Source organism: Nuphar pumila, chromosome 12, assembly GCF_984573655.1.
Source record: "Nuphar pumila chromosome 12, dmNupPumi1.hap1.1, whole genome shotgun sequence".
NCBI lineage: Eukaryota > Viridiplantae > Streptophyta > Magnoliopsida > Nymphaeales > Nymphaeaceae > Nuphar > Nuphar pumila.
In genome coordinates, this window is record NC_143260.1 from 3,367,214 (window position 1) to 3,439,302 (window position 72,089).

The window sequence follows — 72,089 nt, forward strand, 5'->3', positions numbered from 1 at the left end:
TATTTTCAATGACTCAACGGGAGCAAGATCGCTCTAATACCAATTGTTGGATGTATTAATCCACCGAAAACTAAAAGAAGATCGAATTCATGTTCTCGTTAAACCGTTGAGATAAAAAATAAAATAGAACTTAATGCGAAAGCGATACTTGAATCCATAGTGCTCTGATCGATCATTGACGAGCATGATCTTCTAGAACTGTATATCTTGTCATTTTCCTTTCTCTAAACCTAATGATAGTGGATGAATCTCTTTTTTACTTATAGGAAGTGTGAAGAGAGGGCCTTTATATAAGGTTTGGGGACCATAACCTAACGTGTTTAGGAGTCTGTTTTCAATTCAATTCATTACAGAATTATAGATAGGGCAAGTCTCTCCACGTAATATATCATACCATATGAGATACCACAGGGTCTATCATGATTGGAACACATGAACCGAGCCCAAACCTAAAACAACTTTACAATGTGTGGTTCGGTATATATAGGCCCACACGATTTTCTAAAATATTGGTGTTTGAAAGAGGCGGGTGAAGTTGATGTTGGCAGTAAATATGTAATTTTATAATGAGAAAAAATGTTTCATTACAAGACAAATGTATGCCACTTTAGCTCTTAAGTTTATACATCAGCCAATGGGATGAAGAATTCTAATGCAGCAGTTGTGTCATAAATAGTCATACTATTAATCTTCAGATTGAAACACCTCTCCCTAAATTTACACCATAGATTAGGTATAACCAGTGTCGTCAGTATCATCGTGAACCGATTTGTATCATATCGGGCCAAAATTGATTCGATATGGATCAATTTTGACCTTCACCGATTCTTAATATTTTAATAAAATTTTAAATTTGTATTGTTTTAATAATTTTTTCTTAATTTTTTAATAGTTTTTATATTAAAAAAAAGTAAGAATTACCGATTTAGCCCGATTCAGTTCATAATCCGGATGGACAGATTCTCTAAATCATATGTAAAATCAATTCAAGTCCGATACTGACAACATTTGGGTATAACCAAAATTGAAAAGCTAAGCGATGCTGAGGATATAAAATGACCCCCCCCCCCCCCCCCCCCCCCCACACCACGAGTCACATGATTATCTTTTTTTTTTTTTTGAGAAAGAGAGAGAGAGAGAGATGTCATAGGAAGGGGAAACGGGCCCTGCCCTGCGTCGCCCCCATTTGAACAAGGGATGGAGGACGAAGGTTAAAATAAAAACTGGTGCCGGGATGGACTTATGCTTTTCCCCGCAAGACAGTGGATCAAGGAGAAATGGAGCCCCGTCCCGCCTCGCTCTCTTTGGACTGGGGATGGAGGACATGAAAGAGGGATGAAGGAGAGAATAAAGGTTAAAATCAAAACCCGTGTAGGGATAGAGGGTAGGATTTTGAGAGGGGGCAGGAGTTGAGACCTTGTCCCCTGCCCCTGATGCGGTCCACTGCCATGATAGAGAGAAAAGAGTCACATGATTATCAGTAAAGAAAAAGTAGATGGCCGAGAGAACTATTTATTTAATAGCAATTCAATACTTTTCAACACTATCAATACTCAAGGTAGTACATCTAATAACGCAAAGTCCTTGCCCCCCCCAAACATGGAATTACTCTAGTAATAATAATTAAATGGAGGGTAGTTTCATCGACTTATTACCACACCTACATACTTAGGAAGACTAAACCGCGCCCCACATGCACCACTAGGGTACAGAGTCAACCATACACATGAGGGGCCAACCTCGGTGTAGCCACAGCTTTGACCGGCACGGCCTTCTGCAGCGCAATGCCGAAGGACTCGCTCATGTCGATCTTCTCTCCTCCAGGCAACTTCCAGTCGAACCCATGCACCAGAGAGCCTAAAATGTACTCAACGAGAATGATGCCCATCCGGGTTCCGGCACATATCCGTCGGCCCGCACCAAAGGGGATGAGCTCGAAGTCGTTGCCACGAGGGTCAATCTTGGCATGCTGGGGTCTCAAGAACCTGTCTGGGTTGAACTCAAGTGGGTTAGCCCATACAACTGGGTCCCTGCCAATGCCCCATATGTTGACCATGAGCCTAGTGTTCTTGGGTATGTAGTAGCCGTTGACCTCGCAGGATTGGGTGGCCACGCGAGGGAGGTTGAGTGGGGTGGAGGGGTGCTTCCGGAAGGTCTCCTTGCATATGGCTTGGAAGTAGGGAAGCTTACGTAGGTCTGGCTCGTCCAACAGCCTGTCCCTGCCAATCACACCGTCCATCTCTGCTTGAGCTCGCTTGAGGACCGTAGGATTTTGCAGCATCTCAGCCATGGCCCACTCTATTACGCTAGATGATGTGTCCGTACCAGCTGAGAATAGGTTCTGAGGAACACACCAGAAAGGAATGAGAAAATTACATAGAGCCACCAACTATCAAAATATTTACTGGAAGCCTCAACCTTGTCGTTATTATTTCATAGATTGGAGTCCATTTGCAAGACCGAATACCATAATTAGAACCCGATCGACTCGATTTGGATCTTGTCATAAGGCGTATGATGGGATCCATACTAAGTTGATCCTAGCCATCCAACCAATGGCTAATATTAGTCTACATTCTCACCCGAATATGGACTAATCCTAACTGTCCAGATCCATACTAAGTTGGATGGCTTGGAGATCCTGCCCCATCATACGTCGGAGGATAAAATCTTTTTCAATTGTTACTTGGATGGATTGGGTTAAGTTCTGATTCAATACGATAGGGACGATTTTGCCAAAAACTCAAAACTGTTAGTTATTTTTATCGGAGATATAATGGTCATTTACTGACGACTACTTAACCATGGTTAACATCTGACCATGGCTAACCTAACGCCCTCTTGATAGATGGGACTAGCTTGAACTAATTGCAGAAAAAGGTAGAAACTGATAATGTAAACATTTTTGCCAAAAACTCAAAAGCAAAAAATTGCATATAAATTTTTTTTTTCAGCGCTGTAGTAGGTTGCATATGCAATATCTATTAGGAATCTTCGATGTTAACACTACAAATCAATGTTGTTAAAATCGATTCACTCTTCAATAGCGCTTTAGTAGCCGAACCGAGTCAGGAGCTGCTCAGTTCGTTTACCAGCCAATAGCTTGCTTACCAAATGTTTGTTTGGTCATAAAAGCCAGCCAGAATTTTATCCAACGAGAGTCCACATTTGACCTGGATGTCCTAGCTGTTGAATGCATTAATTGGACGGCTGGCTATTATACTTTTATATACATTCATTGGCTTTTGTGACGGGAAGTTTGATGACTGCCCTCCCGGTAGCGACACTGACAACGATTTGAAAGAAACAAAAAAGGGAGTTTCTTTCTTTTTCTTGTTCGTACCTCCGAGAGCGACACCCACAGTCTGATCTTACTCAAAAAAAAAAGGGTGCTTCTTTCTTTTCTTCGATGATTCTCTGTCATTCATTAATGGTGATTTTCAAGATATACCTTCCATCCTGATGGATCAAGGGCAGGATGCCGAATCTCCCATCCAAGAAGTTTTGGGGATTCGGTGTCCATCTTAAAACTCTTGAAAATTACCATTAATAGCGATTTTCAAGATCACCTTATCCAGAATCTATACGTAGTGAGGATCATCGAGGAAAATGGAGCCCTGCGCCCCAATTTGGATATGAAAGACATAAAACGGAAAATGGGAAGGCGGCTACGGCGGAAGGATCGAGACCTCGTTCGGTTTGAACTTTGAACCCAGGATGGAGGACATGAATGGAAGTTAGAGGCAAAACTCGAGAATGAAGGGCAAAATTTTGAGACGGGAATGGGGGTGGAGACCTTGTGGCAGCCCGCCGATCCACTGCCATCCATAAGAAAGAGTTGTTGCAGTACTTACTAGCAGCATGGCTTTGATGTTAGTGAGGTTGAGCTTTTCGCCGGCGTCATCACCACCTTTATCATCATCACCTTTATATTGCATCACCAAGTCCAGCAGATCGGACTTCCCTTTCCTCTGCTCCCTCGACGACTCGTGCTCCTCTATCATCCTCCTGATCAGAGCATCCCACCTCTTGTGCAACCGCTTCATGCTTCCTTCTATCCCCTGAACGTCCATCCATGCGATCGACGGTATGAAGTCGCCGAGGTTGAACAGCCCAGCCGACGTCATGAGCTCCACCACCATCTCCTTAAACTCGTTCGACGACTGGCTCCCTTCCCTCTCGAACACCCTCTTGCTCAGCACCACCATCCCGATCATGTTGGCCATCCCGCACGACAGCAGCTCCGGCAGGTCCACCGGCTCGCCCCGGCGAGCGTGTCCGAGCACGGCCCGGACCATGTGGCCCATCTCTTCCCGCCGGACGCCCGCCCAGTCGTCGAGGGCCTTCCCGCCCAGCATGTGGAGGTTGCACACCTTGCGCAGCAGTTTCCACCTGGGTCCGTAGTCGGCGAAGACGAGGTCCTGGGCGTTGTAGGCCAGGTGGGTCGCTCCCGCGTTGGGCGGTCGGTTCGAGAAGCTCGTGTCGAGCGTCTTGAGGAAGGCTCGGGCCGCGGCCGGGCTCGACGCCACAACCATGCCGCTGGTGCCGAGCTTGAGATACATCACCGGGCCGTACACCTTGGCGAGGTGGAAGAGGGAGACGTGGGGCATGGTACCTAGCAATGGCAGACTGCCTATGACGGGCCATCCCTTTGGGCCGGGTGGTAACCGTCGCATGTTGCTCAAGTTTCGAGTAAGTGAGGAGATAAAGTAACGCGTTACCACAAATAGGACTATGCCTACAGTGAGGTCATGAAGTGAAAGAAGATGGTTGGAGTACTCAAGGGAAGCACCCATATCGGTTAGGAAGATCTCTAAACAGTCTCTCTCTCTCTCACTCTTTCATAGGTGTGGAAAGGTCCTGGGTTTTGAGGTATGATTTATAGATGATGGGACTCAACGTGAAGTTTCATGTTCACCCTTTACCAATATGACGAAACTAGGTCATGTTGAATATTCGATTCACAGCCCATGTTGATTCAATAGTTTAATCGGACGGGTGGGTTGAAGAATTCTAGCTGGTTGCTCCCCACGTGCCACCCTCCAGTGCTAACGCTACGCTCCACCTCATCGATCCTTCAAGAGTAAGGAGTGAGTGTGCACGGAATGCACTAAAAAAAAAAATCACACTTTTTTTGTATTAGTTTTTTTTTATTCTTACTGCACAGACGTGATCTCAGCGGTAGAATTCTCACTCAAAATTAGCTTTTGAATCATCCGATGGCTCACAAACTTTTAAATTTCCAACTTTATAAAATCATGCTTTTTAATGAAAAAAAACAAGAACCAATGGTTTGATGCCCCTATACGCTTCAAAAGGCAATCATGTGCCAACAACCCACTGTCTGATCGACTCCCCAAAGTATTTATTTATTTATTTATAAACGGCATGGACATTTATTGATGTCCCCCCTACATTCATAGATTACCCATTTAAAGAAAATGATTTTACTTCAAGAGAACTACCATGGCGGAGGTGGATCTATGTTCGGGGCTTGAACAGCCCTTTAATAGGGTGGCAATACAATTTAAGAGTGCAAATGACTTTGGGAAAAGTGATTTGATATCTTGACCGTTTATGACTGCCAATAATGACATCATCGTTACTTTTGGTGACCTCACAACTGGCAAGGATTATGAAATTGAAGCAATGGACCTAGGTGTGTCAAGGGGCCTGGTTTACCCTAACTAACCTGACCCGGACCAAACATTATAGTGTGTGTGTATGGCGACAAATAAGAAAACCCGATTAAGACATGGGTTCAGACCTGAAGGTCTGATTAATACATGAACCTGGTTATAGCTGGTGAAATTTTATACAGACCCGGGTCCGACTCCAGTTTCGATTAAGACCCACAAATTTCCAATGTAAAAATTATAAAAATATTATTTTACCAGGTATGGTCCAGGTCTGATTCATGTAGTTCTTATCGGGTTCGGGTACGGTTTCTCTTATAATAGACCCGATTAAACTTGGGTATGGATTTGATACCATACCCAAAAATCTGATCCAAGTCTAGTTTCACCTGGATCCGAAGCAAACCCAACCTGTTGACACCTCTAAATGGACACCTCAGGATGTCAGATCGATGACTTCCCTAGATTAATTTGACAAATCGTCTGATCCCCTCTCAGGGGAGGCTCCACCATTTTTTCTTACAGCAAGAAAGAAGCTTGCAATATCATGCTGATCACCCTCCATCTTAGGAACAGGGCCTGTCAGGTGTGACCCAAGACCTGATGGGGGCGATCGAATGCTTAATGCACAAATTTTTGTGCAATTATATTGCACCTGATCCCCGAAGAGTGGACATGGTGAATAAACACCAGTTACATGAGGTCAGATTGATTGAGAATGTGGTTTTTGACCCAAGCACACCTGCACCCATCACTTGTTTTGCCTATGCAAAATGTTGTCTTGCTCTTCTTTGTACGGATCTGACAAGACTGACGCGGCCAAATGTTAAGAGCTACCATCCTAATGTGTTTAACATTGTTGACTTAACATGTTAGAAGGTTTGATCACGTCTAAAACACCACGAGATTTCATAAAAAAAAAAATCATTTTTTTTTTAAGAGTAGACAGTAAAGAACCAATTAATGCTCACAATTTATAAGGGTGATTTAAAAAATGGTATAAAATATCACGTTTGACTCAACTTTAACAGTAAGTACAACATGTGAAACATGATCCAAATGTTTCTTTTAGCAAATTCAGAAGTTAAATTTTGCTTATGGAGTTCAACACCTTAAATTATGGGACAACCATCAGGGAACGTTTGGAAGCAAGAAAATTTGTCATGGGAAAAGAAAATTTTGACTAAGTTCTGATATGATAATTTTTTTAAATGAAAAAATTTATGTGTGCATGAGAAAAATAAAATGAAAAAATGTCAAAATTTTGAGTAAGGGTAGCGGGGTGGCAGTTGCAGCTGCTGGTGCTCCCACATTGCTTCCAAATCCTCCTCCTCCCAACTCTCCGAATGTATTCTCTTCTTGCGAGTGTCATTGATTCCTGATGAAGAAGAATCTTGGCGATTCGAGTCGGGATGGCCACCCACTGTTTCGATCACAAGATGAGGGTTTTGGTGATTGTTGCCTTCAGATGATCCCAGCAAATTGATATTGACGGTAGGAGTAGACTGCATCAGAAGTTCCTTTCAGTGGGATCTCAACACCTTTTGTTTACATCAGGGATGTTTGGTCACGGGGTTCTTCATGTTTCACAACCTTTCTGCGTGCCAATGTGGATCTTCGTCATCAGAGGATCAAATCCATGGTTGTTGCTTTCCTCCTCGGCCCTCAACGAACCACCACCAACATCATGATCAATGGCAGGATTGCAATACAAAATCAGAGTCCTGGTTCGCCGATCCGTCCATCAGATGCCTCTGAAATTGTGTTGTCAATGGATACTTCTTCTTCAAGACTCTTTTCCTTATCAGAAGCCTATGAAATTGTGCAATGATGGTGGCGAGTAGTGTGTGGTGAGATGGGTGATGGTGGTGGTTGTGAGATGAATGTGTTAGATGTAAGAAGAGATGATGAGTTAATTTAAAGGAGAAAGCAATTTGGAGACTACTCTTTTATGAAGTTTTTTTTGGACTTTGATGACCTAGAATAGTTTCATATTGAAGAATCTCAAAAAGGTTGTGGGGTTTATAACCAACATGGAGAGTCTATCACTTGTTCCAAAGAACAAGGAGATATGATGGCTACCACACACACATGCGCCCACCCATCGAGCCGGGCTGGGTTTAGGTTCGGGTGTCCTTGTGCCATATTTTTCAAACACTTCTTGAGCTTTCAAATTAAACATGCTTCAAGTGTAGAGATGCAACCGGTCCAGATCCAGTATGCCACTTTTATGATATTTGGTTGTTTCGACTTGACCTGAATCTGACTTTTCTATGTATTTAGCTGATCTAGATCATTTGCATCCCTAATCAACTATTCTTGTATCCGCATGTCTTTGTGAGATAGATAAAAGCACGGAGATACCATATAAGATCATGAGTTATAAAGGTTCAAGCTTGGAGAGATCACACAAGAAACACAGACTAACTAAATATATCATGACTATCCACGCAAGAGGATGGAGGCCAGTAAACAACCAAGCAGTGGAATTTGTGGCAGAGTTCGAAATTTAACTTAGGTTTGGTATAAATACACAATAAAAAGGAAAAAAATTCTCTATTCTCAACAGATGGTACACCTCAAGTCAATATGGTGACTGAGGTCATTGAGACCAGTGATGTGTATGAACCTTTATAAATACACTATTCTTGTATCCGTATGTCTTTGTGAGATAGATAAAAGCATGGAGATACCATATAAGATCATGAGTTATAAAGGTTCATGCTTGGAGGGATCACACAAGAAACACAGACTGACTAAATATATCATGACTATCCACGCAAGAGGATGGAGGCCAGTAAACAACCAAGCAGTGGAATCTATGGCAGAGTCCAAAATTTAACCTAGGTTTGGTATAAATACACAATGAAAAGGAAAAAATTTCTCCATTCCCAACAGATGGTACGCCTCAAGTCAATATGGTGACTGAGGTTGTTGGGACCAGTGCTGAGTGTGTTTCTGTTAACCCACAAATCTATCATGTTTATGCGCCAACTGAGTGGTTGGTTGACACTGAGGATAATGTGCACGTGTATGCTAATAAGTCTGCCTTTGTCTTCTACCAGACTACTGAAGGCAGATCCATAACTATGGGCAACTCCACAGCTGCAAAGGTGTTGGGGATTGGACGCGTGGACCTGAAGTTTCTTTCAGGACGAGTTCTATCTCTACACAGAGTGCGCCATGTGCCTGTAATTAGAAAGAATATTTTAAGTGGTTCATGTCTAGTTAGAGAGGGTTATGAATTTAACTTTAAATGTAATAAAGTTGTTATTTTATATTCTGGAATATTTATTGGCAAAGGATATTTGGATGATGGTTTGTTTAAAGTTCGTGTTGAACATGTTTGCAGTAATTAATTAGATAATGATATTTCTTTTGATTCATAGTCTAATGTTGCTTACAATATTGAATCATCTGACTTGTGGCATAATAGATTGGGTCATGTGAATTTCAATTCTGTAAAATGCATGATGAACTTGAAGATGATTCATGAACATTTCACAGATAAAACTAAAAAGTGTGAAATTTGTGTGCAAGCAAAACAATGTAGAAAACCATTATGTACGATTGTTAAAGATTCTGAAATATTGAATTTGGTACACAGATATATGTGAGTTTAATGGAGTGTTAACTAAAAATCATAAAAAGTACTTTATCACTTTTATAGATGATGGCACTAAATATTGTTATGTGTATCTGTTAAAATCAAAAGATGAAGCTTTTGATAAGTTTCTTAGTTTTAAGAATGCAACAGAAACATAAACTGGTAGAAAACTTAAAAGATTGAGGTCTGATAGAGAAGGAGAATATACGTCTAACAAACTTGATGAATATTATCAATCCGTTGGCATAGTTCATGAGTTTACCGCTCCATATTCTCCTCAATCTAATAGAATTGCAGAACAAAAGAATAGAACCCTAACTGATATGATAAATGCTCTACTTGGGATTTCTGAATTACCTACCTATATGTGGGGGGGGGGGGATGCTCTGAATACGGCTTGCCATATTCTGAATAGAGTTCCCAAGAAGCATAAGGATAGTAGCCGATTTGAACTCTGAAGAAATAGAAAATTTAACTTAAAATACCTCAAAGTGTGGGGGTACCTTGCAAAGGTACTTGTCCCAGAGCACACCAGAAAGAAGCTGAGTCCTAAAACTGTAGATGTTGTCTTTTGAGGTTATGTAATAACAGTTATGCCTATAAGTTCTTAGTAATTAAGTCTGAGATATCTGGCATATATGTAAACTCTATTGTTGAGCTTCGAGAAGCTATATTCTTTGAGAATGTATTTTCCATGAAAGTTGGTGTACCTCAGAATCTTTCTTCTTCAGATGTACCTTCAGCTTCTGGTTCCATTCCTGAACATGTGAAAAGGATGACAGATGTGAGGGTTGAGCCATCTTGTTCTCACTCTGAACCATATGAGTCCGAGGAAGTGGTTGAACCAAGAAGGAGCAAGAGACCACGAATTACCAAGGATTTGGGAAGTGATTATATCACTTACCTTATCAAGGATGATCATTTCACTTTCAGAGATGCAATGGCTTCACCTGAAGCAAGACGTTGGAAAGAAGTCATAAAGAGTGAAATGGACTCCATTGTCTCTAATGGCACTTGAGAACTGGTTGACCTCCCTCTTGGTAGCTCCACTATTGGGTGAAAATTGATCTTTAAGAAGTTAAAACTATATGAATTCATTGATAAATGCAAGGCAAGACTGGTTGCCAAGAGGTTTAAACAAAAATAATGAATAGATTATTGTGACACATATTCTCTGGTTACTCGGATGACCACAATTAGGGTGCTTATTGCATTGGCCTTCATCTATATTCTCTCGGTCCATCAAATGGACGTGAAGATTGCTTTTTTGCATGACGATCTTGAAGAAGAGATCTATATGAATCAACCTGAGGGTTTTGTGGCTCTTGGTAATGAAAATAAAGTTTGTAGACTTGTTAAGTCATTATATGGACTGAAACAAGCCCCTAAGCAATGACATGAGAAATTTGATAAAGTGAATTTATCATTTAGTTTTGTTGTCAATGAATCTGATAAATTTGTTTATTGCAAAGTTAAAAGTGATGCATGTGTCATTTTATTCATGTATGTAGATGATATTCTATTGTTTGGTTCCAATATGAAATTGTGAATGAGACGAAGTCGTTTCTTAGTAGTAAATTTGATATAAAGGATATGGGTGTTGCAAATGTGATCTTAGGTTAAAGTTGACTCGTTCAGCTGATAGAATAGTTATTTCTCAATCTCACTTTGTTGAGAAAGTACTTGAGAAATTTGGCTATGACAAAGGAAGATCTGTAGCAACTCCATATGACCCTTCTACTCTTCTTTATAAGAATACGACTGGTGTTCATGTGTCTCAATTAAGGTATTCTCATGTTATTAGAAGTTTGATGTATCTTGCAAATTGCACAAGACCGGATATTTCGTTCTCTATAACAAAATTAAGTATATACACAAGTTGTCCAAATCGCACTCATTGAAAGACATTGGACAGGGTACTTAGGTACCTGAAAAAAAATTATTTCCTTGAGTTTGCATTACAAGAGATTCTCTATCGTTCTTGAGGGATATAGTGATGCGAGCTGGATAGCCATGAACTCTGTGAGTTATGGCATAACAGGGTATATATTTATCGTGGGTAACAGCGCAGTCGCCTGGAGATCAGTAAAGCATACCATCTTGTCACGGTCTACTTTTGAGGTTGAGCTCTGTGCTTTAGATATCACAGGAATGAAAGCTGAATGGTTAAAGAGACTTCTTGAGGAACTTCCTTTAATGAGCAATCTAATTCCTGCAATATATGTGCATTGTAACAATATGGCTATAATTACAAAGATCAAAAGCATAAAATATAATAAAAAACAGAGAAGACACATCCAAGTTAGAATAAAATATGTAAAGGAACTGGTGTCTCAATTAGTGGTTGTTGTGAATTATGTTAGATCCAAAGAGAAAACAGTTGATCCATTAACGAAAAGACTAGATAAGTCATTAGTCTTGAAATCCAGAGAGGGGATGAGACTGAAACCCATCAGTAGTTCATCTACAGTGGCAACCCAACCTATCTGAGTAGAGATCCCACAAAGTAGGTTCAATGTGATAATAACAAGCTGTAGGGTGAACTAGATAGCACATTCTTAATGTGATACTATGTATCTGTGCCTTTTCACCTGATTACTCTGGAAATGTGTTGTAGCTGCCAGTAAAAGAAGAGTGAAAAATCTGAATGGGTTCAAAGCCTTTTAGGCAAGATGTTAGCAATGCATCTCTAGAGAAGCCCACCTATATAAGTGTGACTGTGTGGCCGCAGTTTAAGTAATAGGGTTATTCTTGAAGTCGCTCATGAAACAGGATTCGGGTGCATGGCCTTTAACTCGCCGCGCCTAAAGATTACAATCAGAACCTTTATCATGTTGTTGCTAATGGGCACTCCTACACCAAAGGTTCAAGTTCAAGACTTTAGTTGACTTCGTTCATGTGGGGGTAAATTTAGTCAACTAAGGTAGTGCTTCAGACCGGAAGATACCATTACTGAAAGCATGATATGTCTTGCTGAGATTACTCCATCTTGCATTTTTGTTTCCTCCTGTTTTCATTCTTTGAATTTGTGGGAGAATGTTGAGTGTAAGAAGAGATGATGAGTTAATTCAAAGAAGAAAGCAATTTAGGAACCACTCCGTTATGGAGTTCTTTTTGGACTTTGATGATGTGGACTAGTCTGGGTTTGAGCCTGGGTACCCGACCTGACCTTGTTTTTTTGCCAGATACCTGACCCAAGTATTGTATAGTTTTAATAAAAATAAAATTTTAAAATTATGTGGGTACGAGTTTAAAATTCTAATTTCATGACTCAGCAAAACCAAGACCTGAACTCAGTTATTAGTTATATGAGCTAAACTGAAACAACCCTGACCCGACCCATTGATAGACCTATTATGTACAAATGGTTATTTCAGGTTCCTAAATGACTTCACATTATATGCAGACCATCGCTGCATGTAGGCATGCAGGGACCTACTTGACAGCAAAACATCTTGGCATTTTTTGAAATGCGTGCTGTGTCCATCTCAAGAAATGTTGAGATGGATATCGCTACATAAAAAAATTAACCTCTTAATTAATAATGCTCAAAAAACTTTGTCCAACTTTCACATGCCACCAAACCCCGGTTATCTGCCCCTGCTATTTATTAACAAGTTTCAACTTGGCTATCCCAGGCTGTTGGGAATGGAGAAATTGTGGAGTTTTATACTGCGGATACCAAAACCTCTCAACCCGTAACAGAACATCCCAACCAAAACGATGGTTTCCCCCCATTATCCACCCCAGGAAAAAAAAGAACAATTTGCTGGTAGAACAATGCCTAGTTTCTTTTCAAAAGTAATAGGGAAACCACGTTCCAGGATCATAGACCTAGTGGCGCTGTCTGAGCTTGCAGTAATTATGATCGCTTTCTCGGTTAATGCATAGTTTAATTTTTTCTTTTTACTGCACTTAGTTTGAACCATATATACCAAATCAATTCGATAAAACATTAGAACTCAAAGAGAGAGAGAGAGATGCATCTGCCATACGTCGTCATCAACACTACCTCACAGCTTGGACTCCTCCGGAGCCCCACCATGCCATTGACCACATATATATCATACGTGTCCTAACCACACCATCACATAAATATGCATGTCCTAATGACACCAACTGTTTTTTCAATTTAGCATCCGTGTCACAAAGACACGTGGACATGGTGACATGAAGCATATATTACCTAGCTGCATTTTCTGAACCAAGTCCATTTTTTTTTTAGAACAAGTCCATTATCAGTGATATTCAGGTTTATCCGTCCAACTAGCCGTTCTGGAAGACATCCATTACCCTGTAATAAGAAATATGCAAATATGAATTGCTTGTTTCTACCTGCCAGATCCACAGATGCATATTGTTGCTATTCCTCTCTTTATATTCACTTCTCTTTCTTAGATGTAGTCACTCCAAGCATGCTTTCAAAAGGAAATGAAGATAGTTTCTGCTGCATCTATCATTTTCTTCAGACTACTTAGCTGCTAAGCTTAATCTGCCAATACTTGCACATGGAAAAAGGAACTTCAAATATGTATTCCATTGACTATCATGAGGTTTGGACTTCAAACCAATTCCCCATTTTTTTTCAGAGGAAAACCAATTTCCTATATTCAATTCACGGACAACATTATACAGCTTATCTTTTATTTCACATCAGAAACACCCTTCAGCAGTCGAAAAATATCTCTAGTTCCATAGCTTGCCTTCCCAATCCTCAGTCATGTAAAAAATATGCTGAATTAGAACTAGGCATGTACTCTGAGTAAATCCTGTAAGACATCCCAATAATCTTAACCAAGTAATTATTTTGTCATTAGGTAGCCTTCAACCATAAGGGTGGGCAAATTATCTTGATAAAAGCCAATCAAAAACATTCTTTCTATGTTTTAGCAAGAAAATAGTTGTTTATTAGGAATGACTGCAGAGGACATCAATTCTTAGGAAATACAGTACATCTCTTTTCACCAGTGACAACTCTTACCAAGACGTAAGATCACAGAAATAATAAAATGTCGTCTTCTTTTCCATTATTTTCCTTTGTTGGCGAGAGGAAATCAATTAAGAATCTGAACCAGTAGTCACACAACTGGAGCCTTTCGTTTGCGATAGACTGACTACAATGACCCTTAACAAAGGATACTATCCTTGCGAGCAAAACCAGAAATGAAGGTTGTGGCTTTTCCAGTCAAGGACTTAAAAACAAGAAAATGGATATGCATAACCTATTTCATGAAGCACAAACATAACGGGATGAATATGTCATGGAACCCAGCCAAGGAAGACCAGCTTTTCTGGAAAGGCTCTAACAATATCTCTATTATAGAAGCATGGCAGCAGTTAAGACAGAGAGGTGATAGCCTGCGATGTGTCGATTTCATTTGGTTTCCCAAGCACATACCTAGAGTTGCCTTAACCTTGCGATTTGCTATCGAAGGTAGCTTGCTCGCTCAAGACGTCTTATACACCTTGGATTTCAAAGGGCTGACAGTTATATGATCTTTGAAGATAAGGAGTTTTCTAGTCAAGAAATTATCAGATTTTGTCTTAACTCGGTAAGAGAGGTAGTTCTTTACATTGGAAGGAATTATGTGCAGCCAATTTTAATGAAGTGGTGTAATGCTGGGTGGTGAATTCCCCCAAGGGATAAATGGGTGAAGGTGAATGTGTATAGCATATTCTGGTGCCATTGGCTTATTGGATTCACCATCAGAGATAGCTTCAGAAAGTTGTTGAATGCAAGGTGGATGCAGGGAGATTCATTGATGCAAAGCAAGGAATGGTGTTGGTGGAGTGTTTTTTCTAAACCATATTGATCAAGACAATATGTGATCATTGAATCTTTCCATAGAGATGTCAGTTGGTTCAATCAACAGTTGGAAGGGCGGGATAGACTGGGCCTGGTAAGCACAGAATTGTTACAATCCCTTCACCGTTTCAAGAGGCTTCATATTGTTCAAGTGGACAAATCTTGTAATATCATAGCTAAGTCTCTTGCTAATTTAGCTATCATTAATAGTTGGTCCATTTTGAAGGATAAACCAACTGATTGGTTTGAATGTAAAATCTTTGAGTCCTCTATTAATGGACCGGTAGGGGTTGGCCTAACCCCAGCTTTATCATAAAAAAAAAAAAAAAACAGGAATTTCTTGTAATAAACGTTAGAAATTGGATGACTATATCAGATATTAGATATATAATTAGAACCTAATGGTTGCCTTTAGAGGTTTAGAGAATAACCTGGATTGTGGAAGCCTATTTGGTGACAGTGGTTCTCCACCTTGGGGATCTCACCACTTCGACAAAGCTTGACAGAGAGACTACCAAGGTAATGACCCGTAACTCCAAACAAGAAGATGAAATTTTGAGAAGAGTCATACTACCTCACAACACACTCTGTGATACCCTAATGCAGGATTTTTATTACTTCTAATGGGGCAACATCTACCCCATATAACCAACAGGAGATAAGACAATCTGAAGGCTTCATTGATCGCTGGAAATTTCTGAATGTGACACAAATAGGAAAAACCGAACCACCCCATGTGGTCAAAATCGAAATTTTATATACTTTGTGATTGAAACACATCAATTTGCTCAAGAATGAAGGCAGTACAGAACACATTTTTCCTATTTGTGTTCTGTATCCAAATGGAGCAATCTTCAGCCACATTTTACAGTATCCAAATGGAGCCATGTTCATTCATACCAGTCATGCCTCACGAGTCACAAAGGTGAAGGGCTATTACAAGCTAGTTGCGAGCTCCTGAAACCAGACAACATAAGGGGAGTGGACCTCTTTCCTCGTTCATCGCAGCAACAATAATCAAGACAGCACTAAGGATTTGGCAAGATCAAGCGGGCAATCACATGCTATCCATCAAGTATGAGGAGGATGAACCTCTAAAGATGCAAAAGGAATTATATTCTTAGATGGTAATATCAAAGAAACCAACAGAAAGGACAAATGGATGGCACTGCAAATCCATTACCTTGATAGAGGAATGGATCAAATGATGAGAGAACCATATTTTTTTTGAGACAAAACAATATTGTCTCACAAGGCTTACAAGAGATTACCTGAAGAACCATAAAGTGGACTCCTAAAGAAGGTGAAAGATCATTAACATGGAAGCGGAACAGTCTGGAGATACAAGTGCTTACTTTGTTAAAAGACTCAAACACAAATTGGAGGGTAATATTATTTGGAGAAAACCAAGTCCCTCAGAATGAAAATGCAGATCCTGCAACCTTCATTAAGTCTCCTTCATCGAGTAGAAGGTTAGTTTCTGGTCAAGCCAAGGAATGTCTCTGTTAAGCACCTTTAGATGCTTGAAAATGACATCTTCCCTCTATTCCAAGATACAAAATGCTCTTTCATTAAATAGAAATAAATAACCCCTTCTTGTAATTGATCTCCAAAGGACATCCTCATGCTTGTGAAACCTCTAATTTCAACTCATTATCCTGTCAAGGTATTATAGAAAAGATCATGGCTGATGTACTGTAAAACCCAAGAAGGTTATACCAGAGTGGTAAGGAAAGGATAACATGGAAGACCGGTCCTAAAGGTGATCATTATCATCATCATCAACAACAACAACAACATCAGAGTTCAACACTTCAAAATCAATTTCATAATCATGGCCTGAATTCATAATAATCTACACTCCATGCAACAAAAGCTAAAATTTCATATATTAGTATTAGACCTCCCACCAGATCAATCAATTTTACTACGTATAATGCCACTAAATATAACTCCTAGAATCATCAAACCACAAAAACATGAAAAACCCCAGCATGCATACAATTAACTGATCCAAATCTCAAACAAAGAAAGCACAAAGAACAGGCAAATTGCATCACCACCATCATCATAGTTCCCCAATTCGAACTTTTTTCCGAGGACATAACATTACTCACCACTACCATCAAAAACCCTAGACTCGACTTCCCCCAAAATCCACAATCAAACAAGTTATCCAGTTCCAATACAAAAACAATACCATAACCAGTCCTCAAACCCTAGGTTCCCAAATAAGAAACATCACGGTAACACATAATACATCCAAAGCAAAATCCACAAACCCAAAAACCGGGTGAGAAAAAAAATAACTTCACAAACCAAAAAATCCATTCCGACAACCATAAGAAACCAAATCACAACCAAGGATGGAAAACCCATGGATAAGCAAACGCACAATCGATTCGGTATTCCAAAGGAACACACCCAAAATTTTCACAAATTATCACCATTAAAACAACAGTAATGCAACAACAAAGAAACCCTAATTTCCTTCATTTGGTATGATCCAAATCCTACGTAACAAGGTCTCATATTAGCAAGAAAACACAGAGAAAACAGAAAAAAACCGAATTCTAGCAGACCCCAACTTGATATACAAACGTATAATTCGCCCCAACCTCATAAAAGATCAACAACCCCCACCCCACCCCACCCTCCAATTGGGTAAACCCACAAAATAAAAACATAAAAAGGAGAGCCCAAAATCAGAAAATCGATCGAGAGAGAAAAGCAAGGAGAAGAAGAGAAGAGGTAAAAAACCACCCGATTCCTCGATTGAATGGAGATCGAAAATCAGACTGGGGGGACGGGGTCGTCGTTCTACTTGTCTTTGGAGATGCCGTACTTCTCCTGGAGGCGGGCGAGGTCGTCCTCCTTCTTCTTCTGGTCGACCTTCTTGGACATCTTGGCCTGCTGGTAGTAGAGGACGATGAGGTAGCGGTTGGCGACGTTGAAGCCAGAGAGGTGGTCGACGGCCGTCTTGGCGTCGTAGATGTCCTCGTAGACGACGAAGGCCGTGCCCCTCGTCTCCTTGCTGGTGCCCACCCGTATCTGACGGATGGCCCCGTATTTGCCGAAAATGTCGTACATCTCCTCGCTCGATATGTTGAAGGGCAGGTTCCGAACGTACAGCACCCTGTTCACCTCCGGCGGCAGCCGTGTGTTCGCCTTCCTTAAGCTGATCGTAGCCATTGCTGCAGATTTGCAGTACTCTCTCTCTCTCCCCCCCCCCCCCCCCCCCCACAAATCCCTCTCCCTCTCTTTTTCTCTCTACCTAGAAAACCTCCAAACTCTCTCTCTCTCTCTCTCTCTCTCTCTATCTATCTATCTATATATATATATATATATATATCCTTCTCCCATTCTTTTCTTTTTCTCTTTATACACAAAACTTAAAACCCGTTGAACTCAAGAATGCATAACTCAATATGCAATCAATACCAGGAAGAATTATATTAATAGCTTTACAAAGCAACAAAAAAAAAAACTCATAATTAACTTTTAAAAAACGTAGTAATCAGATAAATCAAACAAACAACAAACTCCTAAACAATAAGATTTATTAACCAACTAAAAACTAATACTTTTAACATCCTCCCTTAAACTAAATGCTAGTAGCATCAGTTTACACTTGAGTCTAAACAAACCCCCAAAAGACCACGCATCTTCAAAAAAACATCAAGCTTTAAAGGTTTGGTCATAATACCTGCAACTTGATCTTGTGTATGAATATGAACCATCTTCACAACTCCTTCATTTGAAAGCTCTCAAAGAAAGTGAAAGCGGACATCTATATGCTTGTTGTGATCATGCATCACTAGATTCTTAGAGAGCTGAATTGTTGAACTGTTATCACAAAAACTTATTGTAGGATCAAGTTGAGCATGACCTAATTGCTTCAAAATCATCCTTATCCACACTGCTTGGCAAGCACATGAAGCAGCAACAACAAATTCAGCTTCGGTAGTAGATAAGATCACCACGGGTTGTTTTCTTGAAGACCATGAAACAGCTCCTGAACTCAACTTAAACACATATCCTGAAGTGCTCTTCCTGTCTTCTATATCACCAGCATACAGCTGAATTGTTGAACTATTATCACAAAAACTTATTGTAGGATCAAGTTGAGCATGACCTAATTGCTTCAAAATCATCCTTATCCACACTGCTTGGCAAGCACATGAAGCAGCAACAACAAATTCAGCTTCGGTAGTAGATAAGATCACCACGGGTTGTTTTCTTGAAGACCATGAAACAGCTCCTGAACTCAACTTAAACACATATCCTAAAGTGCTCTTCCTGTCTTCTATATCACCAGCATACAGCTCCTTATTTCCTCCCTTCCTATAGAACAATCCAAAGTTGATAGTACCCTTCAAATACCTCAGTACCCTCATTGTTGCTTTTAGATGAGATTATGTTGGATTCTCTATGTATCTGTTGATGAGACTAACCACGAAGATTATATCCGGTTGTGTAGCAGTTAAGTACATCAAGCTTCTCACCATCTGTTTATAAAGTGTGCTATCTATCTTCAAACCATTCAAATCTTTCACAAGCTTTGTACCAGGAACAATAGGGTTGTGAACTGGATTGCATTCACTCATTCTGAACCTCTCTAACACCTCATGTGCATACTTTTTTGGCCAATAAAGATTTCATCTGAACTTTGCATTACTTCAATACCAAGAAAATATATCATTTTTCTAAGATCAGTCATATCAAATTCATCCATCATAGATTGCTTAAACTTAGCAAACATATGTTCATCATTACCAGTGAAAATTAGATCATCAACATAATGACACAATCAAAATCTTACCTCCATCTTCTATCTTGATAAACAAAGTGTACTTATAAGGACATTTTTTGAACCCTTGCTTTACAAAATAAGACTCTATGCGACTGTACCAAGCTCTAGGAGCTTGCTTCAGTCCGTATAAAGCCTTCTTTAGTTTGTATACCTTATGCTCACTGTCTTTCTATTCACACCCTAGTGGCTGCTCAACATAGACCTCTTCACTTAGATATCCAAGTAAAAAGGCTGACTTTACATCTAGTTGATAGATGGTCCATTCTTTCTGTGCTGCAAGAGAAATAACCAATCTGATTGTATCAAGCCGAGCCACAGGTGCAAATACTTCAGCATAATAAACTCCATGTTGTTGTGCATATCCTTTTGCCACAAGACGAGCCTTGTACTTGTCCACCTCTCCATTCTCCTTGAGCTTTGTCTTAAAGATCCACTTAACTCCGATTGTCTTTTCTCCCGCAGGTAGTTTTGTCAACTCCCAAGTATCATTTCTTTCAATGACTTTTATTTCTGCATTCATAGCTTTCCTCCATTTAGAGCTTTTTGCAGCTTCTGTGTAATTGATAGGATCACCTCCTGCAAACAAGGCTAAATATGTTGTATCTTCTTCTTCAGAAAGACCTTCACCGCTCACATAATCATCCATCCATCCTGGTGGCCTTTTAATTCTTCTCTCGTCATCAGTAGATGAGTGTTCTAGTGACTCACATGAATCACCATTGTATACTTCATCCTCCGAGCCTTCACCTTCACTGTGAGCATCATCATCCCATTCCAGATCAACCGCAACTTCTTCTTGACGAGTCTTATTCCAATCCCAGCCACCATCTTCCTCAAACTTCACATCTCTAACGATTATCTTCTGTGAAACTGGATCATAGAGTCTATATGCCTTTGACTCCTCACTAACTCTAAGTAATACCCGGATCCATGTTGGACCGGGTCGAACCCGGTATCCGGTTTGGACCGGGTCATACCTGGATCCATGTAGGACCGGGTCATACCCGGTATCCGTTTTGGACCGGGTCATACCTGGGTCCATGTTGGACCGGGTCGAACCCGGTATTCAGTTTGAACCGGGTCGTACCCGGGTCCATGTTGGACCGGGTCGAACCCGGTATCCGGTCTGAACCGGGTTGTACCCGGGTCCATGTTGGACCGGGTTATACCCGGGTCCATGTTGGACCGGGTCGAACCCGGTATCTGTTTTGGACCGGGTCCGACCCGGGCATATTTCGGACCGGGTCTAACCCGGGTTTTGGTTCGGGTCAGGTCTGACCCGTATTAAGTATGGGTCGGGTCAGACCCGGATCCCATTTGAAACTGGGTTGGATCCATAAAAACAGGATCCAAATACTATTGAGACTGAATCGGATCAGGAACCTGATCCGACCCCTTCCGAAACCGGTTCGGAGCCATTTTTGACCGGTTCTTTTCAGTTTTTCACCGGTTCCGGGATGCTGAGACCCTGTTTTCATAAATATAAAGAAATACAGGGATTTTGGCATACGGTTATAGGATTTTATGAACTTTTGTTCATATTATGTATCGGTTTATAAGATTCAGAACCGGTTCGGACCCTTAGATGACCGGTTTGGGGCGGTTTCAGACCGGTTCAGAGTTTTTTAAGACCGGTTCCTACATGAGAATTCTGAGTTTTACCCATATGAGCATGATTTTGTTATTTTTCATGCTTTATAAAGTATTTATTTTGAATAATGCATGACTTATGCATGTTAATTCATGTTTTTAGCGTTGGTTAAGTTATGCATATTGATTTTAAGCATGAATTATAACTAAATTTATGACAATTAGTTTATGCATTTGTGTTGTAGTATGAACTGATATTATGTCATGAATATACATGCATTAAAATGTGTGCATAGGTGTGCTCCATAATACGAATAGGATTTTCGGTAAAAGATTTTGATTAACCGATTCATGAATCACCAAAGTGATCTGATTTGTGTTAATTGAGGATTCTTTGGACCGTATTAAGATTCGTAATTATGATTGTGTGTGAATTTATGAAACATCGATTTTACCCAAAGGTAGGTCGTTGTGTTACAAATTTACACAGGGTATAATAGTAGATGTGTATTCCAGCCCATGAAGCATGTTCGTACCCAAATGTACAGTGCTGAATTGTCTCTGGATTCATAATCTACTAGTTTCACCAACTGAAGTCAATTCCTTGAGAATTGAAGAGACAGAGCAAATATGAGTATTATCGTTTTCACCAAAGTGAAACGATAATGGCTCAACTATGCTTGTCTCAGAAAATGTGAAAATAAAGGGTCTCACTTTTACCTTTTCAACACGAGTCTCGTTTGAGCAATAATAGTAACATCTTTCCGTTTTTCGTTCCTTTGATTTATCAGGTTCTTTCCATATCGACGGTTCTAGTAGTATCCCTATCTTAGACGGATCGAATTTTTTTGATTGGAAAGAAATTGTGTTATTCACTTTGGGCTATATGGATTTAGATCTGGCCCTTAGAATTGACGAACCTCCCACTCTTACAGAGCAGAGTACAGCCGATCAGAAGGCTGCCTCTGAGAAGTGGGAGCGCTCGAACAGACTTAGCCTGTTGCTTTTGCAATCTCGGGTGGCTAAGAACATTCAAGGCGCAATTCCTCACTGTAGGACTGTGAAGGAATTTCTGGGAGCCATTGAGGCTCAATTCGTCACTTCTAATAAAGCAAGGGCCAGTACCCTCATGTCCAAATTAGTCTCTATGAAATATGCTGGTGACAGTCACATCCGACAGCACATTTTGGAAATGAGGAATATTGTGACTCAACTGAATGACATGAAGTTCGCCATCTCTGACTCGTTTTTAGTCCATCTGATCTTAACCTCGTTACCTACTGAGTATGGACCCTTTAAAATCTCCTACAACACACATAATGATGAGTGGTCTTTTAATGACCTCTTTAGTAAGTGTGTTGAGGAAGAGGATAGATTGAAGGGTGAGAGGGTGCCAAGTGCACATATGGCCTCTCATAAGGATAAACAGAGGTCGAGGCCAAAGAAAAGCTCCTTCAAAAAGAAGAATCAGAAGAGAGCCACTGAGGAGAGCTCAAACTCTCAGGCGAAAGCCAAATCCCAATTTGGTGGCCCTTCTATAAAGTGTTTCTTCTGCAAAAAGAAAGGGCATAAGAAGGTGGACTGTTTGAAGTTCAAGAAGTGGCTCGAAAATAAAGGTAATAAGTCATTCGTTTCTCATGAGTGCAATCTAATTCATGTTCCATTGCATAGTTGGTGGATTGATTCTGGTGCCACGGTGCACATTGCCAACTCTTTGCAGGCATTTCTGAACAAAAGGGAACCAACGGAGCATGAAAGAAGCATCTTCTCAGGAAATAAGATGCGTTCACATGTCAAGAGCGTTGGGACCTACAGAATTGTGTTGGAGTCGGGATTCATGTTGGATTTGGTCGATATATTTTATGTTCCATCTTATAGTCGGAGCCTAATTTCAATTTCAAAACTTGATAAGTTTGATTTTGTGTTTAAATTTGAAAAATCTGAACTTATTATTATAAAAAATTCAATGAATATAGGTTCTGGATATATGTGTGATGGTTTGTATCGATTAAGAACCAAACTCCAAATTCAGGAATCTCACTCCATTGAGAACACAATGATTGGCAATAAACGTGGTCTAAAGGATGATCAATCCTATTTGCTTTGGCACCGGAGGTTAGGACATATCTTGAAAGAGAGAGTCCAAAGACTCGTGAAAGAGAGAATCCTTGGATTCCTTGATTTTACGAATATAGAGCCATGTGTTGACTGCATAAAGGCTAAGCAGTCTAACACATACAAGAAAGATGCCAAACGCAGCAATGGAAAGTTAGAAATAATGCATACGGATGTATGCGGCCCTTTTTCACCGTGCTATACGGGTGAAAAGTATTTTGTCACCTTTATAGACGATTACTCACGGTATATGTATCTCTACTTATTATCTGAAAAATCAGAAGTCTTTCAGGTTTTTAAGGACTTCAAGAAAGAAGTAGAGAAACAAACCAGTGAAGTTATTAAGGTTGTCAGGTCAGATAGAGGTGGCGAATATTATGGTCGTTTCACTGAGATGGGACAAAAGGAAGGTCCATTAGCGCGGTTTCTAAAAGAGGAAGACATTGTACCTCAGTATACCATGCCTGGTAGTGCTTACCAGAATGGTGTAGCTGAAAGGAGAAACCGTACGCTTAAAGAAATGGTTCGAGCGATGTTGAATCACTCAAACCTTCCTTTAACCTTGTGGGGTGAAGCTCTTAGGACTGCAGTGCATATTTTGAATAAGGTTCCTACGAAGGCTGTTCAAAAGACTCCTTACGAGTTATGGATAGGTAGAAAACCTTCTTTGTCATATATGCACATATGGGGATGTCCAGCAGAAGCTAAATTGTATAACCCACATATAAAAGCTTTTGATCCTAGGACAACTAGTGGTTTTTTCATTGGTTATCCAGAAAGATCGAAAGGCTTTAGGTTTTATTGTTCATCTCATACACCACAGATAGTGGAAACAGATAAAGCAAGATTTCTTGAAAATGGTTCTGTTGAGGTAAATGCATCTCAAAATATTAATTTTGAGGAAATGCAGGATTCAGGTTTCTCACCTGCTAAGGATAATGACCCGACTTTCTCTATCATTGTTCCTTCGAGTAATGTAAGAGAAAGTTCAGTCAATGAACATCAATCCCAACTAGATCCGGTTGTTGATGAGGATATACAACAACAACAGGATACAGAGGTTCATTTTGAACCACCTGTAGCACCTGTATGGAGGTCCACCAAAATTAGGAAATCTGCTATCCATCCAGACTATGTGGTGTATTTACAAGAGTCAAATGATTTCATAGACATTGATGAAGATCCCTTCACATTTGCAGAAGCCATTGAAAGTGAAAGATCAACACATTGGATCAATGCCATGAAAGAAGAGCTTGACTCTATGGCAAAGAACCAAGTGTGGGATCTTGTACCTCGACCTGATGGAGTTAGACCTGTTGGTTGTAAATGGGTTTACAAAACCAAAACAGACTCTAAAGGTCATGTGGAGAGGTACAAGGCTAGGCTTGTTGCAAAAGGTTTCACACAGATAGAGGGCATTGATTATAATGAGACTTTTTCTCCTGTCTCAACTAAAGATTCATTAAGAATAATCATGACCCTCGTAGCTCATTTTGATTTAGAGCTGCATCAGATGGATGTGAAAACCGCCTTCCTGAATGGGGATCTGGATGAGGAGGTATACATGCAACAACCTCCTGGTTTCAGTATAGATGACTCAAATAACTTAGTTTGCAAATTGAATAAGTCAATTTATGGACTTAAACAGGCCTTCCGCCAGTGGTATAAGAAGTTCAATCAGGTAATTATGAACTTTGGATTCACTGAAAACATTGTTGATCAGTGTATTTACATTAAGTCTAGTGGGAGTAAGTTCATAATTTTGGTTTTATATGTTGACGATATTCTTCTTGCAACTGATGATTTGAGTCTTTTACATGAAACAAAAGATTTTCTTTCCTCTCATTTCGATATGAAAGACATGGGTGAGGCCACTTATGTCCTTGGAATCGAGATCTGTCATAACAGAACTAAAGGTGTCCTTGGCCTATCTCAGAAATCCTATATCCTTAAGGTTCTTAAAAGATATGGGATGGAGAATTGTTCTCCTAGTTCGGCACCTATAGTGAAAGGGGATAAATTGAGCTTGAAGGACTGTCCTCAGGATGATATTGTGAAGGCTCAAATGGATGCTGTCCCATATGCTTCAGCAGTTGGGAGTTTACAGTATGCGCAGACCTGCACTCGACCTGATATAGCATTTGCTGTGGGAATGCTTAGTAGATATCAGTCAAATCCAGGCATTGCGCACTGGAAGGCAGCGAAGAAGGTCATGCGCTATTTACAAGGAACGAAAGACTATATGTTGACCTACAGGAAAGCTGACCACCTAGAGGTCGTTGGATACTCTGATGCGGACTTAGGAGGGTGTATTGACAGTAGAAAATCCACTACTGGATACATTTTCCTTCTAGCGGGTGGTGCTGTCTCATGGAGGCGAAATTTATTGCTCTATACGAGACTTCGTCACAGGCCATTTGGATAAGGAACTTCATTATGGGTCTTGGTATAGTGGACTCTATTAAGAGACCACTAAAGATCTTTTGTTATAATGAAGCAGCCGTGTCTTTTTCAAATAACAACAAGAGCTCAACATCGTATCGACACATGGAGTTAAAATATTTTGTTGTTAAAGAAAGGACTAAGAATCATCTAGTATGTATTGATACAATTGGGACGAAGGAAATGACTGCGGATCCCCTTACTAAAGGGCTAGCACTGGGATTATATTCCCAACATGTAAAGGGGATGGGTCTTTTTGATTCCTTCTGATGTATGACAATACATTATGTAATCACATTTGTGTTTATGTTTTGATTCTCTAAAGTTTTGTGTTATTGTTGATTTTGCATAAAGAATCTCTCATATGGGTTAGAGAGAATAGCAGAATAACAATATTAAAGGACCAATAGAATAGGTGAGAGACCAACCTATTCATAAAGGTAATTTCTTTACATGCCTAAGCACTGAAGGTGAATTGTAGTGTAGTACAAGAAAATATGACATTTCATAAAGGGGTGTTCATGTCCTTGACTCATATGATTCATCCTTGTGATAAAGGGTGGCATGTGAACCCACATGAAGAATTAAATCGAGATAACGGTATACACCTCGATTTAGTACACTTTTGGTGTCAATGGATCAAGTGGGAGAATGTTGGACATTATGGGTTACGGGTACAACCCGCAGTCTGACCCGGTTTGACACCATATTAGTGGGTCACGTAAGTGACTGGATGATGGAGGTAGTGGGTGGGAGTTACGTGAATGTGGAGAGACCACATTCACGTAACTGCCCAATTCTCCATTATATAAAGTGGTTTTGGGGTTACGAAAATGATGAGATTTCGTAACAATTCCCTGCCAAATATTGTTCTGCATACACGAGCAACAGAACGGGTCCTGCTCACCGTCGACATTAGGCCTGGGCTCATTGTGGGCGTCGACCGGCTGAGGAGAACGCCGAATCACCTATACAATCAATGGCGAATCCAGGTACGCTCCCTGTCTATTTGTTTTCACAGGGTTTTCGCCCAACAGTAATGTCCTAATCCATGGCAGTTGTAGCATTCCACAGTAGATCTATCATAGCCTTGTCGACCTCTTCCTCTACCTCGTCCTCGAAAGTCGTCACGTCCTCTTTCTCTGCTGCCAAAGCTTTCATCATGCGTGACTTTCAGTGCTTGTTCTTTCTCAGAAGCATGGCCATTCATGCGTTGCTCGTGCACTAAGAGACTACTTTGTAACTCATCAATGGACAAAGAATCTAGATCATTTGACTCTTCAATCGAGCAAACTACGTAGTCGAACTTAGAAGTCATGGATCTTAGGATCTTTTCTATAATATCAATGTCTGTCATCTTCTCACCATGGATTCTCTTCTTGTTGGCTATTATGAGAGCACGAGCAAAGTAGTCAGTCACAGATTCTCCCGTCTTCATGTGAAGAACATTTCATTCCTTGCAACTGTGCATGTTTGACTCGTTCCCTGGTACTTCTGCTTCAAAGAGTCCCAAATATCCTTGGCTGAGTCTTTCTTCAGAATGGTCTCTAGAGTTGGACGATCTATGGCTTGGAAGAGATAGTTTTTTGCCTTCAAATCCTTCAGCTTAAGATCTTCAAATTTTTTCTTCTATCCTTTTGAGAGAACCACTCCTGCTGCTGCTGCAGGAATCCCTTGTTCCACCAAACTCCAATATTCTTTTGATATGGTGAAGTTTTCCATCAACATGGACCAATGATCATAATGTCCATCAAGCTTCGAAATCGATGGATGCACGAAACTGCTCTCCGTCGCCATATCTGAATAGATAAGATGACATGCTTCTACAATGAACCTTATCAATCTTACTAGAAAATACTCAGTCACTTCAAATTTCTCACTCTTTGTGTACTTCATATGATTTATTGAAACAAATTTGTTGTCTACATTTTGGTAGTGATATTTATAAATCAGCTATAGGAAAGGGATCATTCAGTGTTTAATGCGTCCAACTAGAACCCCAAACTGACCTCTGTCCAACCTGGTCTAAAATCCAACCCAATTACCCAGTCTAGATCTACGTATATAAATTCAAAACAAAAAGAAAAGGGAAAAAACAGACAAGAAAGATCTGCCCAAAGAAGTTGGACCCGGATCATGCCTGGTCGGGTCCGGATACAGTTGGAGGTCCCTAACCTCCCAAACCAGCTCTCTCTCTCTCTCTCTCTCTCAAATTGTCTAACTGAACCGCGTGGATTACTCCAAAACGTTGGGTCCTCCTCCTGCCTCCCCCCGTTGGAACTGCCCACAATTGAGAGCCACCCACCTTGTGGGGCACCCCTTGGCCCCCAATCCATCCCTTACTTTTGTTCCTATTTAAACCCCAACGCCCCCCAACTTCCACCTCCCATCCGCACCCTTTCATTCTTACGGATCCATGGATCAGAGGAACGAGGTAGTAATAAGGACCAACATCAACCCACCTCTCTCTCTCTCTCTCTCTCTCTCTCTCTCTCATACATCAAGTATGGCTAATCGTTTGGATTAATGGGTAGTCAATTTTTCCATGGTTTATTATGATAAGTTTTGCTTTTCTTTTAACCTAAATTTTGTGTGCGGTGAATCTTTTTTACTAATGAATTGTTGGTTGATGGTGCCATGTTGCATCTTCTATAATACCTTGTATAGCATTAATCACAAGGACACAATAAGCACCAAAGATTGTAACGTAATGCATGGGACATCATGGATGCGCTGATAATGAAATAACGATCAATTCATAAGATTTGGTTCAATGCTATCATTAGTAGACAAGGTGGCTGCCTCATTTTATGCCTAATTAGTCTTGTTATGTATAATTTTGCAGCAGAAGCCATGGATGTCTGTTCCACAATTCGGTGGTTGGGATCAAAAGCCAGGCAAGCCGGACTATTCGATGGTGTTCTCGCGGGCGCGGGCAAACCGCAAACAGCTCAAGGCCAACATAAACCGGCCGGTCAGCCTCGGCAATGAAGAGGAACTCAAGGCTTTCCACCATGAAGCCATTCATCATCAGACGGTAGTCATCCATATCTATTCTCTTCCTCCTTTTCAAATTGCAACTGCACTGAATTGATCGATATTTCATGGCCTCATACACACATGCTCATCCACATATATGTCCTTACATTTTATATAAGGTAACATTCGGTCATGTCGACCTGACCACCTGAATGACCTGGAAATCATCGGCGCAGGTCATATTGACCCAATCCAATTTCATATGTGTTCAGCATGGTCTAAATGCTAGGGATAGGCGCTTTATTTGCTTTTCTTTTTCTTGCAGAAAAAATGTTTTTTTTACCAAAAATTAATCCTACTACTTTTTACAAATGTAAGAGGAGCATTGGTGTGCCAAAATAATTTACTTAAAACATTTTCAAAATTACATTGAGGTTCTTTTAGGTTCAAATGTCATTTTTAATATATTTGATCATACATAATACCCCTCGTCACGCACAAAAGAGAGAATGAGAGAGATATTGAGCATTTGTATCCTGATGAGAACGTTAGAGGCAATCTATAGGGTGGTTGTATTAGAAGTTAAAAAGATCCTAACAAAGCTACCAAAATCAACTTGAGAGAGAGGGAGATAGTCCTATGGAGATATGGGGGCGTTACCAACTTGCTACAAAGAGAGTTGGGAATCCTACCAAAATTACCAAATTTATAATAAAAGTTATCTAAAGTGATGTAATAGGCAATATAGAGAGTGTGTGTGTTCTCTTTGGTAAAGTGAGAATATATTAATATTTTAAAAATAACTAAATTAGATAAAATTTTTGATATTTTTAAAAGTTGCCAAATTTCAATATTACACGAAGGTCGTCTTCATAACGAAGGACGTGGCGTTTTGCTATTCTTATATGATTTTTTAACCCAGCCATTCAAAGAGTGTGAGGACATGTGCTTATTTTAGGTAAGGGGTCTTGATATATATATATATATAGATAGATAGATAGATAGATAGATAGATAGATAGATAGATAGAGAGATAGAGAGAGAGCACTTGCTTTCTTCAATCTTGAATGAAGTTGAAGGTGGAGATATTGGTTACGATGATTGAACAAAAACTCTTGTTTTTTAAGAAAGAGCACATAATAGGTATTATTTCATTTTCTTTTTTTATAAACTATATATATATAGTCAACTTAGTTTTGGATTCTATGACCATCCTATGAATTGGGTGATGTTTTCCGTATTGCCCCGTCGACAGGCCGTTGATCTAATGGTACCATTTAAGCATAATATAACCAAACAGAAATGGGTGATGAGGAATCACCACAGAGTATATGACCCGAGAAAATACTGCACGCTGTAGGCCATCGAATTTCTAAGCCTTACAAAATCTTTTCTATGCTCGGACAATCCAAGAGCCGGTTCTCACTATGCAAATCATCCAGATCACATCTGCAAGGTTAGTTTCGTGAAAAAACAATGAAAAAATAAAAAATGTGTAAAAAATGACTCACTTAACACACGCATATATAGGAAAAGTGGTAGCTGCTTGATCCATAGGGGCTTAAACAAAAAGACGGTCGGTGCACAAAAAACACACAAAAAGCTTTAAAGCACAAAAAAATTTAGCGGCGCTTCAAAATACCGCTAAATGACTAGCGGGGATTCACTCGGTATTATGAATAATGTTTTTAGTAGCACTGTTGAGTGCTAAAAGTATTTTTTTGTGTGTTTTTGGCATTTTTTTAGTGTTGGCCGTCCATCACGTGTGTGTGATGGATGGTCAGCATGAGTGTTTTTCGTTTAAACACCTATGGATCAAGCATATCTCTCTCTCTCTCTCTCTCTATATATATATATATATATATATATATATATATATAGCTTGGAATCTCATGATATGAGTTGTTTTGTCTCAATCTAACCTTATAAATGCATTCAGCATGCTCAATTTAGTAGAAATAGGGATGGCAGTGGACCAGGGGAAGACGAAACGGATGTTGGACATGAAACAGGGGATGGAGGTGAAAATCAAAACCAGTGAGGGGATGGACTTACTCTTGCCCTCGCCCCGTCCCCGATCTCTATTAATGAAATTACTAATATACCCTTATTATATTATAAATTAATATTTAAATCATATTTATTTATTTAACCCTAAGTACTTACTTCCTAACCCTAAAAACGGGTTCCCTTTCTCTCCTCTCTCCTCTCTCCTCTCTACTCTCTCTTTCCTCTAACAGCTCTAAAGAATGACCATTTAAATCTTATATTGTGAAAAATGAGGATCCATTCGAACCCGCCCCATTTGAGGGGATAGAGGACATGAAACGGGGAATGGACCGGGGATGGAGGTGAAAATCAAAAACTGTCATGGGGATGAATGGCAAAATTTTGAGATGGGGCAAGGATGGAGAGCTTGTTTCCACACCGGCCCGGTCAACTCCCATCCCTAAGTAGGAATGGACCTTGGATCATGTTTTTATGAGTCAGAAAAAATCGATACATTCATACCCATTGATTTTTAAATCGCTAAAAACTTGTATACATGTCGGATTTAGATGATATAAAAGTCAAATCCCACAAATAAAAACATTTAGATCACATAGAGAAAAAAACCCAAAAAAATAGCAAACATTAACCTATATATATAAACACAATGAATCGCCCTTGTTTATTTCGAAAGTAGTTTAGCAAGGTAGCAATAAAAATGAACTCTAGCTAACAAGTAACAATACTCTAGCTATAGATCAGTCATAGTTGGCATATGGAAAAGAAGTATGAAATACTCTAGCCAACGATATGGCTAGAGAGAGAGAGAGACAGGATTTTTTTAAAAATTGACACCGCAATGGCCATTGAAGAATGAAATATTTTGGAAGGGATCTGGAAAAAAAATATCTTTTTGTGTGTACTGTGCAAGTTCATCAACTATAAAGATTAAGCACACAGCTGTGAATCTGTTTTGAGCAATATTGTCAGTATGTGTGTGTCCACTGCACGTCTATCAACTAAAGAGATTAAGCACACAGCTGTGAATCTGTTTTGAGCAATATTGTCAGTATCGGCCTGTATCCCGAAATTAGAGACAAATGACCTGAGTCTGCTCATTTTCAAAAACAAAATGAAAATGGTGAAAAATAGCTTTTTAATACTGTTTTAATATTTTTTTAAAATAGTATTTTAGTATTTTTTTTTACACGTATCTTTCCCTGGTTAAAAGTTGGGCAATTTAGATCGATTCACCTATCGTTTGATTCACCTGAATCATTTGGAAAACGATTCTGGGTCTGAGACGATACTGACATTGGTTTTGAGCTAAAGGTGGAGACATGGTTAACTAAATTACTGATTCGGTTGCTACTGTTCACTTGCAGAGGAAGAAGCTACTCACTTATTTATGCTGCATCAAGGCGTAAACATGTCGGATGCAGTCAGTTCAGCCAATATCCATGTCATGGGAAAGTAGTAGAGGTTCTCATGAAACACTTACACATGCAATCTCAGCATAGAGTATGGCAGCTTCCGTGGAGTTAAGGAGTGTATTGTTTTTATGAGAGAACATATACGAATAGATGATCACCATTTTTATTCATTTTTCTTTTGGATTATATTGATCTGATATACGAAACTCAGAAAGATTTGCTCCATATCCCTTATTTCTGTATATAAGCATGCTGCAACTCTAGGAAGAAAATACCACCTGCACTAATTTAAAAACTTCCGTTTCAAATTTGCGGATAATTCTATTTGAGACAGGAATCACCAAGTTTTTTAAAATATCGCGATAAAATCATGATGTTTTCAAAGGGCAATATTATAGCGAGGAAAAACAATATTTTTCAAAATGTTGCCTGTTTTGAAAATATCCTGCTTTTAACCTAATATTAACAGGACAAAAGCACCTTTTGCCTAGTTTTTTATTATTTATATATATTTATATAACCTAATATTTTGATAAACGTGATTTTTCAAAAAATCATGAGATTTTTTCATTCGCCAACATTTTCCCAAGAACGAGATTGGTGACTGCTTAAAACTGGGCCATTTCGGTTCAAGAAGACTGGTTGGTTAGTTTCCAACAAATGAAATGGGAAAGAACAAACAGCAAATGTCCTACCTGTATCCATCTTAAATAAAATCGATAATGATCTCCAGTCATGACATAATACTTAAAATAAGGCAAATATATTTTCGCATAATTTGCACTACATTTTCAGGGTTTTATTCAATCAGATCTTAGACAAGCTGTTAACAGCGACCTCAACCAAATAGCATGACAGCTTCAATGTTCCACACTTCCACTAACAGTGGGTTTCATCCATCAGTTCGATCAATGTTATTTATCAATATATCAAGAATGTGTCTTACATAGGAAATCAGGGAAACTTCAGTTTGATATACAAATGGATAAAACTATCCAGGATATCCCAAAAGTTGGGAAAACTTTCCTGGTTAGCAAGGCTCCTGAGTTGTTGTAGATAAGGGCTGAAGTTCTTTTTTCCAATTAATTTCAGGACATATCCGGTAGATTTTATGTTGGTCTTCATCAATACTAATGAAAACATAGAAGTGTAGCTTCCCAATTCCATCCTTGGATAAAGGATCAAGTGCATCACATACTTCTATGCCGCTGAACAGGAACGTGAATAGATGAAAGATATGCTAAATCTGCTTTTCTATTGCCGTCAAATAGATAGCTGAAAGGAGCCATTGGTATGTACCTCCCAGAACCAGGTTCAACCTTAAGTTCACCATTCTCCCACACAACCTTCCCTCTTGAAATCGTTACTTCTATTTTTCCCTACATTCAGAATCACAAACAACCACTTTAAGGATGATGATACACAACCAATGAAATAAATACCAATAAAAGATTAGACTATTTTTGAGTATTTGATAGCACAAGCACTGTACCTTCCCTTTCATGCCCTCATACACGTTCGTGTCTGACCTAGAGTGGTGAGTCTTTGTGGATATTTCAAAACTTGAATTTGGGTTCAGAATGATTAAATCTGCATCCCAACCAACCATGATTGCTCCCTTTCTTGGGTATATATTGAATATCTGAGCACTGAAACAGTTGTCCAGAGATGTTAGACGCACCACACTCATAGTCTCATATAAATTGAAATCATTAAACACAACGTTTCAGAAGGTTTGCACATCCCAGAAAAATGCAGAACTGAGAAACTATGCAGCCATACATAGCATGAAAGCATATTCACAAACAAAGAGATATCTTTAAACATTTTCTAATAATTAGTACAATAGAAAGAAAAAACTTCAAAAAGTAGTGACATTCTCACAACATGACACTTTCAAAATATATTAAAAAAATATTTTTCATATATTTATGTTTTGTTACCAATGGGGGCTCCGCTTGTTTGGTAGGAGCTGTTAGTGCATGTTGCCTTGTGTGTGTGTGTTTTGTTGGCAGACTTCCTCAAACTTCCCAATTTTCTATTTTTCAGACTCCAAGTGGTTTCCCCTGAAAACTGAATGTGACAAATATTTTCTTCTATGAAACTTATCACATGTTGGGCTGCCAAGAGACATCATATTCAAAAAATGAGTGTAGCTGAGATGCGTATGCTGAGATGGATGTGTGGAAATACAATAAAAGATAAGATTCGGAACGAGGAGATACGTAAGAAGGTAGGCGTTGCACCCATTGAAAATAAGATGAGAGAGAATCGTTTACGGTGGTTTGGACATATTCGACGAAGGCCTAATGATGCTCCAGTTAGAAGGATGGAGAAATGGGAAAATATATTAGTTAAAAGAGGTCGGGGTAGGCCTAGGAAGACATGGATGGAGGTGATAGGAAAGGATATGAATGCTTTGAACCTCACCGAGGACATGGCATTGGATAGAAATGAATGGAGGAGAAGGATTCATGTGGAAGACCTAGAATGATTTTCTTTGTTGGTTCATATTGCCGACCCCAATTGTTTTGGGATGAAGGCGTAGTTGTTGTTGTTGTTGTTGTTGTAAACTTATCACATGTTGAAAATTAAAAAAAAAAACTCGGATTACTCTGCATGGGAAGTTCTGATCAAAACATGAATCTTTAACTCTGAAAAAAATACTTGTGCTGTTTCATAAGGTACAACAACATGGACCACCAGATAAACATCTTTGTTGATAAAGGTGTCAATGTATACACATAGGGGTATTTTAGTCTTTTTGTATATAGGGGTATTATTGTAATTGTACACCCTTTTCCATTTTTCTTTTCTTTTCTTTTCTTTTCTTTTCTTTTATTTTATTTTACTTTTGTGATTAGTAGATTAGGGAAGGGCTTATTGGTCTTTAGACCATAGAGCCGTTGGGATCTCCCCAACGGCTACATTTCTAGCCGATAGGGAGGTCCCAACCGCTCCCTCTTATCTCCTTTGTGTATATAAAGGGGTTGAAACCCCAATCCATGTATGCTTTTTCTGAGAGCATTTTATCAATAACATTTTATATTTTTTGTGTTATATGCCCTTAAGTGGCTGATTTGTGTGACTCTTGTGTTCATGTAATTGACCCATAAGTGGTCGTTGTGATTGTTTATGTCCATAAGTGACATTTGAATATCTTTTGTATTTCATTACAAAAGGATTATGTTGTGAAATATGATATTCCTCTTTTCTTTTCTTTTCTTTTCTTTTCTTTTCTTTTAGTTGTTATAGAAAGTGGCATAATTTATCCCCTACCAAATGAAATTATTCTTTGAACGAGAAAATGTTCACTGTCAACCCTTTCCAGTAATGGCAATGCCGCTTGATTCTTCAATCACTAAATTCAACGGCATGGAGCAAGTGCAAAAAGGTCATACCAGGCAGTGCTTGTTATTCGCACATAATCAGTAGGAGATATCTGACCAGATTCCTGAATACACAGATCACAAAGTCTACATAATCCTTGCATGGCCAATGAACAGATAGAATCTCAAGATCACATGTTACTCATTCAACAGAATATGCAATAAATAAATTTAGCTTACCACCATTAAATACCAAACCAAATGCATCCTCTTCTCAATACCTGAGGTAGTAACAAGAGTTGAAAGGTTAAATTATATTAGAGTGCAAAGTAAATAACAGAATATCCAGTACACTACTGAGTTTGCTTTTGGTGAAAATATTGAATAATGAGACACCAAGTAAACCAAACAAAAATTACCATTAACACCATTTGGGATTTTACGAAAATCATCCATTCCAAGTGCTTTCTGTGTGGAGTTGAATGTACAATGGCTGTTCCCACCAGCTTAAAAAAAAATTAAAAATTAAAAAAAATTGTATGATCAGGAGATGGATATACCAATCATTACAAGAATATACCAATCAGCAGGGGAAGATATTTGCAAGATAATAAATCTTTTGAGAATTAGATTAAAGGTAGACCCTGAAACTAAAAGCTGTCAAATTTATGGAAATATGAACATGTTTAGATGCAACAATGTAAAATGGGATGACCGGAGCATGTTGATTGAAGAGATGATGTTGTTAATAAGACAATTGGAAAAAAAAAAATCATTCATGATATTGCCATGAGCAGAAAATCCATGGTCTGAAGAACCCAATTCCTAAGTTCTAGTGAATGGATTAAAGAAACTACAAAAATTAATAGATGAGCTGGGACAGAGGAAACCTGCAGAACTCCTGTTGAAAGAGCAGCTTGAAGTGATTTAGCATGTCCAGACTCCCTTATTGGAGGGCTCATAACATATCTGGAACTATTCATTATCGTTGACAAAGGAATTGTAGAAAAGAACCAAAAACAAAGGGCCTGGGAAAGATTGTAACTTCGTGTTCATATTTTGAGGCAGTAGTAAAATCAGGGTCCCAAAGTTTTGAATGATCCAGAGCAAGGCCAGAAACTACAGGCTCTCCAATTACTATCTGCCCTGCAATGTCATGCAGAAGTGAGGCACAACCCAAGTTTAAAGTTTCAAACAATTCTCTGACAGATGACATGACAAATAGGTTGCAAATAGGGATCTCAATGGATCGGATTTTATCCAATATCTGACCGAACCCAACTCCATTTAATCAGATTTGGTAAGCCAAAACGATATCCAAGTATAATCGGATGTGGATACGGTTTTGGTTTTTTGCTACTGAATCCAATGGATATCCAAATCCGATTACATGTAAAATATTGGATTTGATATGAGCTTTTAACCACCCGAATTTGAATCTGATTCCGAACCCAGTTAGCCAACATCCAATTAGTCGGATCTGGTATTGGCCACATCCAACCCGTATCCGAACAATTTACATCCTTAGTTGCAAACCCTCGAGTTACAAGCAAACGTCACATTAGAAGAAGCATGAAACATAGGAAAGCAACCAAGTCCCAAGTCTAATTGTGAAATCAAGTGTACTGGTTTCTGAAGCACATCTTAAATTATTTGTAATGTAGCCAGTGATGATGTTTCACAAAATCAAGAAGTTGAACAAATTACATAGTAAAAGTTTAAAAGCACTTAAACTTGCAAATAAATAACATACAATCATATGAGTAACAGACACTGAATATGTGAACAACTAAGGTGTATGATTATAAGAAGCAATAAACATAAAAGTATAATTTTAAAAGGTAAATAATAGTTCACCATTAATTAGGAACCAGCATGAGTTTAAATTCTTAACTAGTCAAAGAAGATGCAATAAACACGTGCACGAGACCTCATAGGGTCCCATAAACAAGAAGGATGCAAATGGAGTGAAAAAATAAAATCCAAGATCTAGTTCACCAATGCTGTTATAATATTTATTAATAGTTTAATAAAAAACTGATATAAAATGTCAATTCATCTAATGGCTCTCCTTGAATTGTGTCATGAATGTTTACTAGTTGAAGAAAGTGATAATTTCTCCTCATACCTTTTATAGCAGCATTAATACTAAAGCAAAACCAGGCATGTATAATCTTCAAGAAATACTCATGATTTTCTTTCCAATCTACCCGGTTAAAGCAATAAGATCACAGGCATTATATCATTGATCAGCCTACATTTGTATTTATGTCTTTACACATCATAAAGACCTATGCAAAAAACATTGCATATGGTCAATGACCAGTCAGAGCAATCTTGATTCTAATTAGATCTATGGATTAGTTAAACTTTTCAATTTTCCTCATTTTTCGGAAAATCATAGGGGCCCAATCTGCAGATGGTCAACTCACCAATCCATTGATTCAGATTCCTAGTTTCTTATGGACCACGTTCCTTGAGGGAAACAACCTCAGAGAAATAAATAAGACTAGATAAAATTTTCTGAGATTATAGTTTGTCATCAGATAGTTGAGTACATTTACAGTTTACTAATATGAGAAGATTCAAGCATGGTTGGTTTTACAATTAAATTGACCAAAAAAAAGAAAACTCATGACTCAAGGATCCTTAAATACCAGATTTTCGAGCTTTAGCTATCTCTTCCATTGCATCAATGCTCATCACATGAACAACATATAAGGGTGTATTTACAAAGCTTGCTAACCGAATAGCTCTAGCAGTTGCTTCTCCTTCCAGCTGCATAAGTGTGAAACAGAATGACAAATAATCAGTGAAATAATTCAATATTGAGCCAGAACAGTAGAATGGAAAATTTACATTGGGAAAATTAATATAATTGTCAGAGATATTAACCATATAGCAAAAAGGCACATCTTACTAAAGTTTCTTTAGGTAAGAAAAATCATGAAAAGTATATTTCAATCAATTTGATAGCACATTCATTGACAAAAAGTCTTTCATAGCAAAGAACACTGGAGCATAAACCAATAATGTAACTGAAAATTAATTTAACGTGTACTGCAAGAAGGCACTTGAAGGGAGCGTGCAACTTGGAACATATTGTAAGCAATGTCCAAAATCTCAAGAAAATCTTGGTGAGGGAAAATCTTACAATACATTGAAAATTTTTGGTTTGTAAATAAAGTATATGCTATAAAGAAAATATCAAAAAAATATATGGAAGTGTTTTATTCTGTTAATAACTTAATATTGTTACAAAAATGTGATATTTTTTAGGTGATGTTTTGAGAATATTGCATCTTTTTGGAACTATATTGGTTTTCGCATCAGTGAAATCATGATATTAATTTCACTGTATATATATGATACGCTAATCAAAAAACCAATCTGATTTTGCATCATTCAATTGTTTCACCAAATTAACTATAGATATCACATTTATAGGGTCCAACATATTGATAGAAAATCATTATATTTTCTATATGGTACAGTACTATCATATACATATATACATACATACGCTAATTGAAAAACCAATCTGATTTTGTATCATTCATTTTTTTAACCAAATTAACTATAAATATCACATTTATAGGGTCCAATCCATGAAGCACCAACATATTGATAGAAAATCATTATATTTTCTATATGGTACAGTACTATACACACACACACACACTTATCTTTGGTACTATCGATAGAATAACACTATCCAACAGCTCCATTAGCACATTCCATTGAATTTTTTGTGGATGTAACCATATAGGCAGGACCTCCCTTTTTTCTCTTGGGATATGGTGAACATGTATCAAATTAGGGGATTTTCATGTTCAGACAGGTCTCCAAAAGAATCAAAAAATCAATGGCTCACAATACTCCAAGCTTCCAGTCAGAAATTCATTTTTTACCATAGTTATCAGACTCTTCTTAGAACCTCAGAAGCTCACCTCAGAAACATGAAAGCACTAGCTTCTTTCATGCTTCCAAAACTTTATAAGGCACTCACCTCCAAAAATTAAAAGGCTTGCATATCTCATTATGAAAATGAACTTCCTTGATATTGTAAATGTCTCCAATCATAGTCCAAATGGTGTAATAAATGTGCCACATAGAGTTGGTAGTACTACATTATTTGGTGAAAAAACTAAAAGGTCATAGCTGTAAATGTTATCTTATAGTAGAGATGTCAATGGTTTGGATTTGGGTTGGATATTGATAGTGCAATATTATTTAGTAAAAATTAAAAGATCATAACCGCAAATATTATCTTACAGCAGGGATGTCAATGGTTTGAACTTCGGATTTGGGTTAGACATCCAACCAAATCCAAAACCATTTATTCAAATTGGGTATGGAAAATAGCATCTAATTGGTAATGGATTCAGATTCTGTATAGAATTTTACCTCCGAATCAAAACCACATATGACTACATATAAAATTTATATCCAATTAGCCACTTAAGCGAGTTGGATCCAGATTTTGTATGAGCTTTTCCCATTCGAATCTGAATCCGACTTCAAATTCAGTTATACAATACCTGGTTATGTCAGATTCTGTAATGCCTACATGTGAACTGAATCCAACAATTCATATCCCTATCTTAGGGTGTGTTTATTATCTTCATCATCATTATTGCTGTTATTATTATTATTTACTAGGAGACATACTTTGGATCAAGTTGTTTTGACATAAAAACCCAAATCTTTGTATTGTGAAATATTGGTCCATTGTGAGCAATTGGCTTTTGATTGCTATTAATTGAATACCTATCTAACTATCAAAAATAACTTTGTCTAAAACACTTTTTTCACAAAAACTATAGAAATCACATCTGCAGAGTTGGACCCATGAACCACTCAATAGATTGTTAAAAAACCAATTACTAGATAGCATGGTACTATCATTACTACTAGATAAACTTTTGCAATATATATCACAGAATTTTTTGGTCATAAAAAAGGAAGGTTTTATGGCTAATATTAAAAATCTAGTTAATATTGAACAATCCAAAAGTATAGATAATACAGAATTGTGAAACATGGGCAAAGTACCATTGACAAATCGCATAGAAAAACTGAGAAAAATGTAGTACCTGAAACACACACATATAAGCAGCAGCTTGCATCTACATCCCCAAGGTCACATGCATATTTGCATTTAAAATTATTTTTCAGTTGTAAGGATGCAATACTAAGAAACAGAATACATTGTTTCAGATACTACATCTTTCTCAGTTTTTTTATGTGATTGTTCCATGCGGCACTCTAGTCATGTTTCACTATTTTATAATTATTTATACTTTTTGGATTGTTCATAATATTAACTATATTTTCAATATCTAATATCTACACATTTACAAAACTTTGCTTTTTATTACCAAAAAATACACTGATATAGTGGCAGGATTTGCAATCAGCAACAAGAGCAGCACAACTTGAACTTGCAGTGCTTCACTGAGCAAAGACCTATCAGGGCATTAGTTTAGATGAATACCAAAGGAGGCCTTGAAAGTGCATGTCCTTCTGGACCAGTTACACCAAGATCAATCATCCTTTTCAGACCTTCCTCAACAGCATCTCCATTTTCAGCATGAACCTGAGCCAATGCGCCAAGGGCCTTACATTTTTTAAAGCTTTGCAACAAAAGCTCATCGTTGACCATAAGGGACCCCTTGTAGGCCATGAAAAATTTGAAAGAGTTGATACCTAATAGTTAAAACAGTAATGCTTAGGCTAGCACTAAAGCAAATTCATTGACAAAACAGGTCTAAAATAAAGTTACTCTGATAACCATAAAGGCTCTATTCATCAGACCGACAGTGATATTTAAGAAAGAAGAAACATGCAAACCTTTTTCCCTGACCATGATTTCCATATCTCTTGAAACATCATCATCCCATTTTGTGATAGCCATATGAAAGCCATAATCCATGCAAGCTTTCTCTGCTTTATTTGAATAGGATTCAAAGCCTGCAGTTAGACTCCCATTTACAGGTATTATAAAATCAATGTGCATTGTTGTTCCCCCAGCTAATGCAGCAGCTTGTCCACTGAAAAAGTCATCAATTGTCTCTGTACCCATGAATTCCATTTCCAAGTGTGTGTGTGGATCAATTCCTCCTATCATCAATCGAGGGCAAAAAAGGAAAAGATCGGAGATGAAAATGAAAAAAATAAGGTCAATGTTTACACAAAAAATTATTAAAAAAACTGCAAAAGGAATGGCTTTTGCTTTAGAATTCAAAGCATATAATCCTCTTTTAGCAAGCAAAAGGATGTTTCATACTCACCTGGCATAACATATTTTCCAGTGGCATCAATGACAGTGACATCTTCACCAACCTGAAATGATCATATAAAGAAGTGTCAATTGACTCAATATCCTGGGACTGCTCCATAAAAGAAATCAGGCATCATTTGATTGTTTCAGAACTGAGGTCCGTGGTGAAGGACTTAGAACCGGATATGAAACCCAGTGTTTGAAGAAAGAGAGAGAGAGAGAGAGAGAGAGAGAGAGAGAGAGAGAGAGAGACATGGATCTCTGGCCCGACTATCCCTCTTTGGGCAAGAAATTCATGAATCTGGGGTTGTTCTTTGAATCTCAGAGCCAAGTATCTGATGTCATATTTTTGCAAAAAAAAAAAACATGGATTTGGTGTGGGCCCCATAACAAATCTGATAGATCTCACGTAATCAAACTAAACAAGAATGATCACAAGATTAACAAAATAAAAGTTCAGTCATGAGGTTATAAGTTAGAAGTTCCAAAGGGGCCTGGTCATTCATTTTTAAGTGTAATATTAAATGGACAGTGAGGTGCTAAATTATCAGTTTCCCCTATGTACACTTCAATGGACAAGAAAAAATAGTGTGCTTATACATGCATAGAACAGTAAACATGTCATGCTACTAAATTTTTTAACCTGCACATGTGCCAAACATGAAAACAAGTGTGCACGGTGTGAAACATCTGGCCTTTACACTAAGTTATAAAATCATAGGCTATGTGACACAGTTGCGTCTAAAATGGCCACAACATTGACGCAGGTGTTGGTATGACTTCAGCGTGGCTGGGTGTGGTCTTAACTGCAAATCTGCTATGATGCATAGGTTACTGGAGGAAGAGAAAGAACATAGAAGGAAATATGCAGCCATAACCCCAAGTTCTTTTTTTTATCTCAAAAAAGAAAAAACGTTCTTTTTTTTATCTCCAAAAAAAAAAACAAGTTCTTTCTATATGGCATGGGGAACTTCCTATGGTTTTATTCATAATCAACCTTCAAACAAAAAAATCAAACATTTGTAATATTTTACAAGACAGAGATTAGGGACATGACACGCATTACAAAGATGCGACCTTTAATGGGTGTTATAACTTGAATGATGAAGATAACCCTGATGGGGATTTTATTTCCAGCATACTTCCTTGACACAAACATGTGCCAGATCAACCGTCGCATACCAGACTACTTTTGGGTTCAGATTTTATTCATAGACAAAATTTAATTGAGCCTAAAATCGTCTTTAGGTTCTTTTTAATTTTTTGCATCTTAACATCAGAGACACAGAAAATTATATATTTTTCCTCTCACATTGATGTGTGGATGCACAGCAGCAATGATCCCATCCTCGATGTAAACATCAGCAACTTATTGAAGGTGAGCATTAACCACAGTTCCACCTTTGATCAAGAGCTTCGTCGTAGATTTAAACTCTCCACATCCGAATGATTCTGCTTCGCAGAACTGTTGTTTGCAAGATTTCACAAAAACAAAACGTCACGAGTAATGAAAATTTAAAACAGAATGAAGAACATAAAGAATAAATATAAATAAATAGCTTGATTAATAAATAAAGATTTATGTCAATTGCTTCAAAGTTTGAAGGAAGCAAAGGGATATAAATGTGAAATAACTAAAAACTTGTCAAATTTGGGAGATTTTAAATATAGGAATCCTAAAATTGAAGTCAGAAATCGAAACTGAAGAGATTACAAGAAGTGAAGATAAAATAAAATATAAAGACTACAGTTTTTACGAGTTGGAAGATTAAAATTGAGAGGATGAGAAAAGGATAAAGAAGGATCAAAAACTGAAATCAAGAAGTTACTTATCCAATATCAGGAGATCATAACATGCTAAGAAGCGATGCGCTTACTTACGAAAGGACGGATTTTGAGGTTACGAATTAGGGTAAGAATTTCTTTCAAAAAAAATAGAATTAGGGTAAGAATGCACGAAATTCGGGAAATATCACAAACTAAGGGCACTGAAATCTAAAGAAGGACAAACAAAGAAAAATCAAAAATGCAAAATTACAGAACTTGAACAAAATCCAAACATATGAAGAGAGAAGAAGAGCTCTATCTCGGAAACGAACGCGATTTTAGGGCACGAAAACGATGAAAATCCGAAGGGAAGAAATACTTAATTCAGAATTGGGATGAGATTCCGCGATTTGGAGCAGGAAAAGAGAAAAGATAAGCAATGAAGGAATCGAGAAGGCGAACTCCATGTATCTTTGAATTCAGTGGAATCCAAAGTCCCGTCGGGACGACTTCGGCCCGTTTTGAGCAAGCGAAGATCGACGACGCCCACGACTCAGATCGATCGTTCTGAGTCATCTGACCATTCGGCAACGAGTCGGGAGAGAAGGCTCTCGGGAGTCTCGAATTGGTGTTTGGGTAAGGACCTGAGGTTTCTGGACCTGGACTTGGCTTTCCAAATCCCGGGAGTTCAAACGGGCATAAACTTCGATGAGGTGTTTGGCAAAGTTGCATTTCTTGAAAAAGGAGATGGTCTTTTGGGTGAAAAGATCAGATGCAATATGATTGTACAAATATTTGTGCACCTGATCACCCTCCATCTTGAGGACAGGCCTGTCAGGTGTCAGACCCAAAACCTGATGGAGGGTGATGGGTTGCTTAATGCACAATTTTTTGTGCAATCATATTGCACCCGATCCGGACTCGTCTTTTGGCCGGTGTTGCAACTTCTCATCCATCCAACACAACTTACCTGGCTCTTTCTAAAGTTCAAAACTTGTTCTTCTTTTTTTTTCTTTTATATTTTTCTTTTTTGATTTATTACTCGAAGAAGAAGAAGAAGAAGAAACCTAGTTGTGTTAGCTCAAGTCTTTTGACATGCAAGCACTATAGAAATGATGCTATCTGCGCATTTCTGTGGACCAAGTTCGTGTGTCAATTTAGAATCTTAGCGCTTAGACTAACGGTGCTTGTGTGAAATCCAGGAGAAGAGGTTGAAAGCAGATGCATTTATTGGGGTGCCGACTGCTTACCAAAGTACTTGATCTGCCACGCGTCGCAGGGACTCATAGGCAGCTGCCACACGTATTGGGGCAACGGCAGCCTGATCCAGTAGAGTACTTGGCCTGACGACTGGATCAGGCCCCGAAGCAGGTTGGGGAACTGAACTGGTCGAATGCTTTGTTCAACCATGTTTTTTTTTTATAACTCGAACAAACTTCTGAGGCTAGGACCCGCCCCCGGAGCCTGTGCTGGAGGTCAGCTTGTGCAGAGGGGCGGCACCCAGGAGAATCGAACTTTGATCACTTGTCTAACGGCCAAGGCCCCACTCCACTTAGCCAAACCCCCTTGGGGCTGTTCATCGCAAATATTGAATACTTTGAAAATATGATAATTTCACTTTCAGAGGTGGCCGTGGGGCCCCCACCGTTTCAGCGAGGTTCCATGTAGTATATATATATATATATATATATATATATATATATATATATATATATATATATATATATATATATATATATATATATATATGATAATTTCAAAGTATTCATAACAAATATTGGCAATGCTTTGAAATTATTACATTTTTATTTCGATGCATTAAAAATGACAATTCTCGGTCATAGTGTTCTCTCTCTCTCTCAAAGGCAAGCTGGGGTTAGGCGTACCCATATCACTTAACAAAATTATATACCCATGGATTTCAAAGTCGTGACAATCCAACACTTGGTGGTTACTGTGAGTAGACACAATGTACATGAAAAAAAAAACTTCAGAAACATACTCCTGAATTTGTAGCAGTGGATTTTTAGTAAATAGGCATGTATTGTTATGTAGAAAGGATCACCTCAATCACCTTTCGGACCAATCCCAAGAAAATGTTGGCTGTGAGCCCGGATCAGGACATAGGCCCCACAACCAACACATGGGAACACCATTGGCTGGACAGATGATCAGGTCATCGCCCCGATCACTTGATTCCGTTTTCCAAACAAGGGATAAGGGTCGTGGTTTATAAGGTTTGGGGAACAACACCTACCCTGCAACATTATTATGGTGTTGGAGAAGATAGAAATAGGCATGGCTAGTACAGTCCATACTGGATAGTTCCATTCCCACCTGAACCTGGCTGCACCAGTGCCAGAGGAATAGGCTGCATGCAGTATCTGTTATATGTTTGTGTGTGTGTGCCTAAGAACCAGCTGATGCCAAATGAAAGCAATACCATAATCACCAGTCGCACATAATTGCAACAAATATATAATGTCCAAGCATGCCGTTCACCTTCAACTGTCAAGAGAAGTCGGTTACAGGTTAGAAGCTGAAAGTCTCTAGGAAAACCAAGCCTAAGTTTAAGCAGGGGATCTGAGTGTCCCGCACAACTTAAATTATTGCACTACTGATTTCCCTTCCTTTCTAGGAATTTTTTTACAGGCAGCGGCTCACCGCTAATCATATTCAGGAAGACCACTCAAAGTATGGACAGACAGCACCCCTTGTTGCAGACCAGTTCCCGCACCCAAAGAAGAAACTTCCTTGCTTTGGGCCAGGCTTCCTTATCATGCGCTTACTGGTCTTCACACCACAGTAGCAGTACATACCCTTCTCCTTGCTGAAATCAACAGATGGATGTAGCTGGAAGATGGCAGACGGCTGTTTCATATTCTGATAGCTAGAGGGTGTCTGACATGACAGGGAATGTGCCGGTGTTTGCCACATGAGCGAGTCGGTTATCGAGAACCTTAACCCTCTCCTCATGAGATTAGCAAGCAGCCTGGCAGTGTTCCTAGCATCATCCAGGCCACAATGAGCACGGCCTTCCCAAGCTAGCCCAGCCAGCTGGACAGCCTCCTTGAGGTTGCAACGGACATCACCAAACACTTCACGGAATGGAACCCTGAGATTGATCCACCTGTTCATAAGCCCCAAACAGTTGAATTCAATGTTAGGCAAGGATTTTGGGTCACACTATCTTGACACTAAAATCATGAATCTAGCACCAAGACCTCCAAAAAATACAAATATAGCAGCTCTTTTGGAGATGCATCCAGCAGGACTGTATATTGTATTAGCCTCACATAACAGAGAATGGAAGCTTCGTCCTCAATGTGCTGTCATTTTCAGATCAATCCCCCAATATAATGCCAGCGATACAACAAAACTGAACTTCCCATAAATGCCATTAAGATTTTTGTCCCATGCATGTCCATTGGTGGCTGGATGTCAAGATACAGTCAGCAGTTGCTTTAATGACCAACAATTACGACATAAAAGTGAATTTGCTCAGATAAAAAATGAAACCCTCCCTTTAGAAAATGGCTAAAAATGTTTCAAGTCCAAAATTATATCCAACTGGGTTCCATAAAATTCCATACCAACTTTTCTGATGTGCCAAACAATCAATACAAAGCTGCTAGGAGTTTTTTTTGCCAAAATAACACTATGAAGAGTTCACAAGATTTTCTGCATTGCTGTGGAAAAACAACAGTTATTTTGTTTTCCAAGACAATCAAATGCATTGAGATAGAGCACACAGTTTCCACACGAAAAGGGAAAAGCTAATCATGAAACAAGTCAGCAAAAAAATTTGATGAATGATGCAATTCATAAATATAGCAATGTCACCTGTTAAAATAAGGTGGCTTCCTTATCCTTTTGAATCTGCATTCTGATTCTAACATAACCCGACAGTCCCAATTAGACCATGTCACAATAGCAAAATTTGTATGCTTAATTCCATTATCTTCCAGCCACTTATCATGCATAAGGAGTGCTTCACTCAAAGGAACACCTCTATCCACCTGATCACAAATTTCAGTCAAATTATAAACAACAAATCACATAGAATTGATAACACAAAGAGACAAGGTGGCTGAAATTCGATTTCAGGAAAAATACATTTGACATAAGCATTATATACAAGTAATGAGAATCCATCTTTCAAAATAGCACAAAAAATACAACATTTCTAACATGGCCATGTGCCCTGACTCCCTTGCAAAGCACCGAGAATGGACATTCTATTGCCTACTAGATTTACACTCCCAAAGGCACCAAAAAACACTCTTTACCATAAAGTCTAACATTGAAGATTATGTCAAAGATTGGAAATCCACGAACAATGGTTGTGGGCATGGTGCACCACAATCTACATCAATCCCCTCCAAGAAATGATTCCAGAGAAAAAAAGAAAAAAACACATCCACATGAGGGAAGGAATCTTACATAAGACAAAACATCATCAGAGTCTAAAGAGGCCACCAAAACCCAATCCCACATGCATCATATTCAATTTAGAGCACTCATCAGAGTCAAGTCCAACAAGGCAATCTCAAAAGGAGCCATCTTATTTTGTTCTTGAATAATCCTTGAAATATGTGAGCTTACCCTAGTTCATTTTATCTTGAGTCTTAGATTTCTCATGAAACTGCTGCCAATATGAAAGATAAAAAGCTACAAAAAACCAGCAAGGTGCACTACACAAAGCACATGTTCAGAATTAGTGCCCCTGCCATCTAAAAAGACAGCTATTAGTTGTAGGCTGCTCAAGAAGATAAAAATACAAGGGATAGCACCATTGTCAGGCAAAAAAATGAAACTTATACCAAAAGGCACAACCAGCAACTGGGTGTTGAATTTGCTAAAGACTAAAGTGTTTGTTCCAATACAAATACAAGATATAACAAGACTTGACTTGCGGATATATCCATTAGGCATTGGAACAAACATCATTTGGATAGGAGAAATGCATCCTTGAATGCAGGTTCAGAAGAAGATATGCATATGAAGTCATATAAAAAATCCTTACAAAAGGAATCGATTTTACTTCACAAACTGCTGTATTAACTCAAACAAGATTGCTGAGATCAGTTTGTCAAACTCAATTCAGCCATGAGTTGGTTTTCAACGTTCACCATGATCCATTATTGTTTAAGATATCTGATTCAAGTGTTAATATGTACTGCTACTAGTTAACTGGCTCTTTAAGTGGGTGGGTGGGTGAATCAGTACAATTCTGCCAATCATACATAAACTAGAAGACCATATAGTTAAGAGGAAATTTAAGAAGAACTAGTAAAATCTCCAGGATAGCATAAAAACAAGTTGAGGAGTGAGGAATGATCCAAGATTTTTCAAGGATCATTTTGCCCCATGAATCTTCCATAAGCACATATCCTTATAAAGAAAATGAAGCCTTCAAACAAGAACAAATTTCCACCAAGAAGCCAAATGGACAAGCACAAAGAACCACTATGGGCACACTCACAAAGGCCACTAAGGGCACACACCAAAGAAGGCTCACAAAATATAAAATTAATATTTTATTAATTCACTCAAGGTATGCAAGATGAATACCAAACAATGAGGGGGTGAGCCCTTTATATACACAAAAATGAGAGGGAAGGAGGAAGCTCACTAGCCATTAGACGAGCTCTAATGGCTAGTCAACATGATTTGACTAAAACAAACAAAAAATGATATTTACAAGAAAGAAATAAAAAATAATATATATATAATATACATATATATACATATATATACATATGTATGTATACATATACATAGACATATATAGATTAAATATTATATATGTACAAGGCATACAATTTTAACACTCTCCCTTAAACTTACAGTATAATGAATGAAAGTTTGTCAAAAAGGAAGTAAAACCTACGAGTTAAGAGAGGTTTGGTGAAGAAGTTTGTCAGGTTTGGTGAAGAAGTTTGTCAACTGATACTCTGATGTGACATAGGGCAGGTCAATGTTGCCTTAAAGATACTCCTCTCCTAAATATTGACAATCCATTTTAATATGCTTTATTTTTTCGTGAAACGTATGGTTGTTGACAATGTAGATCGCACTTTTGTTGTCCCAACACATTTTCGAAGCTCTTTTTATTTGAGTTCTCATGTCTGTCAGCAATCTTCTTAACCAGACCACCTTCATCGTAGTCATGGCCATATCCCGATATTCAGCTTCTAACGATGAAAGTAAGACCTTCTATTGCCTCTTGCACCTTCACGAGATAAGAAATTCACCTAAAAAACATAAAAAACCATGGTTGAGTAACTATTATTGGGATCACCTCTCCAATCAATATCAGTATAAGCAATTAAATCCAATATAAATGAAGACGACATAAAAATGCCTCTAGAAATAGAATTGTTAATATATCTAATGATTTGTAAGACTATTCTCATGTAAATGGATATAGGAACATATTGAACTTGAGTAGTTGTATGAACAGGGTGAGCTATGTCTAGTATAGTAATTGATAGGTAAGAGAGTGCTCCAATCAATTGTTGATAAGGCATTGGGTCTTAAAAAGGTTTTTCATCATCAATTCTCATCTTGACATTAGTAACCTTAGGAGTATCAACTTTCTTGTCATCCGTAATGTCTAACCTGAAAACAATATCAAAAGCAAATTCAGAGTGAGATAACAAATACCCTATAAGAGAATAAGCAACTTCAATTCCTAAAATGTATTTAAAAAACAAAAACAAAAGAGTCATTTCAAAATTATTTTTAAGAAGTTTTTTTATATTTTCACCTCTCTGTTTATCTCTTACAGTGATGATCATATCGACTACATATAAGAGTAGAACGACAATGCATGCATTGGACTCATTAACAAACAAAGTTATCTCAATCAAGCAAGATATAAAATCAATATCAAGCATAACCTTACTAAATTTATCACACCATGCCTTTGATGCTTGCTTCAAGCCATAAAAAGCTTTACTCAAGCGAAGAGCCTTTCCTTTAAGAATGCTCATACTCGGTGGTGGCTCCATATATACTTCAACTAATTCTCTATTAAGAAAGGTATTCTTAACATCCATTTGGTATATAGGTTAATTCCTAATGAAAGCAACTTTTGTAAGGGTCCTAACATAGGTCATTCGAGCAATAAGGGCAAAGGTTTCTTCACAATATGTTTCATATTTTTTGGAATATCCTTTGGCTACTAATCTGACTTTATATCTCTGAAGGGTCTCATCACTCTTGGTTTTTACTTTATATACCCATCTACAACATATAGGTTTTTTTTCCTATGAAAGATTTTGAAGTGTCCAAGTTTTGGTTTTCTCTAAGGCTTCTAATTCTACTCGCATAACTTTCACCCACTCAGACTATTTTTTAATTTGGGCATAGGTCGAGGGCTCTACATAGGAATGAATTAACACAATACATGTCTTGTATTTGGATGAAAAAGACTCATAAAATACAAACTTTTTTGGGAGCTTTGACACTCTAAATGATCCCCTGGATTGCAATTTACACCTCATGTTCACTTTCAATGTTTGAATATTTCTCAAGTGCACACGGAGGTTTTTTAATCCGACGTCTAGTGTACTGCAAATAGGTTTTAGCACCATGGGGTTGCTCTTCACTGATCATTTCATCCCTCAATTCATTGTCATTATCAAGACCAAACTCACAATCACAATTATCAATATCATGTTTTGAAATAAAATCAAATAAAAAATAATACTCAATTACTTCCTTAGATTTTTCACAATCAAAGAAATTTTCATTTTTTTAAAAATACACATTTCTTGAAACATATAATTTTTTATTTTTAGAATCAAAACACCTACAACCTTTTTTATTATCCACATATCCAAAAAAGGCACAAGGAATAGCCCAGAGAAATAGCTTGTCATTTTTGTTGGTTAAGATAAAACACTTGCATCCAAAGACTCTAAATTTGGAATAATCAGTAGTTTGAAAAGTTTTTCAACAGAGGATATTTTTTGTAGTGATGACAATGGGATTTTGTTTATAAGATACACAACGGTTAAAGCGGTTTTAGCCGAAAAAACTTTAGGTACATGACTTGCAATAAGTAAAGTTCTTGTGGTTTCCACAATATGTCTATATTTTCTTTAAGCCAAACCATTTTGTTGTACTTTGTATGGCTAAGATCTTTGATGTGTGATGCCATGCAAATTAAGATAATCTTTAAATTCTTTTGAAAAAAAAACACCCCTTAATCACGGCAAAAGATAGAAATGTCATTTTTAAATATATTTTTGACCAAGTTATAAAAAAATTGGAAATACAAAAAGACTTTGAACTTATGTCTAAGAAAGTAAATCCAAGAATAACTAGAAAAATTATCCACAAATATCACATAATATGCATATCCACCTTTTGATATGATTGGTATTGGACCCTAAACATCCAAATGGACTAACTCAGGTGGTCTAGTAGAAACATAAGTCCTATCATGAAATGGTAATTTCTTCATTTTACCAAGAATACAATCATTATAACAAAAATTGTCAATGTTACAAAGAAATTTCAAATTTGAAAAATATGAAAATTTGGATACATTTGGATGTCTTATTCTTTTGCGCCACAAACCCAAATCTAATTTTTGAGCATTACAACAAAATATATTCTTGGGTAGTTTCAAAAAGTTCATGTAGTAGAAGTCTCCTTTCTCTATGGCCTTCCCCAATCTTTCACTGTCAATCCTGCACCGAACAACCATTTGATGAGGAGACATTACATCCATAGTTTGATATTTGAGAAACCAACAAAAGATTTAAATTCAGTTTGAAAAGATATCTAATTTTTTTAATTGAACACATTTTGGAGTTTTGAAAAATTCTTTCAAAATTTCTTATTCCCTTGATTTCAAGAGAAGTACCATCGATAATGAAGACAATAGACATGCTGGAATTAGTATGACATTTGGATAAAATATCAAGGTTGGAAGTCATGAAATTCTGCACCGAAATCAATAAACCAAGGAGACTTATCAGGATCAAGATAGGATAAGACCGTGACTCTTGTTGAGGAAGATGATCCTTTAAAAAGAGGTTGAAGTGCTCACACCAATTGAGATAGAGACATGCTTCCAACGGATATGTCTTGGGGATTGCTCATGTCCTTAGTTTCTTGAGGAGGACCAACCGAAGTCACATTTCTTTTCTTCATTTTTCAACTTAGGACCTAAGGGTTTGATATGGCCTGGTTCATGGCAATAGTGACAAATGATTTTTCTCTTGTTGTCATACTCATTGACTTTTCACTCAAAGTGAAGTGATTTGTATGTGCGAGTATAAATTCTTGACCTAAATACAATCAAGGCAGATTCATCATCATTCTTGAGAGTGTGTCTCTTCAACCTATTTTTCTCTATACTTAGCTCTTTAATCGTATCAACAATAAAATGAACCTTTCCTTTATGGAGAAAAGTCAACTTGGTGGCTTCAAACTCGGGTCGCAGCCCATTTATGAATTGACAGAAATGCTCTGCATCTATTTGATTTTGTCAGAATTCTATCTCCAAAGTGCAATGACACTTTGGTTCAAAAAGAGTCCATTTTTGTAAAGTTTGGATAAAGCATTATAGTATTCTCTAATGCTCATATCCCCTTGAGTCATGGTTTTAATCTTATCTTGTAGATTACATACATGTGCAATATCTTTAAGAGAATACACATTCTTGAGAGTATGTCTCTTCAACCTATTTTTCTTTATACTTAGCTTTTTAATCGTATCAACCATAAAGGAAACCTTTCCCCTATGGAGAAAAGTTAACTTGGTGGCTTTAAACTCGGGACGCAACCCATTTATGAATTGATAGAAATGCTCTACATCTATTTGTTTTTGTCGGAGTTCTATCTCCAAAGGGCCATGATACTTTGGTTCAAAAAGAGTCAATTTTTCTAAAGTTTGGATAAAGCATTATAGTATTCTCTAATGCTCATATCCCCTTGAGTCATGGTTTTAATCTATCTTGTAGATTGCACACATGTGCAATATCTTTAAGAGAATACATATTTTTGAGGTAGCCCCATGCATCATTAGAATACTAAAACTTTGTTAGGCTAGAGCATTTTTTAATGTGTATGATATTGATAAGCCAAAAAATTATTTTCATGTCTCGTGATCTACTGTATTTTTTCTCATAATCGGTTATGGCATTGATCCTCTTATCATCTTGACATCCTTCCCGTTCTCTGCTTTGGTGGGGAGTAGTTTAGGTTCAGGGTTGGATCCATCCATTGATCCCCACAAGCCCTTGCACCAAATATAGTGCTTCATGATTGAAGACCATGGTACATAGTTAGTGTCATTTAGTTTGATAGGAACAATAGTGACACTCTCCTTGTCCTCCATGGTTACAAAGAAAGAGAGAGGAGAGTGAGGGAGAGAAAAAGAGAAAGGGAAGAGAAAGAGAGAGGTTGATGTAGTAGAGCACGCCCACTTGAGCCACCGCGAGCACTTGAGGAGCGATCTATGGGCACACGAACAATAAGGTTGTCAACTCCAAAGATCAAGAGCGCTATGACTGATATCATGTAAAGAAAGTGAAGCCTTTAAACAAGAACAAATGTCCACCAAGAAGACAAATGGACAAGCACAAAGAGCCACTATGGGCACACTCACAAAGACCACTAGGGGCACACACCGAAGAAGGCTCACAAAATATAAAATTAATATTTTATTAATTCACTCAAGGTATGCAAGATGCATACCAAACAATGAGGAGGTAACTCCTTTATATACACAAAATGAGAAGGAAGGAGGAAGCTCACTAGCCGTTAGACCTAGTCAATTGCTAGATTAGCTAGTCATTAGACCAGCTCTAAGGGCTAGTCAACATGATTTGACAAAATAAAATTAAAAAATAATATTTACAAGAAAGAAATAAAAATTAATATAATATATATACATACATAATTACATAGACATAGACATACAATATATACATTATATATGTACAAGGCATATAATGTTAACAATCCTCACGTGAAAAAACTTGCATAATTTCTGCACGAGGTTTAAATCTGTAAAGTTTATGAGGGTCATAATGACATTTTTCCTTCTAACTTTTTTGTCCAAAGAAAAAAAAACCTTACGAAGTACAATTTGATGATATAAAATGCTCTGGAACTCTTCGGTATAAAATGTAACATGAGATGCTAGCACTCAATTTCTAGTGCTATCATTAGTAGTGCTATTAACCTTTTACTGAAATTTCAATACTCCCAATAGTGAACCAGATAAAACATAGCATGAAAGTCCTACCAGCCAATGTTGTCAAAATCGTCCTAAATTGGCTTATTCAAATCGAATCGGCTCAAAGACAATTCAAAAGGGGCTGATTCAAGGTTGATTCAAATTCATTCTTTTTTAATATATTTTTAACATTTTTAAACTTTTTTTTAATAACATGTGTCATCTGATGGTAAAAAGAGGCTGATTCGAGATCGATTCACTTTTTCATTTTTTTTAAGAAAGTGATTCACCTAGTGAACCGAATTTAACAACATAGCTACCAGCACATCCACCATGCGCCAGGTTTTATTCAACTGGATTTCCAATACCACCAGTAGCCTCTCAACACATATTGGAGGAAAGCAAACCATTACTTTAGATGAATGGATTTTATGAAAATGCTTACTCACTGAATTTCCAATACTACCATGAGAAGAACAATAAGGCATGGAAAAGCTAACATAACAGTAAATCCATTCCAAGTAATTTATTAGAAAATGATATACATGCACGTCAGTTCCAAGGTGGAGTCAATGTCTTGTCTTTGAAAGTCTTTCTATCGATAATAAGAATACTTGTTTATATAAAAAATAAAAATGGGGCTAAATGTAATATCAATGCCTAAAAGTAAGAATACAAAGAAGTAACAACCTATTTCACAACGGAAGTTTTGCATGTCAATATGCAAATTCATTACTATCATGAAGAAAAAATGGAGTATCCATGCAAAAGTATCTCCAAACATGGATGGCTTTAGTAATTGAAATACCAGAAACTACAATAATATATCAGAAAATAAGATAACAAAGCACACAAACAATCACTTACAATAACAATAATGAAAAAAGAGTGTAATACCTCTTAGACAAGAACAGAAAACTCATCTAAAATACATAAGAATGGAAAGAAAACTATAAGGAGGATAAACAACCTGAATCTGCTGGATGCCAGTGAGCTCCTTGCAGAAATCTGTCAGATGCTGATGATAAGCAGGTCGAACATAAGTCTGAAAATATCCTTCCAGCTGCTCAGTCATACTGTTTACTATAACAGATGGAAACTCAATAATCTCTTGTGGATGAGGATTATTTTCCTTGTCACAAGTTGCCTCAAAATCAATGACTACAAAGTACTGAAATTCTTGAAACTGGACATCTGGTGGATAAGCTAGAGGCTGCATCCCGTATGGCACATACTGTATTTTACTTTCCGATGGGAAAGAATAATCCCTATTAAATGGATAAAAATAGCTCTCTCGGAATGCATGCCACTGGTTCTGTTGCATCTTTTGATAGTCATTATGAAAGTTTGGCCATGTAAAGAAATCTTGTTGGTATACAGGCCTACAATAGCCATCATTTGGTGGTCCAATTGTCCCATTACTTAATGAATTTTCAGCTGCTAACACCTTCCCTGGTCCATCCTTGAGTTCAGGCAGCCCTTCACCTGCATCCCCATCACCTTGCAGTTTGCAGCTAAATGCCTTATTCTGCAGGCATAATAAGGATGCCTCATGGCTCCTTTGCATTTTTTCTGCATTTAGAAAGAATATATTTGAGAAAATTAAAAGTCCAGATCTTGGTCTGTTTTAATAAACCTCCAAGTTTTGTTCTTTTAGATATAAAGGACCTCCATTTAAACTAGTACGTTCCTTGATGTCCAAATTAGGGTGGATTTCCCTCCTATTAGTTAAAAAAGGAAATACTCACTAAACCAGGTTAAGTTTGCATCCCAAAGCATAGCCTTTACAATAGTTTGAAAACAGCACAATTTTATCCTGATATTTCCAAAAGACAAATAATTCCAAAAAACATGATAACTTCAAAATTTTCCTATTCTGAACATATTGCAATTTAATAATGATAATTGTGTTGTTCGATATGGTCATAGACTTTTAAATGGTTCTGTAAGATTGTAAAGTTGGACTTTTGAAAGCGTGAAAATAAATAAAACAATACGGAATATGTACATGGGTACATATTATTTATATGTATATAGAGAGAAAGAAAGAGAGAGTATCAAATTTCTCAAAAACTTATTTTGATAATAAAAAATTTAAATACTACAAGTTATCTCAGTAAACAAAATCATGAAACTAATTGAATTGTCACCCAAACAACACTGATTAAGAAATAATTTAACTGCTTGTTAGTGTTTGTTATCCAAACAGCAAGAATGGGTTACAAGGTTTTTAGAAACAAGGTTTTGCTCATTGCCAGGCTTCGAACAACTAGGTTTTTTTATGTCCCACCAGACGCCCCCTAATTGTTTCTCATGTGCGAGTCCTTGCATATGCAACAAAACAATTTTACCAAAAATATTCCTAGCAGATTTAGGCAATATAAACAACTATACCCCCGGGAGAAAAGAAAAACAAAATTACCAATTAGAATAATTTTTCAAAAAAAAAAACTACGAAATTAAGGAATTAAGCAGAAAGATGAATGAAAACAAAGGGTGCTCAATTTTCTCAAGAAATAACAGAATTTTGAGCACGCAACGATATGATACGTTTCAAATTGTTCATAACTATTAACTAAGAATGTCATATGAATGTTCGGATAACCCTCAACAGCATCAAAACTTATGCATACATATTTTATTATTATTCTAATAACAGGTTGAAATTGAAAACACAGAACACGATCAGAATCTTCATCAATTACAAGGTCATCACAGCCACAAATAAATAAGAACATGATTAAAGTTCCTCCGGCGGAGCACACAGCGATGTCATCCAATGACTGCGAACGGATATCAAAGAATCCAAAGTGGCATTTCTAGTAAATCAAAGGGAAGATCCAAAGTGAAAACTCTATAACGCTTAAGTGAAAGAACAACAAAGAATGCAGCAGAAAAAACTAAAGAAACCCATAACCCACATTGGAAATCCTCCTTTTCCTCCCTCTGCACAACCAAAACCCGCAAAAACACCAACCCCCACAAACCATCGACCTCGACCAGACCCATCTCAAAAACCAAAAATTTTCCCCCTCCATACCCGTACTCTACCACAAATCATCAACTCAACATCAACCAAAAAACAAAATTCAACAAAAAAATTAATAAATTAAACAAGCAAAACGATTGCACGGTCCAACTCTAACAATCTTACCCGTGTTCTCTTCCTCAATCATGATCCTGTTTGAAATTATAATATTCCAGTAGATATGTCTTGAAATTCCCTAGATCTCCCCTCCTGACTCATAAAAAAAAGCGTTTTAATTGATCGATCAATGCAGATATAGAGAGAGAGAGAGAGAGAGAGAGAGAAAGAGCATAGAGATTAAGCAGGAACTACCAAAGCGAAAGTAGATAGAAATAACCCAAAAAGGAAAAGGCAAAAACCAAAGAAAGAGATTCTTACATGTCTAATTGGGAGAGGCAAAGGGAGCGATCGAATCACATTACCGGTTTTTGCATTGGGGAAGGCAGCATACGAGCAATTTCAGAGCGTTTTTTAGAGAGAGAGAGTGGGGCCACCCACCTTTTTTTACTTATCTCAAGCAGGTGGCCGTATCGGGGTTGGAAACTTTACCTGTTTCATCACAAACATGACAATGTCGCGGTACCGAGACGGATTAGAGACTCGTAAATCGGTTTTGGGTGGCTGGTTCGTGATTGGTCAAGTGGAGTCCGGATCGAGTGCAATCACATGGCTCAGGCTTTGAGCCCCACAACTGACAGGCCCTGCCCCAAGATTGTGGGTGATAAATATTTGTACAATCATATTGCACCTGATCTTTTCACGGTCAAGTGAGGCTTGAGCCTAGTAAAAACTTGCATGAGCCCAGCAACTCAAATAAGATGTGTCATGGTTAAGCTCCACACTGGTTGCGGGGCACCAAATGAACAGGACCATAGTACTGGACCCGATACTTTCAAACACCAACAAATACATGTGATTTGTATTTAATTGCTTTACAATGCAAAGCTCCAGTCAGGCTTGGGTCTATGTTTCTCTTTGTCAGGTGTAGTTCCAAATACATTATTTAAATCCTGTATTTGAAAATGTTGTGATTTTTTCTTGAAGCATTCTAAGAACTTTGACTCGTTTCAAAAAGGGGTGACATAGTGCAATTGGGTCAAGAGTCAAGACTATTAGACGGGCGGTATAGGTTCAAATCATGTGGGTGTCACTCCTTTGCAAAAGTCCACTCAGCCAAAAAATGATCAGGTGCAATGTGATTGCACAGTTTTAGTGTGCCGCTGCACCTGATCACCCTCCATGTTTGAGATAGTGCCTGTCAGCTAGGGATGGCAGTGTACCGGGGGAAAGCGGGGCCCCGCCTCGCCCCGTTTGGACCGGGGATGAAGGGTATGAAACGGTGTTGGAGGAGGGGACGAAGGTTAAAATCCATCCCCGTCCGGGGGTGGAGGCGAGAATGGACGTGCACTTTTCCCCGCCCCGCCACGATCCCCGCACCGCCCCGCCTCATCCCCGTTTGAACCGGGGATGGAGGACATGAAACGGGGATGAAGGCGGGGGTGGAGGATAAAATCCATCCCCGCTAGGGAGGCGGGGCGGGGGTGGAGGATAAAATCTTGAGGCGGGACGGGGGTGGAGACCTTGTCCCCCGCCCCGCTGCCATCCCTACTGTCAGCCCAAGAAATGATGGAGGTGGTCGGGTTCAGCGGCACACTAAAAGTGTGCAATCACATTGCACCTGGTCCTCTCTTCATCGAGACAAGGGTCCTAGCCTTGGAGACACCTCTAGGACGATGACCATAGGTATACTAGGGTGTGACCAGGTCTTCAATCCCAAACACAGTTTCTTCGGGTTATTGAAAAAATGTAATGCTCTTGCTCGTGATATTGTTAAAATATTGTTGTTTTATAGTGATACTAGCGATTTCCTATTTTTTGGCACTTTTTTATGTGTTTACATACTTCTAAACATTTGACTTTATATGACAATATTTCTCCAGGAATTCTTCATTTTTTAAAATTTATTGAAATAAAATTCTCCCTTGCTAGTATATGATGTAAGATTACTGGGAATAGGTAGGGGTGGCAATTTCTGACACGACCCGCCAACCCGCTTCTTAGGCGGGTTCGGGTTTGGCTTAAACGGGTTCATGTCGTAAATGGGTCGACCCGCTTAACCTGTTTATTAAACGGGTCGGGTTCGTGTTAGGGGTATGTCAACCCGCCAACCCGTTTAATAAACACCAAGAGTCCAAGACCATATGTGCCATTAACCAAAAATGTAGGGAGAAAAAAGAAAACACACTAAAACAAGCCGCGAGAAGACATGGCATTAATTTTTTCTGCCTGCACTGCAGTAAATTTGCAGCTTTTGCTCCTTTTCATTTGCTTCCACCAGAAGATACGTGGTATTGGTATACCACCATGGATGGTCGCTCTTCGGCTCGTTCCTGAGCCCATACTCGCTGGGATCCCCCCGCGTGCTCACCCTCCTGGTGAGCGGCGTGACCATCCCCCATGGCCAGAACTACCTGATCCACAACGCCTTTGCCGGTGGCTCCCCTGAGACCGACTTCTACAAGGACTCGCACAAGGACATCACCGCCGTCCACGGCACCCCCAAGCTCACCCTTGACCCACTCCACAACTGCACGGGGATCGCAGCGATCGCAGCCCTCCGGGACCTCGGTGTTCGATCCGTCGGCATCTCGGTTTTGCTGGAAAAGGGGCTCCCTCTCGGCAACGGCCTCGGCTCGAGCGCAGCCACCACCGTCGCCGTCGCCTTTGCCGGTGGCTCCTCTGAGACCGACTTCTACAAGGACTCGCACGAGGACATCACCGCCGTCCACGGCACCCCCAGGCTCACCCTTGACCCACTCCACAACTGCACGGGAATCACAGCCCTCTGGGACCTCAGTGTTCGATCCGTCGGCATCTCGGTTTTGCTGGAGAAGGGGCTCCCTCTCGGCAACGGCCTCGGCTCGAGCGCAGCCACCACCGTCGTCGTCGCCTTTGCCGTGAACGCCCTCTTCGACCTCGTCCTTGCCAACCCGTTTACCCAAACCCAACCCACCAGCTAACTCATTTACCCGACCCGACCCGTTCATTAAACGGGTTAACTGTGTCGTGTCGGGTTACCCGTTTAATAAATGGGTCGGGTTCGTGTTTGCCACAACCGACCCGTTTAATAAACGGATCGGGTTCGTGTTGAGGTATGTTGACCCACCAACCCGCCGACACGACCCGCCAACCCGACCCGATTGCCACCCCTAGGAATAGGGATGGCAGTGAACCCGGGGAAAGCGGGGTCCCGCCCCGTTTGAACCGGGGATGAAGGGTATGAAACGGGGATGGAGGCGGGGACGAAGGCTAAAATCCATCCCCGTTTGGGGATGGACTTACACTTTTCCCCCACCCACCCCACCCCCACCACGATCCCTGACCTGCCCCATCCCCAGTCCTTCTAAATGATGGCATGAAACGGGGTGACCCCGCCCGTCTCAAGCTTAAAACCTCCATCCCCGCACGGGGATGGATTTTAACCTCCACCCCTGCCTCCATCCCTGTTTCATGTCCTCCATCCCCGTTTCATGTCCTCCATCCCCGGTTCAAACAAGGATGAGGCGGGGCAGGGCCCCGTTTCCCCGTAGTCTATTGCCATCATTTAGAAGGACTGGGGATGGGGCAGGTCAGGGATCGTGGTGGGGGTGGGGTGGGTGGGGGAAAAGTGTAAGTCCATCCCCAAACGGGGATGGATTTTAGCCTTCGTCCCCGCCTCCCGCCCCGTTTGAACCGGGGATGAAGGGTATGAAACGGGGATGGAGGCGGGGACGAAGGCTAAAATCCATCCCCGTTTGGGGATGGACTTACACTTTTCCCCCACCCACCCCACCCCCACCACGATCCCTGACCTGCCCCATCCCCAGTCCTTCTAAATGATGGCAATAGACTACGGGGAAATGGGGCCCTGCCCCGCCTCATCCTTGTTTGAACCGGGGATGGAGGACATGAAACGAGGATGGAGGACATGAAACAGGGATGGAGGCAGGGGTGGAGGTTAAAATCCATCCCCGTGCGGGGATGGAGGTTTTAAGCTTGAGACGGGCGGGGTCACCCCGCCCCAGCCCGGTCCATTGCCATCCCTAACCGTGCACTAATCATTACTTTGACCAGTTTGGCCCTTACTATTGAAATAACCTTTTCCAATTTAGTGTAAAATGCACTATCAAGATATTAAACCTTTCATTGGCACCCAAGTTATACCAAATGGAGCGCAACCATGTATTCAATACCCCCATTGTCTTTTTTGATAGGCAAGTTTGGGGCAGACCCCACCAAGGGATGGCGGTGGACCGAGAGAAAATGCAGCCCCGCTAGCTCCATTTGGATCGGGGATAGAGGACATGAAATGGGAATGAAAGCTAAAATCAAAACTCATTCAAGGATGGACTTACTCCTTCCCCTGCGCTGCCTCGCCCCCGCATGTCTCACCCTGCCCCGTCTCATTCCTAATCTCTGTTAGTAAACATAACTAAAATGCCTTTAGGGATGGCAGTGGATCGGGAAAAAGGGGTCCCACCCCCTTCTTGCTCATTTGGGATAGGGATGGAGGACATGAAATGAGGAAGAAAGTTAAAATCAAAACTTGTGCGAGGATGAAGACAGAATTTTAAGATAGGGCAGGAGTAAAGACCTTGTCCCCCGCCACCAGTTATATAATGTACTATTAGGTTTTGAATTTGCAATGTCCCAACACTGTGACAACAGCTCTTACCAAACAAACAAGCGGAGCCCCATTGGTACCAATACTCACATTGTCCTTTTTATTTAAAGGCACGCTGGGGTTAGGTAGACCCCTACCAGTTATACAACTATACCATTGGATTTTGAAAGTGAAAAGTTCCAACACAAGGTGACGTGCACTGGCTGCTCCAACCAGACAAGCGAAGCCCCCTTTGGTAATAATCACATTGTCCTTGTTACAAATGAAACAACCAACTTCTATGGTTGTCTAGGAACCGGTTCATCCCATAACCCCGAGTCATACTCCCTTGTAACGGCTTTACCGGTACCTTGTAGTGTTTTTCACAAGTTTTCCTTATCTTCGATGTTAGCATCCAATAATATCAAACTTTAATAAAGACTTTATGGTCAAGAATCTCCAATCTAATACTAGGTTTCTTTATTTTTCTTCTTTCACCTTACTTTGAACCACAAAGGCAACAAGCCCTTGCTTTTCACAAAAATACTTGTGGGGGCCCACGTGCCCAAAGAATCTGTTTTTTTTTTCCTCATTCTTTTTATATAGATGTACGCTATATGTTGCATAGATGTAATGGTTGGAGTGTCCAAAATTTGCACCTTATATAGTGTGAGATGCCTAGTAACTTGGACTAGTCAAATTATTATATAAGAAATTTTTTAATACACCCCAAACTTTTTGGTCTAATTCATTTGCACACCAAAATTTTTTTGCAAATGTTCGCCAAAGTTTTCTTATTGTTTAATTAGATTACCTCAATCCTAAACCTACTTTGGATTCTTCTTGGGTTAACACTAACTCATGTTTTAAAGTTACCATTTTACCCTTATAACTAGTGAAATAAAACTATTAGCTTGCCCCTATTTTTAAAGTATGAACAAAGTAAGTATGACCATAGATATAGGGCCGTCAACAAAATATATTAAATGTAAAAGGTTTACTAACTACAGTGATACTTGAACTCTTGGCCTCTCAAATAAAAAACAAGATACTAACCACTACACCATACATGTGACAATGGGTCAGGTTTGGTTTGGACTCAGGTGGGAACAAACCCAAATTTGATTTTAGATGCTGATACTGGGTCCAAACTCAGGTCCAATTGAACCTACAATAAGAAAGAAAGAGAGAAGTCGTCGCTCCCACCACCCTTATATATATATATATATATATATATATATATATATATATATATAGTGAAAGAGCGATCTAGAGAAAGAATTCAGAACTCACCGTCCTTGTGTTAAATGAAAAAAAAAATGAAAGTTTCCTAAAAACTAAGCCTCCTTGTATGGGAAGGCGCGTGTAGCATGTTCATTTTAATAAATTTATAAATTTAAAACAGAATTTGTTATATGTAACTAAACTGGGGTCATTGGATTAACACAGGTAAAAACTTTTGGTGTGCGAACAAATTAGACCAAAAAGTTTGGGGGGTATTTGAAAATTTTTCTTATTACGTTTGAAATGAAAAATGAGCAAAATACTGGTAAAGTTTCAATATCATATTTGGCATCAGCTAAAATATCGCAGGTCTCTAATCTAACATCTAACATGCACGTCATAATCCCAAAGAATATTGACTATTTTTTAAAAAAAATTACCATGTTTTATACAAAACTTTTCAACCATGCAACAACTTCAAGATATTCAATAAAAATGTTAATTCTTATAAATGATGGTATCACATTAATATCAATCCAATTCAGATTTAACATGATGTTTTAAATAAATAAATCAGTATTCTGTGTCTTAAAAGTTCTAATTGTTAGCATTGTGTAGTAAAACATATATCTTAAAATTCAATTCTTTTAGATTTTTTACTAAAAGCATTTGCCAATATTATGGCAAGCTCAATATATATATATATATATATATATATATATATATATATATATATATATATATATATATATGTGATTGTCATATATTTAACACGCATACAAAAAAAATAGTTCTTATATATTCAAAATGAAAAAGGTTAACGACAAGATTATTTGCTTAAGGAGCCTAACAATTACAATTTACATGTTGCATAGAAAATGCTATGCATTCATGAGTTGCATGGCACTTAATTAAAATATATAAAACCCTACACTAGTAAATTTGATGCAGTGGTTGTGTGGTGCAAAACCTATTTGTTGGATGATTATATTTGATACATTTTTTTTATCTTTTTCACTTGAGATGTGCCTTTTTAATGCATATTTTTTAAAAAATAAGTTTGACCATAGCTTATTTTATACATACCATTAAGTCAAGTATACAATCCCAATGAAGGCATGTTTGGACTCTGCTCGTTTACCTTTAATATTTGAGAATTTTTGCAAATATTTTAATATATTATTGAGGAATTTAGTGTTCAAAAATGATGTACACTGGTGAATTAGCGATTCAGTGTTTATTTAAAAAAATTAAATTAGGAATTTATAAGTTTTTGAATAAAAGTATATGGATCTAGATCCCAGGCCATGTGATCAGGAACTAGGTTTTGTTCATGGATCCAATCCAAGGTTGAACCATTGAGTTTGGACCTGGGAAAGGGTCTAAACTCAAACGAAACCGTGTTGGTTTACGAGACTTCGATCCACACTATTTGGATCTTCGAATGAGTAGGATCAACCCAAATAGATTTGGATAATGTTTAGACCCATATTAGGGTTTAAATCAAATATAAGAGAGATTTAGATTCATTTAAAGATCCAAATGGATTCTACTAAATAAAAAAAGTATTTTTGGATCCATTTAGAAACCCAAATGGATCTCACTAAGAGAAATTGAGTTTTGAATCCATTTGGAAGACCCAAATAGGTCCCACTAAGAAAACAAAATATTGGATCTACTTGGGGACCCAATTGGATTCCACTAAATGAATACACTTTTTAGATCCATTCGAGATCCAAATGGAACCTATTGTAGTAAAACAATTGGTTAGATCCACTTAAGATCCAAATTGATCTCCCTCTGTAGAAAAAGTGTTTTGGATCCATTTGAAGACACAAATAGATCTCACTAAATAAAATAAGTTTTGAATTTATTTAGAAGATCCAAATGGATCCCACTAAATAAAACATGGGTGTGGATCCATTTGAGTCTCAAACGGATCCTATTTAATAATAATAAAAAGTTTTAGGTCCATTTATGACTCAAATAAATCTAATATATATATATATATATATATATATATATATATATATATATATATATATATATATATATATATATATATATATATATATATATATATATATGTATGTATATACAGAGGGTGAAAGACCATAGGGAGGGAGTGGTTGACACTTCCCCCACCACTCGCATGTCTCTACTCTCCCGTATAAAAGGGGCTCAACCGCCTCTCTCTCCCACTACCCCTGCTCCCTCTCTCTTAGTCTTTGATCCCTCTCTCACTACTCATGCTGTCTCTCTCTCAATTTTCTCTCTCAACCTCTTGATTCTCTCTCTCTCTCTCAATCTCTCAGTCTCTTGATTCTCTCTCTCTCAGCCTCTCACTTTCCTATGTCAGCGGCACCACTCGAGTGTCGCCCTCTCTCTTGTGTTCTTTTTTTTTGGCACATGGACCCAAGTCGAGTTGCACCCAACTCAACCGAGTCACACCCGACCAAACTGAGTGCTGCCCAGATTCACGTACCTCTGTTGGGAGTTTGGTTGAGTTTGACAACCTTGTCCACCATCGCCACCTTCATTGAGGCCTCTTCTCACTCCTCGGAGACCCACACAAACCCTGAGGTAAGGTCCTTACGTCGTTTTTTGGATAATTATATAATATATATAAATATACTTATTTCCATATGTATACATATTATGTGAAAAATGCAAGAAGAAATTGATACGAGCTTTTCAAATAAATTATGAGTTTTTATAAGTTATTAAAATATTTACGAGTTTTTAAAATATTTATGAGTTCTTGCATAATTACGAGCTTTCACAGACTTTATAAACTTTAAAGATGCATGCATAACAATTTCTTAAGATTGGATTTTGCATATGTCATTTTATGAGGAATATTATAATTCATGTATAAATGTACTATAATATTAATGCATGTGATGATATGCTTTTAGAAATGATACGGAATGATGCATGCATGCAGTGAATTATTTAAACTCAAATTATAGAGTTATGGGTCACAAGAGTCCTACTAGCTATGCTCGCATGTTAAAATATTGAATAATCATAATACATGATGTATGCATGACTCCTGATGGAGCTAAGAGTTTATGGAACCTCTGCGGACATGTGAGACCTGATTTTATGTCTTTCTTTTTTACAAATGAAATGATGCATGATTTGTACATATGTTAACTTATGTTGGAGTTGAGGGTTCAAAAATCTGTATTGTGTCATTGGGCATGTGGTGTATATGACATGTGATATATAAGGCATGCATGTACTTATGTTGGCTCATACACAAGCTTGGCTTAATACAAACCCATGAGGTGTGAAAGTGACATTGTACCATGAGGAATACATGACACACTTATAATGTTATGTTTACCTTTACAAGTGAAGTGTTCGTATAGGCTAAAAGCACCCGAGTAATATCTGAATGGGTTGGGTACCCACGAATGAATCATAATTATCTTGGAAGGGTACTAGGGTTATTGAACATTGAATTGCCTAATGATATAAGATACATAAAATAACAAAATCTCATAATAAGAACCATGTAACCCATTCAAATATGTGGTCTACCTAGAGAGGTAAGTCGTACATGCCTTGAGTGACACTATTATATTTTATGCGAGCAAGGTGTCCCAATAGTCTCCAGTCACTCAAAGGTTATGAGACCGGGGCTATCAACGTGTCATAGGTGATAGATTTTCAACTATTGCAGCTAGTCCATGATGTATCATATATCGATGTTGTAAAACCCATGAATTTTAAAGAATTTTTAATGAAATAAAAATGTGTGTTTACGTGAGATAATATGGTTTATGAGATATTCAATGTGATTTTGAGGCTTGCGGGCCAGTCGAGCGAACCCAAAAACGAATACTGGAAAGGGTACTTGGATCCGGACTTTGACGAGATCCGATGATCCGACCCGGTTCATGAGTCCAAGTAAGGAAAACAGATGGTTTCGGGATGATAGCGTGAGATCCAAAGCACATTTAAAGTAACCGAGTGCAAGTTTAAAACCAACGGGTGAAAAATCCACTTGAAAATGGAAGAAATCCATCAACAAAGAAAAATGCCCCAATATGACATAAAAAGAATATTTTTGCAAAAGTAAACACAAGTGATGGTGTGGTGTTGTGGTAAGACACACGGTGTGTGATACGACAACCCAAGTTCAAAACCCCCTATGAACAAATTTTTTTTTCACAAGAAAGTGATGATTTCTACCTTGGTGAAAAGGGTAAAAACGTGGGCTCAAATTAAACCCTACCTTTTTGGTCTCTCTTCACCAAAAACGTGAGCAACTCCTCTCACCTTACCAAAGATAGAGGAGAATCCCATGCATCAAGGGATGAGGGGTACCACAATAAGGAAAAAAGAGAGTGGAAGTTGAAAAAAATGACACATGGAGTAAAGGGGCAAAATCGGAAGAGATGCTATCCCAACAAAAAACGTAAGATTTGGGTGAAGATTAAATGCTTTGAAAATTTGGTAACTTCCCCCTAAATAGAGGAGTTAAATGAGAGATTTTTGGTAAGGAGTTACATTAGACGTATATCTCTCTCTCTCCCTCTCTCTCTCACGGTGGTGGTCGACCTCAATTGTTGGACTGTGTGGACCTCCCTTGCTGAACGCGTGAACATCCATTATCGACGTGGGGTGCCGCTCTAACGAAGAGAAGGGATTGCAGTCTTGCCGTCGTGAGACTCCAAAGAGGTAAGGAGCATTGCTATTTGTATGTAAGTGGTTGATGCCTTGTTGCACATCTATGTTGCAATATCATGGAGTTTACGCGACAAGCACCACCTGTATATAGGAATGTTTAGAGCCTCGAGACCGAGGTGGCATGAGCGGAAACCCCTACTCACCAATAGGTTAATATGTAGTGGTTCAGCCAATGGTTCTCACCCTTGGCCAACGTTGGGGCAATGTGGTGTTCTTTGTAAGGGCATTTTGTTCCTATGTGTATGCCTGGTGATATGTAGTACTCATATCAAAACCTATAGTTCAAATCTATGAAGGAAAAATGCATATATGTCTGGTGTGGGTGTTAGCCATGACAGATTCAAGATCGAAACAAAAATAAAGTAGGCAAATGGCGTGGAATCTTAAGTATCTCGGATTATTATTCATGAAATTATTGTTTGGTTGTATTTTCTCGTTCAATACACCTTTCATACCTTGTAGTTTGAATGATTTTAATCAAGTCTGAAGTTATGTATACGTGATTGTTATTTCACATCATAGTAAAATAAAGATATATCATTCCTATTGGGTAATTCGATTTGATTCGATGTTTTTGAGTGTGGAATGCACTCATATTTATAGTTGAAAGATTCTATACATTGAGGATAAAATGGGTGGCAAAACAGTCCATTTAGAATGATCAAAATGTTTGAAAAATAAAAAGATACACCCTTTTAAAAGTTACAGAAAAACGGCAAAATTAGTCGACTGATAATATGTTCAGTCGACTGATAAAACCTTCAGTCGACTGATGCTAAAATTTTTCCAGAAAACAGACTTTCTGATCAGTCGACTGATGAAACCTTCAGTCGACTGATGAAACCTTCAGTCGACTGATGCTAAAATTTTTCCAGAAAATAGACTTTCTGATCAGTCGACTGATGAAACCTTCAGTCGACTGATGCTAAAATTTTTCCAGAAAACAGACTTTCCGATCAGTCGACTGATAAAACCTTCAGTCGACTGATGCTAAAATTTTTCTAGAAAACGGACATTCTGATCAGTCGACTGATAAAACCTTCAGTCGACTGATGCTAAAATTTTTCCAGAAAACAGACTTTCTGATCAGTCGACTGATGAAACCTTCAGTCGACTGATGCTAAAAATTTTTCCAGAAAACAGACATTTTGATCAATCGACTAATAAAACCTTCAGTCGACTGTTGCTAAATTTTCTAGAAAACAGACATTCTGTCCGGTCGACTGATAAAACTTTCGGTCGACTAATTTTATGATTAGTCGACTGATAAACCCTTCAGTCGACTGCTGCTAAATTTTTCCAGAAAATGGACATTCTGTCCGGTCGACTGATAAAACTTTCGGTCGACTAATTTTATGATCAGTCGACTAATTTTATGATCAGTCGACTGATAAACCCTTCAGTCGACTGCTGCTAAATTTTCCAGAAAACAAACATTCTGTCTGGTCGAGTGATAAAACTTTTGGTCGACTAATTTAAAAAAAAAAAGTAATGTTTCTGCTTAGAAGATTTGAAGCAAAAAGGTTGGTCGATCGGTGAGTCTTTTGGTCGACTAATAAACATGAAAAATTAAGTAAAGAGTTTTCTAAAATGATTTTCATGAAGGGTTCTTTTAGAAAAGTTCTCCTTAAGACTTTTTAGGTGAAATGCAATTGAAATATCTTTGAAGAAAATAGTTTTGATGGTAAACTAAATATGTGATTCACATATGGACTTTAGGATTATGTCCAATACATGGAACACACATGATACATATATTTGCACAATGAAGATCAATTCTTGTTCAGGACAATATAAGAGTTCAAAAATGAACATGTGGTTTCGCTAAATGTTAGGAGTGCCAAACAAGCACTTAAGAAATGATAAAGTTAGATAATGCCATGTTGCGGCGTAACCAGTGGGGGTATGAAACGTACACTCGAACTCATAAACAAATCTTAAAATGTCGAATGTATATGTACTCGACACAAAGTTGAACCAGAATTCTGAGAAATTATGGTTGTCGCCTATTGGGCTTCTAGTGGGTAATGTGCACACACTAAGATCACCCCGAATGTGGGTTGGGATTTTGGAAAAACCTTGTGGTGCAATGACTTGCACATAAGAATAAATAAAATTAAAAATATGCATACATAACCTAAATATGGGATTCTGGGTATACCTGAAAGATGGTATATGTTACTGGTTTCCCAGGGTTCTGGGTATATCTGAAAGACGATGTATGTTATTGGATCCAAACAAAACAAGAATGAAAATTATGTACATATATAATAATTATGAGATTCTGGGTATACCTGAAAGATGGTATATGTTACTGGTTTCTCGGAATACTGGGTATACCTAAAAACGATATATGTTACTGGTTTCCCAGGGATCTGGGTTCACCTGAAAGATGGTGTATGTTACCGGACCCCTTGTAGTGCGATAGCTCGCACTTGGTTATAAAGAAAATGTAAAATGAAATATAAAACCTTCGAGACTCTGGGTATACCTGAAAGACGGTATATGTTATCGGATTCTTCGGGCTCTGGGTACACCTGAAAGATGGTGTATGTTACTGGACCCATGGTCTACCTTAGAGAGGGTAGGTGGTACGAACTTCGTGGACGTTCGTGTTTTCGTGAGAGCTAGGCGTCTCACCGTATGGTCTTGGTCCGCTACGAGGTCTATGCCTGTGCGTACCCACAGGGTAAGAGTAAGTTAAGCATTAGATAATTTAAGTTGACTGACAACTATCTCTGAAGAATTATATACTGTTGATTTGGCTTTAGTGAAACTTGTGGAATCTACAGCTTGTACTAATGTAGATAAATATACCTTTAGTTCAGTCATCTTTTGCACTGTATCATGAATTAGAAATCATAATTATCTTCTTAGAATGATATAAACTTCCATGCTAGTTATATATGTTGTTTTTGCTCATATTTGTACACAGGACACTGAGCACCACATATAAATACATTGCTTCTTACGCAGACAGAGGAGTCTGACCCTTCTGCTTTAAATGTTTTTCAGGCAACACATAAATGGAGCATCGTGGCGTCGCATTTGGAAGTAGTCAAGAGATCTCAGTTTTTCAGTGTTTTTTGTTTGAACTCTGATTAGTAGAATTACATTTTTGTAATGGGATGTAATTAATGGCATTAATGCTTTAATTAATGAATAGTATGCTTTTTGGTACTTCTCTGTTTTACCCTGTAATGCACCCGACTTGTGTTTTTCGCACTTCCGCTATTTCAAAAAAAAAAATTTTACTCCAAAATTTTCACTATAAAAAGTTGGGGCGTTACAGATGTTACATTATAGCAAGTTTTTCTCTTAGTCACACAATGCTTGCTTTGGGTCCTTCTCAGTCCGACACTCAGGTAAAGTATAACTTGTGAATAATACACTCCCAGAATATCATGACTCTTTGAGGTGGTTGTTCTCTTGTGTACCTGAGGGGACTATAATTAAGAGAAACAACGACCTTATTCACACAATTTTGAAATAAAAATATGCTT

General features: G+C 38.4%; 3 protein-coding genes and 1 pseudogene across 5 annotated transcripts; all 4 read right to left on the bottom strand.

Annotated features, from left to right (window-relative positions):
• Positions 1–1,640: 1,640 nt before the first annotated feature.
• On the bottom strand, positions 1,641–4,796 carry LOC149819678 (flavonoid 3',5'-hydroxylase 1-like). Its single transcript, XM_089983467.1, has 2 exons — positions 3,855–4,796; positions 1,641–2,341 (listed from the first exon to the last, which is right to left on the bottom strand). Exons 1-2 carry the CDS (start codon positions 4,794–4,796, stop codon positions 1,715–1,717), a joined length of 1,569 nt encoding a protein of 522 aa, XP_089839593.1. The 3' UTR covers positions 1,641–1,714.
• Positions 4,797–17,479: 12,683 nt separating this feature from the next.
• LOC149819679 (splicing factor 3B subunit 6-like protein) lies at positions 17,480–18,276 on the bottom strand. Its single transcript, XM_089982831.1, has one exon. The coding sequence runs from the start codon at positions 18,239–18,241 to the stop codon at positions 17,870–17,872; it is 372 nt and encodes a 123-aa protein (XP_089838957.1). The 5' UTR covers positions 18,242–18,276; the 3' UTR covers positions 17,480–17,869.
• A 14,900-nt stretch (positions 18,277–33,176) lies between these two features.
• LOC149819680 (dihydropyrimidinase-like) lies at positions 33,177–45,199 on the bottom strand (annotated as a pseudogene). Its single transcript, XR_016426717.1, has 13 exons — positions 45,040–45,199; positions 43,335–43,474; positions 42,033–42,084; positions 41,593–41,862; positions 41,237–41,448; positions 38,397–38,517; positions 36,798–36,885; positions 36,630–36,708; positions 36,159–36,245; positions 35,980–36,020; positions 35,812–35,864; positions 33,903–34,059; positions 33,177–33,789 (listed from the first exon to the last, which is right to left on the bottom strand). The product of XR_016426717.1 is annotated as a dihydropyrimidinase-like (transcript).
• A 1,035-nt stretch (positions 45,200–46,234) lies between these two features.
• Positions 46,235–58,534, bottom strand: LOC149819681 (uncharacterized). 2 transcript variants are annotated; one of them, XM_089982414.1, is made up of 5 exons: positions 58,398–58,534; positions 58,146–58,229; positions 55,962–56,563; positions 47,633–47,808; positions 46,235–46,919 (listed from the first exon to the last, which is right to left on the bottom strand). In XM_089982414.1, exons 2-5 carry the CDS (start codon positions 58,165–58,167, stop codon positions 46,466–46,468), a joined length of 1,254 nt encoding a protein of 417 aa, XP_089838540.1. In that variant the 5' UTR covers positions 58,168–58,229; positions 58,398–58,534; the 3' UTR covers positions 46,235–46,465. The 2 variants fall into 2 exon arrangements, with proteins under 2 accessions (XP_089838540.1, XP_089838541.1); XM_089982415.1 differs by having other exon boundaries at positions 58,442–58,459.
• Between the last annotated feature and the right edge of the window lie 13,555 nt (positions 58,535–72,089).

What these genes read in the sequence shown, in the direction of transcription:
- LOC149819678 (XM_089983467.1), bottom strand. Translation starts at nt 4,796, where the DNA reads ATGGGTGCTTCCCTTGAGTACTCCAACCATCTTCTTTCACTTCATGAC. An exon ending in ACATCAAAGCCATGCTGCTA is followed by an intron (nt 2,342 to 3,854) that starts GTAAGTACTGCA and finishes TGTGTTCCTCAG; the next exon opens with AACCTATTCTCAGCTGGTAC.
- LOC149819679 (XM_089982831.1), bottom strand. Translation starts at nt 18,241, where the DNA reads ATGGCTACGATCAGCTTAAGGAAGGCGAACACACGGCTGCCGCCGGAG.
- LOC149819681 (XM_089982414.1), bottom strand. Translation starts at nt 58,167, where the DNA reads ATGATTGAGGAAGAGAACACGG. An exon ending in GATTGAGGAAGAGAACACGG is followed by an intron (nt 56,564 to 58,145) that starts GTAAGATTGTTA and finishes TTCTAAATGCAG; the next exon opens with AAAAAATGCAAAGGAGCCAT. An exon ending in AAGCCACCTTATTTTAACAG is followed by an intron (nt 46,920 to 47,632) that starts GTGACATTGCTA and finishes GCTTATGAACAG; the next exon opens with GTGGATCAATCTCAGGGTTC.